The sequence below is a fragment of the Hakea prostrata genome, chromosome 6 (assembly GCF_041222555.1).
Source record: "Hakea prostrata isolate BN-2017 chromosome 6, UWA_Hpros_2, whole genome shotgun sequence".
Lineage (NCBI taxonomy): Eukaryota > Viridiplantae > Streptophyta > Magnoliopsida > Proteales > Proteaceae > Hakea > Hakea prostrata.
The window spans coordinates 10,644,440-10,705,387 of record NC_142605.1 but is presented as its reverse complement, the minus strand read 5'-3'; the positions used below and the strand labels follow the sequence as shown (position 1 = coordinate 10,705,387).

Genomic DNA, 60,948 nt, shown 5'->3' with positions numbered 1-60,948 from the left:
TGGAATGGTGTAGATCCATCTCCTTTATGTTGGGGTAACCTAGTTGTGTTTAGTTCTATTCCCTATTCAATGTTCTTGAGGAGATCCTGTCCGAAAACGAATCCTTGCATTCGAATAAAGGATGGATCTAATCAACATAAGTGATTTGGGTGATAGATCTCTGTCAATTTTAGGTTATTGATTTACACCTTTGTTATAGACTTGTTATGAATGAAATTCAGATTAAGATTATCCCAAAACCGGATTGAAATTTGATGATCAAAAGTCTGAATTTCGAAGTTGGAAGACTGTCTGTAACAGGGGCGGTTGCTTGAGGCAGTCACTTGACCCAATAAACCAGCCCAAGCGACCGGCTTGGTCACAGTGGTTGTGTGTGATTTGCGGTTGCTTTGATTTGACTCGTGACTCTTGTGTATTCTTGTAACCCTATGTCTAGGTGTCCTTTGAGTTTACTAAAGGTCTTGTAATTGTGGTTTGGTTGCATTCTATTGAGCTTTTACTTAATTACAGGTAATGACACACTATTTTGTTTATATGCAATGAAATGCTATATGGTGAATCAATTATTCTATTGTTATGATTCATCATATACATTGCTATAGTTGTATAATTCACTATACTACTGTTATATACCTGTTGTTTGTGATGTCTTTATATACTTTATCACTTTATGATATTGACAACATAAATAACATGAAAGCAAACCATAAAAAGATGCAATGCAATATGAAACAAATAATGTATGCATGCATCTAAACTCTATGTATGCTGGTCTCTATTGGCAGACATGCTTTAAGTCATAGCACCATACTTCTTCGGGTAGGTCGGTCACTCGACTCCTGTTGGTAGTGGGTCCTTCATCCCTCGGGACAATCCATAGCTGGGGGTTAAGTCACCTCTCTCTCACATCACCATTTGGTCTAAGTACTGGCGCATGTCAGGGTAAAGCCTAGCCCAATGCAAGTCATCTACTCAGTTACATCAACTCAGGTCCAGATACTTCCATTCCTCGCCCCGGGCGATCCTTTCCAGTATCCTTTCCACTAGAGTCCTAATAGTCCCGGACTACAAACTCATCAACCCTACTGGTTATCCACATATGGTAAACGGGAAGCTCTCATGTCCCCTCACGGATCATTTCACCGGTCTTGAGTGCCCATGAGCCCAAGTCTAGCCATATGCAACCCTCCAATAAATGGCCCCCACAATGTGGTTCCCGTCCTATCACGGATTGGTTACCGATCTTAAGCGCCCGTGAATCCCCATTGCTGCCACGGGTCGTTCGGTCTCAATACCCTTCCGATTTGGGTCTGATATAACGGGGACATCCTAGCCAAACACTGCTAGACAGCCCTAGGTATGACAATCAATAACTCGGGTTCGATGGACAACCCCGGAAACATCCCATACTATTTCCGATAATGTCCAAGGACAGAAGTGTCAAAAGGACACCTCTCAATCCCAAATCATACCTAATCAGATACAATCCCAGATCAGTCATGACATACACAGTCAATAGTTCATCATATACAAAAGAGAATATAAAGTCTTGATCTAATTATTAACAACATGATAATAACCAATTCATATAAGTATGAATAATGAAAAAGATTACCTAAACAAGTGCTACTGTTCTCACAGTAGTAAATCAGAAGTAAAAGTATACAAACAATAATTAAACTCATATAGTTTCATAAAGATAGAAACCAAAGAGTATGTGATCTATGTAGTTAAGGAGATAACAGTCCTTACCTTCTAACTCGTAAAGGAACTTAGAGAATCAAGTAAGACCTTGACTAAACCTGAGAAGAAAGTCTTAAACAAGTGTATACAATATGTTAGGAAAGATACATGGAAGGAAAGATCTTAAATCAATCAAAACAGACCAAGAATGGGGTTGCTGTACCCATTGGTCGACTGATTGGTCTACTGCCCCAGTCAACCAATGAGTCGACCAACAGAGACAGTAGCCTTCAAGAATAAGAAATTATAGAATATGAATCCGAATTTGGTGGTTCAAAAGGGTACAAAATAAGGGGGAAACTTCAATGGAAGCATCCAAGTCTATAGAGGACATCAAACCATTAATCAATTCAAGTTTCTAGGTTACAACTTAGGAACCAGAAGGTTAACCTAATTAAGTTAAATCATAGATCATGAAGGGAATATAGTATGGATCAAGGATAATGAACTAGAGGATGATACGTTATGATTCTAGTAAAGAAAACACATTGATTGGCTGTTAACAGGGTCAATAACATATATCCAAGAAATTAGGGTTTCACCCTTTTTGGTTCTCATGAAAAAGGTTGAGATCACAGGAGGGAGGGAATTAATGATTTGCCAATAACAATAAGAAAAACTAAAGAATATTAAATTTAGATCAACCTAAACATTACCCATGAGGTTTCCCTCACATGGGAAGTTACCAAAGGTTCTCTGGATGACCACACAAGGTTAGGGTTTCAAAGATTAGGGTTTCCAGGATTCAATTGGCTAGGGTTAAGATCATGATGATGATCATAGTTCTCAAAGAACATGATGAGATCATGGAATAGATGGTTGCAAGGGTGCAACATCTTCTTCCTGGTCTCAACCAAGAACAGAATAAAGAAAAGAAAATCAGAGATAGAGAGGAAAGAGATCATAAACATACCTTTGATGTAGGAGGATGAAGATTACTTTAGTTCTTGCGAGATATCAACCAAAGATGCAAGGGAATTGCTTAGAATAGGGTTCTAACTCGTTCCAAAGGCTTAGGAGGCAGATGAGGCGGAGTATTCCCGAGACTAAACTTAAATAGAGTAGCCACGACCTAATTTTCAAAAACAGAATCAATTGGTCGATTGATTGGTCGATTGCCCAGTCGACCAATGAGTCGACCAATCAAGACAGCAACTTCAACACAAGGAATTGAAGGCTCAGATCAAATCCAAACATCAAGGGGTTTTGCACACACCTAAAGTGACATACCTAGTGGGTAGAAATGCCTTCGAACCAAAACAGAGAGCACTCCAAATCCATCAACTAATACAATCTTCATCAGGGTGTAGTTTCCATAAATGGAACACTAACATCAACACTCATGGATTCCAATCCAGCCATCAAGTTTTCTACAGAAATGGCCCAAAGATGACTTCTTGCCTTACTTCGGGTTGCTGGAACTACAAACAATAGGGTTTTCGGGTCAAGGTTAGGGCTGGGTTTCACACATGCTACTACCCTTTCGGTAGGGGAATTGAAACCGGATGACCCGTGATGACAGTGATGTGACGTTGGTCCACTATTAGTCATATAAATGGTAGGGTTGCATATGTTAGGGTTGGGCTCATGGACGTCCAAGGAACGGACCGGGTGTCGTGAGGAGTCATGAGAGCATCCGCCCCAATAATATGTGGATGACCATAGGGTTAAGGAGTGGAGTCCAACAGCGGTAGTCAGTCCATGAGGATTCTCATTCCTAGGTTGCGAAGGATACTGAACCGAGTTGGTTGGTGCCATAGGGTATGTATCTGGACTTCATGTAGACATGTTACCAGTATGACCTTGCATTGGATTAGAAACCTCGACATGCGCCAGTACTCATTACCAATGGTCGTGGTGAGAGAGTGTTGACTTAACCCCAGCCATGGTTTGAGAGCCAGGTGTGGACCTTCCATTTTGCCCAGGATCCTTACAGAGGTAACCAGTCCTTGCCGGATCAGAGTGACTAGACTTACCCAAAGGAGGGCTGGTGTATATCTTAAAGCATGTCATTTGTTAGAGATTGCATAGTTAGAAATCATAGTATGCTTTATGCTTTGCACTCATTAATATCATTTATGCTTTGTTGGATAATTGATGGGAATTGTAATTGTTCTTACTGAGTTCTCTAGAACTCACTCCTTTATTTTGTATATGTTTATTAGCCCGCACAGATGGAGGAATTGTGTCGGAAGATGGACTGGTTTCCTATGAAGGAAACATTTCGTATGAAGAGGATGTGGCACCATCAGTGGGAAATGGAGATAGCCTGTGCGGGAGCTCCTGCGAGTGCATGGAGTGCGCTTATCGCACCTATTGATGGACAGAGACGGAAAGTGGTTAGACAGTTTGCTCAGCTAATAGAGAAGAACTGGAGGACCCCTTTTCTTGAGATTCATGAAAAACATTATTTAGCCTTAGAAAAGGAAACTGGAAAGAAAATAATATAACTCTTTTGATTGCTTCCGCTGAACTCGTATTCATTTTAATTCATTATTCTTTCCTTTATTATTTTTATTGGAGTATTTGGGCTCCTGTAATTCTTTAATTCATTTATTGAACATTTATTGCTATTGATTGTCTTTATTTGTATTTATTATTGTTGATAGACTAAAACCGTGGATCCTGTGACTGATCACTCCCACGGGTTGTCGGGTGGATAACCGAGACCGGCGGGTGGGGTGTGACACATCAACCCACATATGGTAAACCGGAAGCTCTCATGTCCTCTCATGGGTTGGTTACCGGTCTTGAGCGCCCACGATCCCAAGTCTATCCATATGCAACCCTCCAATAAATGGCCTCCACAATGTGATTCCCGTCTTCTCACGGGTTGGTTATCGGTCTTGAGTGCTCGTGAATCCCCATTGCTGCCACGGGTTGTTCAGTCTCAATTCCCTTCCAATTCGGGTCTGATATAATGGGGACATCCTAGCCAAACACTGCTAGACAATCGTAGGTATGACAACCAATGATTTGGGAAAGCGTCAATGGGCAACCCCGGAAACATCCCATACTATTTCCGGTAATGTCCAAGGACAGAAGTGTCAAAAGGACACCCCTCAGTCCCAAACCATACCTAATCAAACACATTCTAAGATCAGTCATGTCATATACAATCAACACTTCATCATATAAAAGAGAATATAAAAGCATGATCTAATCATTAAACAATATAGAAATGAGCAATTCATATAAGCTTGAATAATGAAAAAGAAAACATAAGTGAAGTGCTATTGTACTTACAGTAGTACATCAGAAGTATAAAATACAAGAATAGTAAATAAACTCAAGAGTTTCTTAAAGTAGAAACCAGAGAGTATACGATCTATGTTATTATGAAATAACTGTCCTTACCTTGATTATCGCCAAAGATAATCCAAAGATCAAAGAGAGAGACTCCAAACTTAGCAAATAAACCCCTAACAATCATAGATATAACATTAGGAAAGATGCCTAAAAGATCATAGAGCAAACGAATCAAACTGAGCAAAAAATGAAGCTACTGACATCATTGGTCGAGTGCTTGGTCTACTGACCCAGTCGACCAATCAGTCGACCAACTGAGTCAGTACGGAAATGTAAAACTAGATTGGTCATAACTTCTTCGTTTAAAGTCGAATTGATCCGAAATTCGAAGGGGAACTTCCTAGAATGTATTAGAACTATATAGGAAGGTAAAATCATCAAGTCAAGGTCAAGAGATGGGTTCTTGATTTGAACCAAGAAGTTAGGGTTTCAATCTTATGGCTCTCATGAAAAGGCTAGGGTTACAAGATGAAAGGGAATAATTGCTAACAAGAAAATAACAAGAAAATCATCGGAAAAGTGTAGATTAACATAAATATAACTCATGTGGTTACCCTCACATGGGAGGTTACCAAAGGTTTCCAAAAAGATCATACAAGGGTCAGGGTTTCAAGAAAAATATTCAGGGTTAGGGTTAAGATCACGATGATGATCATAGATCTCAAGGAATAGAATGAGATCATGGAATAGATGGTTGCAAGAATGCAACATCTTCTTCCTGATCTCAATCAAGAACAAGATCGAAGAAAGAATAATTTAAATTTCAGAAGAGATACTAACCTTGAATTGACAGATCAGAGATGAGAGGCTTCAGATCTGTAGAGGAATCTTCGAAATCACCGGAAAGAGTTTTGGAAAGGTCTTCCCATGTTCACAAAGTGTTTAGGAAGCAGCCGTAACTAAGAAACACGAAGTAGGGTTTAAATAGAAGTGAAAAACTCTAAAAATTGAATTTTCTCGAATTTAACACACAGTTGGTTGATTGCTTGGTCGATTGGCCCAGTCGACCAATCAGGTCAGCAAGGCAAAAATAGGGAAATGGAGGCCCAACTCAAGTCCAAACCTCATGGGCTTTTGCACACACAACAAGTGACATACCTAGTGTGTAGAAATGCCTTCAAACCAAGTCAGATAACACTCCAAGTCCTTCAACTAATCTCATCTTCAGACAAGTGTAGCTTCCTTTCCAGATTTGCACAGACCTCCAAGTATGGAACTCCCCATTAACATCAACTCCAGATACAATAAATATGTGACTTAGGACTCTACCATAAGGTAGACCACGATCGTGTGTAACTAAAGAGCATTGCATCATCGGAAGAATGATGAAGGGCAGGTTTAGATGCCTCAAACTATGAACACAATGGGTCACATAGGCTTGAAAAGAATTTATGGACTCACGATGACCCTTATGGGGGATGATGTTGTGTTGGATGATGTGGCTCAACATGTGGGGAATAGGTTTCAGCTGTTTTTCCTTGATGCGGGTGATGCCAGTGTCATCTGTATAGTTTACCATAATATCACTATACGTGGTATCAACATTAACCAAGTGCTTAAATTTCTTTCTAGGTTCCCAAAAGATACAAGGACCCTTAGCTGAAATTTCAAGAATGGAAGCTAGGTTATCAATACCTAGCTCAATATGGGTCCCTTTAACATAGGAGATGGCTTTCAAGTCTTCTTCCTCCCTAGTGAAATGCAAGTTTGCATAAAAAATCCTAACTAGCTCAAGATAACACTTGGCTTTTAAATGCAGCATGTTCTCCCAACCTATCCCTCTAAACATATCACATACACCTACAACTTCAAAGGAATTTATGTCTACGTCCCTTCCTTCTACTATTGTTTGCTTCTTTAGGGTCTCAAAACAGTCTTTGGCCCTCGACCATACAAACCATTCATCTAGTGCTAGTTGCTTTCCCTTTTGTGGCTTCATTTTTCCCCCCTCATCGCTTTTGGAGCCATGGTGGATTTGGTATTTCCTGCATAGATCACAAAACATATTAGCTAAACAACAATCCAAAGTATGAAACTTAAGTAACACATGAACTAAGTGGCAATATAAAGTGGTTCACCTCAATTTCAATGACAACAAAATATACTGCATAAATCAAAATTGATTTAAACATAGCAAATAAAGCATGGAAGTATCCATCTGCAACTTGAATTAGAAAACCCTAAATACTGCAATCAAATTGTTGTCCTCACAAAACCAACATGTCTAGTAGACGGCATGCACAAAGTGATCACTTGTTACAAATCATAGGCAAAGTCATTCTCAATTCAACAAAAAGATAAATGTTGCTACACAAGGAAAACGATGAGGAGAATGGCTATCAGACAAGGAAACTGATGTGGAGAATGGCAGTCAGAGTCTAGCACATACAAGAAGGATCATATTCACAATATGAGAGAAAAACCATGACACAAGAAGACAAAATCAACTACAAATTTCTTCACCAGTATTTGTCAATCATGTTGCTAGTTGTGGAAGAAGGCTAGAATGATATCTTTGGAGGGAGGATCTGGTTAAATATGAATTATATCCAAAAATACTGGGGAGTTGGTCACAGAATTATATCCAAAAATACTAGGATCAAATATGAATTATTCCATCAAATAATAATAATAAAAATGCATATGTCATCGTAGCATTTGACAAAATCTAACAAAGTTTCTAGACTGGATTGTAAACCTAAGTTTCCCTGTTTTTTCTTGATACGAGTGCTATCAGGTCCCAAGAAAGGATTCTCCTTGGGTATCTCTGAGCTTCCAAATTTAAACATAGCAAATAATTACTTGACATGGTGTCAACCTAAATTTCTTGACTAGCAATCAGAAAACCCTTGTTGTCATAGCAAACATGCAGTAGCACTTTCAATTCACAAAACTAGCAATCAGACCTTGGACAGTAAAAATCTTCAAAGAACAGAGTAGTAGCATTAATAGAAACCTTTCCTAGTTAAACATAAGTATAGGATTACTATAAAAAATAGGAAACTTGTTCGATTTTATGGCTTACCAAGGAACCGAAATGAAGGTTGCCCTAAGCTTTCTTCTTCTTCTTCTTTTTCCTAAAGACCCTTTGTGTTCGTCCTTACCGTTCCAGAAACTGTTCGCAGACCTCTCTCTCGTTCGGTTATTTGAGAATGAATAAGTAGATGCAGGAACCCTAACCTCTCTCTTCCTCTCCTTTGTCGCCTGAAGCCTGAGCTCAACTTGGATCAGAGGTTTGTCGGACTCTCGTTCGCAGACACTCTCCCTTTAGGGTTTGAGAATGTCAAAAACACTTTAGGGTTTGAGAACGAAGGAGACGGCTTCCTCTCGTTCGCAAGCTCTCTCTTTCTCCTTAGTTCGTTCGTCGGAAAAACCCTTGCGCAGCTAAGATCTCTCTTTCTCTCTCCTCTCAGATTGCTTCTCAATGGAATGAAGAAGACGAGGGTAGTTCCTCGATTTGAAATGTTTGAATGAATTGATCGGTTCAGTTTGCATTTTCGTTGGTTTATGTATTCATCGAACCGGTTTATCTTGCTTAAAACATTCAAACTTCATTTGGTTTGAAATGAACAGCTGTGCTTAATTTTTATTTGTTGGCTCAATTTGAGCCATTTGCAGCTAAGTGCTGCGCAATTAATGCGCAGTGTTGAAGCAAAATTGCCCACCTCAAATAACCAAACAATTTACACTTTTGGAATTTAAAGGAAAAGTAATAAAAATTTGATTTCTTCAAGAATTTTCCCACCCCACCTTTATTCCCGCAAACAAATGTAGTCTATCTGTTTTGGTCAATCAATCTTATCTTTGAAATTTTATATATAAATGACAAAAAATTATCTAAATATTTGTTTGACAAGAAAAACAATTATAATAAAACGAGAAATTATATATATTTTTAATATATATTTCTCGCTGATTTCTTTTACGATAAGTATTTTTTGCCTTTTTCTTTTTTTGGGTACAAAGGCGCTTTTTATATATAGGGATAGGGATATTACATATGCACCTGTAGGAGTTGAACCCATGACCTCTCACTGAGAAGTAGGTTCTTAACCATTCCTACTACTCCTCCACTGGCAGTTTTTTATTTTTTTGCCTTTTTCATAACTCTACCGACCGAACAGGCCATATTTCGCCGATTTTTGAATTCTTGGGAGCATGCAAATACATTTGACGATTATCATCTCTTTCTCCCTCTAAGATTTCTGACGTGTTTTAGTTACTCCATATCCACCTCAGTATTCACCCTTCTTCTCTACCCTTCAGGTTGTCTGCAGCAATTTTGCAAAACCCCCAAGAGAAGAAATAACGCTAGGTAAGAAAGTCTTCCCCTCTGTTCGTCATTTCTCTTATCTGATTAGTTTTCTTCTCCCGCTTTTTTGTTCTTCTAATGTGTAATTATTGTTTGAGATCATTACATATGAAGGGGCTTCGAACCCTGCAAATTATTGAATCTTATTTTTTTTATGAATTGAATGAGTTTGACGTTAGCTTTCAAAATAAAATAGAAAATAATGTAATTGGAATAAGTTTCGTTGGGAGAAGATCTTTTGTCTGTGTAAAACAAGATTTTTTCTGTTTGGGTATAACAGGACATGGTTCCTTTGCTTGGAGAGTGATTTACGTCAGTTCTGTAGTTAAAGTCACTTGTATCTTCTTTGTGAGGCCTTATCTTCTCCCGTCTGTGGAAGAACTAAAGATGTTTTTAAGCTAAAACCCCTAGTTTGCTTTGAATGTTTGAGACAGCTCATTAGGTAATTAAGTGCATTTGAGTGATACGGCTTTACTTATCATGCTTCTTGTTCATAGCCAGCTTCCTGATATTGGCATCTTTGCGGAGGGGCATAAGGGTTATAGATGTATTGGGATTTGATAATGGTTTAAGGGACTCTACAGAGGCTTTGTATGGTAACAGCTAGCAGGGACGGTAAATGGGACTACTTGTAGACAATTGGAAGATTAAGTGTAACAGAATCATAGTTGTCATGGTGTCCAGGCAGCAAAGGGGAACATGGTGGGGGAAAAATAAGTAGATACCACCCAATGGGACAGGCTGACACCTTGGTCACCTAGGCGACGCCTTTACAACTATGAAAGAATGAAGAATGATTGTTAAAAAAAGAAAAAAAGAAAGGAAAAGAGAGAGGAAGAGAGAAAGACCACTAAGGTTTGAGCAGAGTCATGTAGTTGTTCTGCACCCTGATAACCAAAACAATAAACATTAAAAAAGAATTCCTAGTCTTGTGGACCGAATAAGGGACCTGCACCTGGCTCCGAATCAGAAACACTCAATTTGTTTGATGTTCTTTTAGGCATAGTTATACTGATATGTAGCTGAATCAGGTTAATCCTTTGGGATTCCTAGACCTCCTGTAACCAATTCCAGCTTGTTGGTTTAGTAGCATATTGCTTTGTAGACTATTAGAAGTTTCCCAGTTTGTTTAGTTGTCTCATTGAGTTAGTCTCCTAGCTAAGAGTACTTTCAATTTCTTACAGGAGTCTTTATTTGTATGTAATTATGTGTATAACCGTTGCTATGGATCATTTGAATGAATTGAAGAATTGGTTTGAGTTTATTGTGGTGTAGCATGGGCCTGTTGGCCGTTGTATTGCTGTTTCTCATCTTCCTCCTCTAAATATTTTTGGAATCCTTCCTAGGTGATTCCTTTGATTCTTTGTCAGTTGCATCTCCCTCCTTTTTGCTTCTTCTTTTCTTTACCTCCTGTTATCATTCTCTATTACCCCTCCTTCCCTTCTTCTAGTTACATGTTTTGACTATTGTTTCCTGTGCACAGTATTATATCCCTTAAATATTGGTATTTATCTCTCTTAAACCTTGCATTGTTCCAACTTCCCTACCCAGTTAAGAGTCTTATTTGTTCCTCAAAAATCCCCACCTTACCTTAAAGCTGATTACTTAGTGATTTTTTTCGAAGGCTCTGTAAATCTCATCTATTCTGTGCAGAAGATTTTGAGATTGAATAGGTCCTTGCTTAAGTAGAATGGTTTCTCACTTGGCTGCCTTCCTGACAAAGTCCTGTTTTGTCCTTTGATCCCTTCCAGATTGACTGCTCACCATTGCACTCCCATGCATGATCTGATCCATAAAAGGCTTCAACTCAGGAAGGGTAAGCTCCTATTATATGCAGGACAAGTGGAGGTCTAGTTAGGAGAAGGGGAAGTTCGGAAGAAATTCAGAATTGCAAGGGACCAGAAGACCACTAAGAAAGCGGTGGGAAGGAGTGCACATGCAGATAGGCCTTAGGCTACTCAAACCATAACTCAACTATTCCATTCTATTCAATTTGCACCAATTTTTTTTTTTATACATAATACATCTATCTAAAATCTAAAGAAATAAAGATTCCATATTACTTGTGTAAACCAAGGTTTAAAGTATTGGTATCTATCGTATTGGTTAGGTGATTTTAAGAGATTATCATCTCGTATCGAGTATTATATCGTTTTCTGGTCACTAGATTTTTGTGCAATCCAATGCATACCCTTTAAAAAAATAAGAGACCTATTGATATGTATTGATAGGACCCTCACTGAACTCCCATTAATCTCTTACTACTAACAGATATATGAGAAAGCATTACCTGAAAGCTATGAGCTTAGAACAGCATAACAGCAGAATAATATTGGAGTTATAGTCAATTTCATTAAGCAACTCTGATATGGATATAGCTGCTGAATATAGATTGTGATTCTAATAACTGATAAAGACTACTAAAATTAAACAAACTAAATCGAAACACAGATAAACAAAAGCAACTCTGATATGGATATAGCTGCTGAATACAGATTGTGATTCTAATAACTGATAAAGACTACTGAAATTAAACAAACAAAATCGAAACACAGATAAACAAAAGCAACACCATGGCTAGGCCATTCCCCAGAGGTTTCCCTCTCCTTAAGCACTTACTTGCCTCTTTTCTCCTCCCCTCCTCCTCCCTTACATACTCCCTGAATTCTAACAATCTCTTACACAATCAGCCACTTATCTGTTGCCACCTGGATTGTTCCTTCTGCTCCTCTGTTTACAGCAGGTTAGTGGCTGCTGTCCAATTGGATGCTGCCATCTGTCTTCTCCTCATTTGGATCCCCTGTAGCAGCTGTAGGTGATATTGCGTACTCCCTCTTATTCCTTCCCTTGGTTATTAGGGGCTTATCATGATCATATTGGCTGTATCCATAATCCAATATGGATATGTATCGGCTAGTATTGTATCGTATTGTGGGTTGCTTTAAACCATGCTTAAAACTTACATTATTGAAAAATATAAACTTAAGAAAACTCAAATTGGAAATTTTCCTATTTGCTACCCAAAATAAAAGATTATGTATTTGCAAACCATCTAAAATGTTAGATAATTTACAACCAAATGAATAGAAATGTAAATTAACCTTGATGGTGGGTCGGCCAGGAGAAGAGGTACACCTGAAAGAAATCAGAGTTGTGGGTGAAGAGAAGAAAAGGGGGGCTGGGAAGAAGGTGAGTACATGCACATCCCCAGGCTATGAGACCATAACTCAATTCGTTGTATCAAAGCTGTCTCCAACCATCATATATAAAGAAAAATAAATGTCTCCTAAAATAAGACTGACTCTCTCTAACTTGGAAACTAAATAAGGAAACTACGAGAATTAGAATAACTCCCCCGGTGTTGAGAAAAGCTTGCACAAGTTTCTAAGTTTAGAGTATCAACTATCAATACTATGTTATTGGGACCCACACTTATTGACTTCGACAGGGGGTGATGATCTAGCACAAGGTAGCGTCAACTATCATGATCTGCTGAAGGTTTCTAGCAAATAACATCTCTCTGATGGGAATCTGATTGTGGAAGTGCGAAAGTGACATTGGACAATTGAATGAGCCTTCAATTACCACTTCGATTGGACCCGTGTAGCAAAGGTTGATCATCACTTCATTGTTCACAGTTTCCTCCCCATCTGATTGCCTTCAGACGAGTGTATCATTCTTGACATCGTATTATACAAGTTGTTAATATTGCAACTTCTATAAGACCTGTTTTCAGTTTAGAAAGTTTAACCTAAATTTTATGGAACTTGCCTCTACTTGAAAGGAGTAACTCATATTCATCAATATCGATGTGGTGGGTTTATGGTAACAAGGGTAGATTGTGATAAAGTGAAAACCATAAATCAGTAGCATTGTCATCAACTTTGGCAAGTGCATAGAGGAGAGTATAATGAATAAGAAGGGTCGACTTCATTAACAATAAGATGACAAACAAATATAAAAATAGAAAGGAGGAGATATCCTGGAAAAGAAAAAGATATCATGATAGAAGATAAGCACATAAGGGAGCAATAATGTTTTGAATATGGGAGTCTAAAGGAGACTGATTGTTGGAAAAAGCAAAAGAAGACCAACTTGTCGTTAACTACCCTATTGCCCCATGAGGAAGTTGGCTGAAAAAGAAAGACATGTTGGAATTGAAGGAGACCAGCATGGAGGAAATTGACCTCAACAGGGACAACAACTGCTACTTCAACCTCGACTAGGAGATGATGATTTGGAAAACAATGACTTAACTGTCAACAATAGCTCCAGTTGCAATGATGAAGTGAGCCCAAATGTATGTGTTGAGAAACACAATATTGGTAGAATGGTTTAATTGATCAATGATCTCAAGCCCTCTATTTATAATTAAGTGGAAAATACATTATTACATAAATACCCTTACTTGGGTAACAAGAAATAGAAATTTACATAAATACAAACTCTAAATGAACTCCTAGTAGAATCCAACACTCTCCCTCAAGTTGAGGCATAGATATTAGTCATGCCCAACTTGCCTACAATATGAATAAAATCTCTTTCTTTTAAACCCTTAGTGAAAACATCTGCTACTTGGTCTCTAGACTTACAAAAGGCATGCAGATAAGCCATTGTTCCAACTTTCCTTTGACAAAAAACCTGTCAATTCCAATGTGCTTAGTTCGATTATGTTGTACCAGTTTATTAGCAATACTAATAGCAGCCTTGTTGTCACAATATAACATCATAGGGTTTGGAATTTGGACTCCAATATCTTACAACAAACCTTTTAACCATAGTAGCTCACAAACTCCACGAACCATAGCTCTATATTCAGCTTCGGTACTGGATAAAGCAACCACATTTTGTTTCTTACTTCTCCAAGTCACTAGATTACCTCCAACAAATGTACAATATCCTGAAATTGACTTCCTGTCTGGAGATCCAGCCCAGTCATCAGTGTATACTTCTACTTTTGGATTATCAGTGGGTGACAAAAGTATTCCTTTTCTAGGAGTTCCCTTCAAATGCTGTAGGTGTTCTAGTAACAGCCTTTATATGAGCTAAATATGGATCATGCATGAATTGGCTCACTATCCCCACGGCATAAGCAATGTCTTGCCTGGTGTGGGACAAGTAAATAAGCTTCCCTACCAGCCTTTGGTATCTTCCTTTGTCCACTGGTTCTCCCTCTTTTTCTTTAAGTTTAGCTCCAGCTTCAATAGGGGTATCAACTATTTGACACCCCAACATTCCCACTTCTGATAATAAATATAGGATATCCTTTCTTTGGGATAGGAATATACCCTTCTTTGATCGAGCCACCTTAATCCCCTAAGAAATACTGTAACTTCCCTAGATCTTTAATCTCAAACTCTCTGCCAAGAAAGTCCTTCAACCTTTGAATATCTTCACCATCATTCCCTATAATGACAATATCGTCTACATAAACAATGAGAAGTGTGATGTTAGTACCTGACTTCTTGACAAATAGTGTATGATAAGCATTGCTTTGCTTGTACCCAATAGAAGTCATTGCCTTCAGGAGGTGTCCAAACCAGCATCTAGGAGATTGTTTTAACCCATAAATTGACCTCTTCAACCGACAAACTTTCCCTACAGTATTGTTATCGGAGAAACCATGTGGGATCCATATAGACTTCTTCCGCTAACTCCCCATGTAAGAAGGCATTCTTTACGTCTAATTGGTGCAAGTTCCAGTCTTTGTTCACATCTACAGACAACAAAACTCTGACAATGTTTAGTTTTGCAACAAGGGCAAAAGTCTCCTGATAATCAATCCCATAGGTCTGGGTAAACCCATTTGCAACTAGTCTAGTTTTCAACTTGTTGGTTGATCTATTCATATTTTGTTTAACCACAAACACCCATTTGCAGCCCACTGGTTTTTTCTTGGAGGAAGTGTAACCAGCTCCCAAGTGTCATTTTTCTTCATTGCTTGCATTTCCTCTACTATAGCTGCCTTCCATATCTTATCAGCATAGGCTTCCTGCCAACTTTTAGGAACAGATACAGATGACAGAGAGGATATAAAAGCAAGGTAGGAGTCAGACAAAGACTTATAAGAAACATATTTAGCTATTGGATGTTGAGTACAAGATCTGACTCATTTTCTAAACAGCAATAAGAAGATCAGAAGAAGATACCTCAAGGGGAATAGTAGAATATGATTTTAGAGTAGGAGACTGAAGTGGTAACATGTCACCTTTCTCCATCTGCTTTAGCCAGCTGTAATTCTTCCTCTGATAAGTCTGCACCTCTTTATTTTGGTCAATCTGGTTTTGAAAGACCTCAACAGTGTGCCTCACAATAGTGGTCTCCCCTTGGATAGGTTCAGAAAATGAAGGGGGAGGATTAGAGTCCTCAGGTATACTGGCTGAAGTCTCCCCATGGTTAGGAAACTCTTTTTGAACTCTTAAGTTGTGTTGGTGTGTGATAGGAAGATCTAGAGTTAGAAAGAACACCTCTCCTCTAGGACTCTCTCCCTGGAGAGGTGTATAGTAAGGGCAAGACGCATTAAAAATTACATCCATGGATACAATGGTTTTTCTGGAAGGAGGATGATAACATCTGTACCCTTTCTGAGTAGCAGAATACCCCAAAAACATGCAGCGTAGGCCGCGGGGAGCCAACTTACTTTGGTGGGTTGTGATTCTGGCATAACACACACATCCAAAAATCTTTGGGGGAATAATAAAAGAAGAGGCTCCCTGGAGAATCTCATTATGACATTTAAAACCAAGCATCCTACTGGGCATCCTATTCATAAGGTAAGAAGCAATGAGTATATCATCACTCTAGTATTGGTCAGGTACATTCATAACAATCATAATTGAACGGGCTCTCTTTAAAAGATGTCGATTCTTCCTTTCAGCAACCCCATTTTGGGCAGCCATATTAACACAACTGGTCTGGTGTATTATGCCAAGAGTCAGAGAGATATCTTTAAAATTCATCATCAATATACTCTGTGCCATTGTCATTGCGAAGGATCTTCACAGTGGCATTGAATTGAGTTTTAAAAGATAAATCCATGTAGAACGAGAGTGACAATCAATAAAAGTAACAAAGTACATATGGCCAGTAATAGACACACGTCGGCAGGGACCCCACACATCAGTAAGAATGAGCATAAATGGAATAGATTTTCTATTATGAAGAAAAGGTAAATAAGTAGAACGAGTCTGTTTCGTAAAAATGCAGGCTTCACAAAAAAAATTCTCCTCATTACAACAAGAAACCAAATCAGGAAATACTTTCTTAAGAGTTCCTAGAGGGGGTGACCTAGCCTACGGTGCTACTGATGAAGGTCTGATATTACCGAATGGACTGGATTAAAAGATGTAGTCAGAGCAGAAGTAGATCCTCTAATTGGCTCGAGCAAATAAAGTCCATTGTCTAGTTTACCACGTCCAATCTCCTTCCCCATTACCAGATCCTTGAAGACATAGTAAGATGGGAAAAAAGTCACTTTACAATTCAAGTCATGCGTAAGACTATTGATAGAGAGCAAGTTAGTAGAGAAAGAGGGAACATGTAAAACTTTAGACAAAGAAAGTGATGGAGAATGCTAAATGGTCCTTTTTTTAGCAATGGAAGAATAGGAGCCATCAACAATTCGAACCTTATCCTTTCCAAAAGTTGGAGAATATTGTAAGAAAAAGGACAATAAACCTGTCATATGATTTGTGGCTCCTGTATTAATGATTTAAGGAGTAGAAACTGAAGAAACTTGAAAACCTGTAAAAGTTTTATCTGAAGTAGCAAGGTAGGAGTTGGTATGGGTAGTAGAGGAAGCAGTGGTAGAGGCTGTACCGGCAGTAGAAGACTGCAGAACACGTCGCAGAGTAGCTAACTCCTCCTGTGAAAAACCAAAGTCTGTAGAGGGTGTTGTGGAAACTGTATCAGAAAGATTAGCCTTTGGTTTTCCCTTTCTTTGTGCTCTTTTTTGCTCAAAATCAGCAGGTTTCCCATGCAGTTTCCAGCAATTGGCCTTGGTATGATATGGTTTGTGACAGTGCTCACACTTGGCAATCTCCTTAGTCGAATCAAATTTAGTGCGAACAGACTGTAAGGTTGACTTCTCCATAATAGGAGTATGAAGCATGGCTAATCGATGACTTTCCTCACACTGAACAAGAGCATAAGACTGTTCTAGTGTAGGAAAGGGAGATCAACTTAATACTTGCACTCTAATCTGATCATACTCCACATTCAAACCTGCCAAGAAGTCATATACCCGAATCTTATCAATGTGCTTCATATAAGTAGTCACATCATCTGGGTTAGTGGGGTGATAATCCCCATAATGATCCAACTCCTGCTAAAGAGATCGCAATGTGGCATAATATTGGGCCACAGTTAGTTCCTTTTGGGTGATCTCATGAAGCTTCTTTTGTAGCTCATAAACTTGTGTATCATTCCCCAACTGTCCATATGTTTCAGTAGTAGCCTTCCAGATTTAGGTTGCAGTAACAAGTAATAGATATCCACGGGCAATATTTGGAATCATGGAATTCAAAAGAAATGACATAATAAGCGAGCCATTTGAGATCCATTTATTCTGTAAAACACCTATGGTAGTAGGTTTGATAGTGGCGCCTGTAATGTGTCCAACAAGTCCTCTTCCGGCAATAGTCAGGTAAGCAGATTGAGACCAGATCAAATAATTTGTTCCATCAAATCTCACGGAAAGAGGATGAAGAGTGCGGTAATGTTCGGAGCCCGTGGGAGCAGGAGTACCATTAATAGTTGTCATGTTGAAACAATTTTCTGCAGTTCTTCAGTCTTCACCCTTTCGAAGTAACAGAAACGTCGCAGAATGCAATAGCCGAACTACCCAAAACAATTCTAAGTAATGATATGAGCCTTTTTTTTTTGGCTAACATAACAGTAGATTTGGAGAAAGAAAAAAAGGAAAAAAAAAAAATGGTTTGGTTTTGTCTAAATTTAAAGAGAACCAAACATATGGTTCAGCCAAAGAGCAACAGGTCTGGTCTAAATTTAAAGAGAACCAAATATGGTTTGGTTTGGTCTAAATATATAGAGAACCAAACATATGGTTCGGCCAAAGAGCAAGGGTTTAATGGGATTTTAAGGTTACTGCATCATCGTGTTTCGGACTTTCAGAAGGTTACCTGGCTTCGTGGCGATGGCTAAGACGATGGCATAAGGTGACTATAGCAGCGATGTTGGAACTTCAATGGTGATGGCAATGTCTATGGTGGGTGAAGTAGATTTGGTGGCTTTGATGGCGATGGTGAAGACGATGGCGGAGTTCTTTTTCCTCTTTCCCTTTTTTTTTTTTTTTTTTTTTTTTTCTTTTTCTGTTCTTGGTTTTGTCGAATTGAACTCACCGTATGCAGCGGTACTGAAGAACAGCCAGAAAGGGCGATGAGTTTCGATGGGTCTTTGATGGGTTTGAAGAACTGTCAGAAAGTTTTGATGGGTTTGAAGAACTATTAGAAAGTTTTGATGGGTTTGAAGAACTGCCAGAAAGAAAAGGCGATGGGTTTCGATACTCTTGTTGCGACAGCGACAGCGAGAGAGAGGCGAGGAGGTAGGTTTGCCACTCCTTTTTTTTTTTTCTTTCTCACTTCCCTAGTTGAACTTAGGCTTTGATGCCATTTTGAGAAACACGATATTGGTAGAATGGCTTAATTGATCAATGATCTCAAGTCCTCTATTTATAATTAAGTGGAAAGTACACTATTACATAATTACCCTTACTTGGGTAACAAGAAATAGAAATTTACATAAATACAAACTCTAATTGAACTCCTAGTAGAATCCAACAGTATGATTCGATAAAAACAGAAGAAATCAGAGACAATTCCTTTTTTCTTGGGCATTGGGTGTCCACTGCTCCTTGCTCTCTCTCATGCTTTTGCCTTTGTCATTTCATATTTTGGCTCTCTACTGTCTCTTGCCTTTTCTTCTTCTCTCTCTCTCTCTCTCTCTCTCTCTCTCTCTCTCTCTCTCTCTCTCTCTCTCTGCGTCTCTTTGTGTGTGCGCGCGCGTGTGTGCGTCTCTCTCTATTACCGGTATCTTTACAATTTCAGAAGGGAAATGAGGGTGGTGGGGTTCTCTTTGTTATTTTTTTCTTTTTCGAGTTTGGTTTTTGCTAACAGTCTTAAATCAGGGAAAACAAAGGGAGAAGAGGTTACAGTTTAGAGTCAGGAGAGTTGGGGAGAGTGAAAGGAACAACTTTTCCTTGTTGCTGGTATCAGCAGTATGTTAACAGAACAGTTGGAGAAGAAAAGGAGGAGGTTGAATTGAATGGGAAGGAAGAGGCTGGGATCCTTTGGCTTTATTATGAAGTTGATTGCAGGCTGTTAGGGGAAGGGGTGCAGCTGAAAGAAATCAAATTTGGAAGGGGAAGAGAGCAATGTATAAGAGAAAGGGTGGAGGAAGAAGAGTTTGCACACACAAAGAGCCCATGGGCTTTAAACCATAACTATCATTATCTCAAATTGTCTCCATTACTAGGGGAATTGCCATGGTTTGAGAGCTTGTGAAATATCAAAGAAACCCGAAAACGAGATGGGGGAAGTGAAATGGGAAGAGTTGTATATCTAGGCCAAGATCTCGGTTTGAGATTGACTGAAGCTACCTTATAAAAGCTGCAGATCTCAATTGAGATTTAGTCATCTCGACTCCACTCAACAAGATCTTGTCTCTCTTGCAATTATGAGAGATTTTGCCGCTGCTTTGGTCGAAACACTTCCCAATCTTCAGCAAAAACTTGTTTAAAGCATCTACAACAAAGATTCAAGTGGGTTTTTGCCACTGCCTTGGTTTTGGCCGGAGTTTTTGCCGCTGCCTTGGTCGAAACACTTCCTAATCTTCAGCAAATACTTGTTTAAAGCATCTACAACAAAGATTCAAGTGGGTTTTAAGCAAATTCTGAAGAAAGGTGAGAGATCATCCCAAATTTGATCTTTTCCGGAAAACTATGTTCCACACTACTTCTTTGGATGTGGATTAAATATAACTTAGCTTGTCATGTGAACATGTTTGATGTACTGTTTGAGTTTAAACCTTAATGTATTCATCTATATCAAGTCATGGTTGTGTACTTTAAGATTTTTTGTGGGATGAATAATTAATTGTATTAAAAGAAGGCAACGTGCTTACAACATCACACAATAAAGCAAAATACATTGCACATTAAAGCAAAGATTAAAAAGCACTGACAAAGCGACATAGGCAGGCCCAATGAAGGTGGGCCGAACAGGGTCAGAGAGCCTATTTTGCAAACCATAGGTTGGGCTAGGTGGGCTCTGGGGTTCATTTATGAGGGTAAGGCAAGTGATTGAGTTGAATGGCTGGGTTTTAAAAGAGGGTTTGAGATGGGATAGTTCAGAGGTAAAAAGGAAGAGATAGCATGGGCCTTGGGTTATGGAAGTTAGGCCCATGAGCAAGAGGATTATTTGCTGCAAGAGGCGGTGGAGTATAGGTTTAAGAAGGGTGAGAAAAAGCAGCTTTTGGGGATCGGTCAATTGCTTGGTAAACAGGAAGGAGGCTAGAGGAAGCAGAAAGGGAGAGGGGATGGCTCGAAGGAGATGGATGCAAAAGGTTAGATGGCTCAACAGAACCAGGGCTAGCATGAGAAGGGAAATTTACCTGGGAGAGGATGGCCGGACGTACCAGAGGGCACAATGACCTAAAAGCAGCAGGTCGAGGATACCAGAACCGTCAAAGGCGTCAACGAAAATGGTTGGAGCAGGCAAAACTTTTGCAGGAACCGACGTCAAGCAATCTAACTTTGTAGGAATTGAAAGAGCAACAGTCGAACCACCAGTAGCTACAGGCAACGACGGAGGAGCAGAGGTACGAAGGCTTAGCTTTCCCTTTCTTCTACTGTAAGTTGTACCGGCGGAAGAGGCGACCGACGGAGAAGCATTAGCAGCAGCGGGAACAGTTAAGTGTTCAAGTCGATCAACCAGGCTGCGAGGGATATCAGAATCCGGCGGCAGCATCAGTTCGACAAGAGGTGGCGGCGACAACAGATCATTTGTTGGAGACGAGGCACCAGCAGCAAGAGGAGGATCACGCAAGAGACTTGGAGGGAGAACAGCACAGGCAGAAATCCCCACCGACGCCACAGGAAGCGAAAGCACCAGAACGGCCGACGAGGGTGCAGGGGCAGCAGGAATTGGTCCAGAAGAGCACTTGTGAATGTCATGACCGAACATTAGGCATCTTGAGCACCAAGTAGGAATCTAGTTGTAAACAATAATCTGGTTGATATGAGAACCCGAGTCATCAACAATGGATATGCAGGGAGGCAGGGGTTTGGAAGCCGACACCTCGACATAAAGACGAGCATAGGAAAGCCTTTCAAGTCTGGAAGTTTTCATGTTAGTGCGAAGCGGGCGACCTAACACAGAGCCGATGCGGCTTAGGCATTCATTGTTCCAAAACTCTAGGGGGGAGACCAAGTAGATTGATCCACAGGGGAAGGGAGTTGAAGTCGACCTTGCGGAGGGGCATGGAGGGTTCCCAAGGTTTAATGACAATTGGGGATTTCCCAACAAACCAAGGAGAGCCATCAATGGCCTTGGATTGACAGCCAGGAGAGGAGAACTTGAAGAGCAAAATTCCATTCTCAATAACAAAAGTATCTAGTGAACCCAATGATTTCCACTACTTAGCAAGAGAGGCTTTGACAATACCAAGGGGAGGGTAGGGGCCAAGGAATTGTCCTAGGACAGCATTCTTCCAACGGAGAATATCAGGACCTGAGGCAGAGGATGGACAACGAACTAGGGGGATGGGAGAGTCAGAGGAAGGAGGGATGAAAGAAAGGTTGCAAGATGAGGCCTAGGGTTTGAAGAGAGAGCTCTAGGCATTCGGCTAGGGATAGGGGCAAGCAATAGGATGTGGCGTAGGGGGAAAGGAGCTGAAGGAGGTGGAGGGCGGAGGTGGGGGTGATGTAGAGGCAGAGGGAGGGGAGGGGGGTCACCGAAGGGGGAGGGTCCATCACTCCTTACCCATTACATTCTCAGAGCAAAAGACCCTTACAACTCATCTTCCTGCAATTAATGTGGCCTCTGATCATCCGTGATATGTCACAAAATATCTTAAGTGTCTCACCCTGTTTTAACCAAAAAATCTTATCCTCCATGGTTTTATCTTTTGTAAAAGTCCTGGTTTTGTGTGTGGATTTGTTTGATTTCATCTACAATATAATGGCTATTTTTGCAACTCCTTATATATGGATTTGATCCCTATTCATACAGTAAGAATCGTGTTTCAGAAGAATCCAGTCTTGAGGGATCGATTGTTCTATGGTGTCTTTGTACTTTAAGATTTGTAAGTCTTCATCTTCACTTTTCTAGTGCATGGTTTCAAACTTAGGGTCAAATCCGAACTCACATCTACACTTGTTTTCTCATAAATCTAAGGCTGCTACTGTATTTAGAAAGCCTAAAATAGGCTGGTTACTGATTTTCAGCCCAAACAGAGCCTTAAAACCCACCTTAGATGGGCCATCGAATTAGTTTGAGTTGGTCTGGAAAAAATACACCATCTTGATGAGATCTCGGTTTTCTGGCCCACCCAGATGGCCATCGAGATTGATTTGTTGAACCATGGGAATTTCATCATAGAATAAGAATAAATAGAAATTTATGTGTATCTCCCTTGAGTGCATTATGTATTACAAAAACAATCTTCAGTTTTGGGAAATTACTCGTGCCTATCCTGAGGGCCCAAAACCATAGTGCACGTGCCCAAATTGTTACCCGTGAATTTTCTCTGCTGAAGATTAAAGTATTCTGGACATTTTATGACCAAAATACCCTTAATAGGGTAAAATTACTTTATTGTCCTTTTTTCCATCCTTAACATCTTCTTCTTCAGCTCAGTATCTCTCCCTGGTATTGACCCCAATCTCCAATTCTCTCTCATATCTACTCTCAACCAAGCAAGATCAAGCCAATTATGCAGACAAACAACAACAACTGTGAAGGAGGAGCTTGAACATCTCATTATTTTGATCTTTGATACCCATGTGAATAGAGTCATGATAGAGACTAGCTTCTCCAGTTCTGATCCCAAAGTTATCATAGAACAGTCCTGAATGCTTCAAGCTTCATTAATCATCTAAAATTGGCAGCGGATGGGGGTTGAACCTGCAAAAATGGTGAATAGGAATCTGTATTTGAGTCCCGGGTTGCAGCAGAAGCAGCAGGGAAGTTCTCCTCAATTTGGACAGCAGGGAAGCGAAGAGTTGAAACTCCAGTAGTGCCCATTTGAAATTTCCTCCTCTTTTAGTAGAACATTCTGATGGGGACATCACACCCATGCCCATCCACCCCTCGTTACTACCAGAGGCGGAGGCGATGGAACCTTTCGCTTTGGTTTGGCTACTAGGTCATCTGGACCCTTTGGACCATGGTTCAGACCACATTTCTTGTTACATATTAGTATTAGTATTTATTGGGTCATTTTTGTGAGAGTAGTTTAGGGATTTTTTTTATATCTTGGAGTTGTAGAACTTTAGTCTGTTTCTTTTATTATATTGGGGTTATTTTACGAAGTTGATTTATTTATTTTCCCCTTAAATTTGGTAACCACCAATATTGTGGGATTATGAAGAATTAGAGAGAGAGAGAGAGAGAGAGATGGGGCGGAAAAAAAGGAGAAAAAGAAAAAGAAAAAAAAAGAAACCAGAATAATGCGACTGCAGCCCCTCTCGCGCTGGCAGGAGTTCATCCCTCCCTCTTCTCAGTAAGCCCTTCATCTTCTTCTTTCTGTTTCTTTTTGGTCTGAAAATTCTCTCCCCCTTTTCCTTTTTCTAGTTTGGTATTTTCTTGCCTAGAACCTCATGTTTTCTTCTTCTTTTCACCTCCTTTTCTCTCATGGAACACCTACAAAAGAATTGTTTTCTGTAATCCTATTTTTCTTTCTAGACCTGTGTTCTGTCTCCTCTTTTCTTGCCCACCTCATGGCAATCCTGCTGCTTCTAGTTCATTCTTTTCTCCAATTCCTGTTGACAGCCCCACCTGCTGTCTCTTCTTGTTTCTTGTTTCTTCTGCATCTTTTTCTTCTGCTATCTTGGCCCTCTATTTTTATGTCGAGAATATTATTAGCAGAATTGTTTCTGCAAAATTTATTCTTTCAGTCCCTGCTTACCTTGTTTTTCTTCACCTTTCTCCTTTACAGTAATTCTCCTGATTGTTTTGTTGGACTATTATTTGAGGCTGCTGGTAATGTGTTTTGTTACTAATTCCTTTTGGTGCTTGAATTGATGTTAGTGTTAGTTGGGTTGGGATTAGATTCATACATTGAATGTAATACTTATTCCCTCATTGAATGAAAGGTCATTTTGATGAACTACTGCGGTATTTTTTTTTGTCACTTTGAATGCAATGCCTCATTCCCCCTTCTCTAGTTTTGTGGATTGAATAAATAAATCTAATTTGTTCCTCCCTAGGCCTTTAAGTTTTATCTTGCATATTATTTATATGTTTCTTTGCTGAAATTTTAATTCTGTATTGTACTCTAGTGTGAATTCAATTTCGTGCTGTGCAAACCCCTCCCCTCATCCCTTATAGTGTGTCTTAGTTGGCTTAGAATTCCATTTCTTGTACAACACCCTAGCTCCTAGGGCAGGCCTACATCACTTCTCAAACTACCCGTTCTCAACCCATCCCATCCATTCCTTGATTCCCCTGAATTGTAGACCTAAAAGTCATGTGCCTTTCCACATGTGTCGAGGTTTCCAAACATGAAATCCAGAAACCCAACAGAATAAAATCCCATTTTCTTTTGTGAAATTTTCTCAGCTGAATTATTCTTCTTTGTTGGAGAAACCATTGAAATTTAACACCTCTCTTTCTGCCTCTGGTGCAATGGCTTTAAATGTTGAGTTTGCACCTAGACTCGAATGAATCGGGGGAGAGATGGGTATTTGATTCATACCAGTCCCATCATGTTGATTGCATTCCAACTTTTCCAGTAGTTTTCCTTTTCTTCCTTTTTCCATTTTCCCTTTCTTCTCTCCTTTTTCCCCCATTTGTTATACTAATTAATGTCGTTTTTTTTTTTGGATGAATAATTATTAATGTCGTTTTGTGAATACCTTAAGATCCAAAATGTTCTAAAGAGGGAGAATGAGTGGGAGCAGAGCAGGAGGAAGCGAGTGGAAAACAACCCAAAACAGCGTCAGAAATCCAGCGACAAACTAGGGTGGGAATAAATGGAGGTAGCATCGGGTTTACCTAAAACAAGGTTTTCTGGATTTGTGAATTGGGGAAGATGATGGGGTGAATATTGCTATCTGATTCCCCTTATAATTTGTTTTAAAAAACCATATTAGTAAGAAGGGCAATTTAGTTGGCCTAAACATTATTCTAATGTTTTCTGTCCAAGAATAACGGTATGGGTGCATCTGTTACGGTTTTGGGACCTCAGGGGAGGCACATGTAATTTTCCAAAACTGAAGGCTGTCTTTAATTACATGATGCCTCAAAGGAAGTGTAGTTGTAAACTTCCCAAAAATAAAAGACTCCTAGACTGTGTAGTTGTTAACTTCCCAAAAATGAAAGACTCCTAGACTAACTCTTTGACTATGATTCTATTTCAAATAATAGGTTGAAAGCATTAAAATAAAATATCCTATATAACTGAGTTCTAAAATAATTAAAAAGGAAACTAAGTTGAATTCCTAAAATCCTACTAGATCCAGAACTCAAGCTGGACCTGGTTTATCTCAGTTTGGAAATCCAGTTGGGTTTGGGTCAGTCCAAGACAGCGTGTTTGCATCAGTCCTACTGAACCAGAAAACGGTTGGGATCCAGTTCACTTTGGTTTGGATATATAGTTGGTTTTGGTTCAGTCCTAGATGGTAGTTGTATAAACTCCCCCAGTGTTGAGAAAAGTCTTGTCAAATGAGAGTATCAACACAATTTGACTGGCATCCAAAAATATCGACTTTGAGAAGGTGATGATCCAGGAATCTCATGGTCAACTGTCTATGCTGATGGTTGTTAGCAACAAACTAACAAATTCTTTAAACAGGAATCTGAAAGTGGGGTTTCACTTTTGTTGATCCGCCCTTCCACGTAGGCCTGGGGCATTGGCTGATACTAGGGCAGCCTCAAAGCAAATTCATTTGAGATGCTTTTGTTTTCTCTTTGATATCTGTTTCAATAAGGGGGATTTTAGATATAACTTGATTAATTTTCTAGCAAAGGTTATTATACTGTGTTTAAATCATTTTCCCGCACCGATTTCGTACTGAAACTGACTGTACCGTTTTTGCAGATACTGAAAAAGTTCCGAGCTGTATAAATTCGGTGTGGTACGGTTTCAGTTTTCAAATTCGGTACTGAACTACTTAAGCCGTACCAATTGACACCCTTATCTGGACTAGGTGAGAGCAATGGCGTCTTTTTCTTCTTCTGCACTACGAGAACTACAGCACGAGCTGGAGATGAAGGCCAATGATCTTAGTAAGCTCCAAAAAGGCGAGTTCTTTGTTCTCCTCTCCTTTGTTTAGATTGCTTCCAATAAGTCTCGAAACTCTCTAACCCTAGCTTTTCATCTCAAGTTTTGTTTTCCTCACTTTTGGAAGTCCATGAACTTGATAAATTCATTCTCGTTTCAGATATTGCAAAGAACCATCAAGTAAGGAAGAAGTATACTATCCAGCTTGGTGAAAATGAACTTGTTCTCAAAGTCAGTTTAATTTCCTCTTCAACTTCCATTTATTGTTTTTCCACCTATTGTCTTTTCCTCTGATTTTTATTTTTTATTTTTTTATTTGTGTATAGGAGTTGGATCCGTTGAATGAGAATGCTAATGTGTACAAGTTAATGGGTCCAGTCTTAGTGAAGCAAGACTTGGCAGAGGCAAATGCTAATGTTCGCAAACGGATTGAATATATCTCTGCTGAATTGTATGGTGACTTTGTTTTTGGGTATTTAGTTTCTTTTTTCTTGCTTACAACTAATTCTCAAGGGGTTCCTGTTCTTTTTGCATTTTGTATTCTGATAGGAAACGTCTAGATGGTAATCTTCAAGATCTGGAAGAGAAACAGAATAGCAAGAAGGATGCAGTAAGTACTTTACCTACCACTAAGATGCTGCTATGGGATGCTTATGTGCCTTACTGAAATGTTAATGACTTTTCTCTTCACCATAGATTCATGATTGGTTGTGATTACTTTGAGTTAGTTGGATTCCTAAGTGAATAGTTATGTAACTAACTTTTTTTTTTTTTTTTCTTTTTCTGGGGGGGTGGGGGATAAACAATTCCATTGAAAGGGCCAAGCCCCTAGAAGGGAAGGACAAAAACTTAAACTGGGACAAGCTGAGAGGCATTCGATGTTATGAAAAGACAAGAACCTAACCTTGGGCAAGTTTTAAGGAATTGATGTTTTCTCCTTTTTTCATTTTGTCAATTTAACTGTTTCACCTCCATATGTTGATAGTCACTTTTCTGTTTTGCAACATAATCTAACAGGACAAAATGTGAGATGGCAAAATTGATAAGATACTCATAATTGAATTGTCACTATTGTTGCTTTTAAAGGTAACTTTATCTTCTGTTTTCTAAGGAGAAATTATAATATGCAGATGGTGGACGTTGGATTTCCATTTAGTTGTTTTTGTTATTTTGCATGTTTTTCGTAAGTTTATTCAAATAATTCGTTTTAGACCATAGTTTAAAGATGTCTTGGTGATGATGACACACGTGTTAATATGATAATGTGGTTTCAAATTGCTGACGTTCTTCCACAAGCAAGATTGTTAAGGGGACAAACTGATGCAATCCTACTATTTGAAGACCCTAAATTTGGGTTGTTATGGGCCCACTTACATTTATACGGATCAAAATGTAATGGGAGGACCATAAACAAAATGAAGTGGTTTGCAAGTAAATTTTAGAAGGGAAGATTGGTAAATAAATAAAATAGGGAACAAGTGGGAAATTATGAAATAATTTTTTTTGGGGGTAGAAGGGAATTATGGAATAATGGGAGTGAACTCGAAAGTGAAATAAATTAAAAGAGTGCAAAGTCATGAAGATAAAATAATCAGAATTTGGCAAATCCATCTCCCAGCTGTACAAAGGGGTGAAATGGCTGTCTTGGTGAGATTGAGAATCTTGACTCAATTGAGTTAGGATGCCTCTTTGTAACATGATTTGGGTAGTCCTCTGTTGGTCCAAAATCTCAGTTTGAGATCTGGACTAGACCAGAATCTTGATTGAGTAGTGGCGTTTTTTATATTACTACCTATCTTATCACCCTCCCACGAAAAGGCAACATGATCTTGTGGGTTTTTGTTCTATGCTGAAAATGACCAAGTCCAAGAACATATGAACTGATATATCTTTTGATTGTTTCAGACTTTTGAAAGCTTGCATCTTCAATTCTGTTGTCTTTTATTTTTATGTTGAAATTTGGTGATATTTCAGCTGAATATTGATTGACATGATGCGACTTGATGGTAGATTTTTGATTACATGTTGCGGCTTCATATTGAATTTTGTTTATGTAAGTTACATAATTGATATATTTAAAAAATTATGCTGGAACGTGATGTAGATTGTCGAGGCATCGCTTGGGTGCTGCCTAATGGCCTAAGCACTTAGGAAGGACCTGGACCACCTTGAATTGCCTTAGCTCCTTGGTTGTTATGTTACTAATGGCTTCCTAATGTCTTCAATCTTGTTTTACAGATCTTAAAGCTACAACAAAGAATTCAATCTCTACAAGCTGGAAAAGCAAAGGCATAATTTAATTTGAGGATGCAGGCCTTATTTGGCAGCAAGTGCTCTGTGATTGACTTGGCATTGAAATGTCATATCCCTATCTTATAACAGGGATGGTTCTGGATAAAATTCCCCCCCCCCCCTCCTTACATGTATTGACATTACTCTTTGATGTGAGCCTGTACATCCCACTTAATACTTGAATGACGGGTTGCATGAATGTAAAGGTATGTCACTTATCCATTTTGTCCCAAGATATAATAGTATGTAAGGTTACACATGAATTGCTTAAGCCTGGATGGTACTGAACCTGGTTCTTCTAGGATTCACTCAGTTGAACAATTCTTCTGATTCATAATGGCTGTGGCAAACTGAATAGTGAATGTAGAATCACAAATTCTTTCCTATTATTTATGAGCTATTCGGTTAGTTTAAGTTTATGTCCATAAATAAGTGTTGAAAACATGGACTAAGGTTTTTTAATTAGAATATGATTATGTTTCCTAATAAGTCTAGAGTTTTATTTCTATTTGTTTTATATTTCCTTTTCCTACTTGGTATATGACTTAACTAGGTTGTAACTATAAATACCCTATTGGGGTCTTGTGAATAATATACTTTAGTGGAGTAATTCCTCACATTACAACATGGTATTAGAGCAAGGTTTTGTTTTCATCCTACGGAGGTGCCGGAGAATTTTTTTTTTTGAAGTCGCTATTCAAGTGTTTGTTTTCTTTTCGGGTATCTTAGAAATGTATATTGGGTGATTAAGTGCATGTCTAGGAAAATTTTGTCTAAGGAGTCTGGTATTTAAGCGGACCGGTTGTGTCTCTCTAGTCTTTCCTGGAAACTTTCCTAGTGTACTTTGGTTCAACAATATACCAATTGGAGGTAACCTGAGGAGATATTTTTTACGTGAATTAGTGGGAGTTATTTTGTAGTTAATAATAGTTCGTGATAGAAGCAAAGGCAGCTTTTGCAAATTTGAATAGTTCAAGGTACTGTTTTGTATTTTTGAAAATATTTCAGGGACTTTTTCATAATTCTGAAAAAGTTTAGGGATTTTTTTTGCAATTTCCAACAATTCCAGGGATTTTTTTGTAAATCTTGAAGAAGTTTAGGGAAATTTTTGCAATTTTCAACAACTGTAGGGACTTTTTTGTAAATTCGGAAAAATTTACGGGACTTTTGCAATTGTTAACAATTTTAGGGATTTTTTCGTAATTTCGAAAAAGTTTAGGGGGCTAAATTTGAATAATTTCTCTTTGCGATGATGGCTGATCCCATATCTCCTTTATCCGGTACATCTGAAGAGTCTCCCATGTCTTCCATTCATAAGGATCGTGAGTTTTCTCCGCTTCAGATAACCACTGTGAAACTTAATGGGACAAATTATCTTAGATGGTCTCGTTCAGTTTCCTTCGCTGTTGGTGCTCGTGGTCTTACTGGCCATCTTGATGGGACTTTTACAAAACCTTCCACACCTGATCTGCAACTTTCCAAGTGGTATACAGATGAATGCTTGGTCATGGTTTTTTTTTCATAAATTCCATTGAATCTAGCATAACAGAGAGTTATCTCCTCCTTCATGATGCAACAACTATTTGGAAAGTTACTAAAGATACATACTCCAGAATTGGCAATGATGCACAATGCTTTGAAATTAGACGGAAAATCAATCAGTTACAGCAGAAGGATCTTCCTCTTTCTTAGTACTATAACACTCTTCGGGGATATTACCAGACTATAGATTTCTATGGGAAGTTTACACTGAAGAATGCTGAAGATGCTATCGCCTATCAACAATGGGAAGATAAACAGAGAGTTTATGATTTTTTGGTAGGATTGAATATAGAATTTGATCAAATTCGCGCACAAATCCTTTCTAGAGAGCCTTTCCCTTCTCTGGCTCAAGCCTATGCCACGGTAGATACCGATGACAGTCGAAGGACAGCTATGGTACACACTCAAACATCTGATAGATTTGCATTGGTGGCTGATTATGGTAATAATAAATCTAGTTCTGGTAATTTTCGCCCTCCAGTAAATTGCGAGTATTGTGGAAAAGAGCGTCATACAAAGGACAAGTGTTGGAAGTTGCATGAACGTCCAACAAATTCCTATGGAGGAGGTAGAAATGGAATCAAGGGCAACAATCAAACATCTGCAAATCAAGCCAGTTCTGACACCCTGAGTACTCCAACACCTCTTTCCTCAAATGAGCTCCAGCACCTTCGCCAGTTGATGTCCAGACTTGACTCATCTTCTCCAGTACCAACTTCCAGTGCGAGTATAGCCTCTGTCATTGTTCCCTCTATTGATCCACAATTCCCCACAGGTATTTTTTGTTGTCACAATGTCAATTTGACTTATCCCTCCTGGGTAATCGACTCTGGGGCAACCGACCATATGACAGGCTCATTTACTTTGTTTCATACTTATTCATCTGTTTCTATTGCTCAGGATGTTCGAATGGTTGATGGGTCTCTCTCCCCTATCTCTGGGAAATGATCTATTATCTGTTCGCCTTCCCTTCCCTTATCTAATGTCATGCATGTTCCTAAGTTTTTGGCTAATCTCTTATCTATTAGTAGCCTTACTCGTGATATGAACTGCAAAATAACTTCCTTTCCTTCTCATTGTGTTTCAGGACCTGGAAACGGGGCTTACGATTGGTAGTGGTAAACAGAAAGGGGGCTCTACTTAATGGATGGGTCCCCATCAGCTCTTTCTACGGTCTCTAGTTCCACCTCTCCTGTACTTTTTACCTTATTACAGTGGCATAGTCGTCTTGGCCACGTTCCTTTACCTTATTTGTCCAAATTATTTCTTGATCTGATTAAAAGATGTAATATGAATGATTTTTATTGTGAGGCATGTATTTTGGCCAACCGACCAGGCTTGTTTACCCTATTTCAGATAATCGTAGTAAAATTCCTTTTTCAGTCATTCACTCTGATGTGTGGGGTCTTTCTCGGATCGTGTCTGTATCTGGTCATAGATGGTTTGTTACCTTTATTGACTGTTGTACTAGGACCACATGGGTTTACTTCACCGAAAAAGTGACATTTTCTCGTGCTTCCAAAATTTTCATAATATGATTAGGACTCAGTATGGGGTGATAGTCAAAATCCTTTATACGGATAACGAAACTGAGTACTTGGGTGGCGCATTCCCTTCCTACTTAGCAAACCATGGCATCATACACCAAACTAGTTGCGTCGACACTCCACCTCAAAATGGGGTTGTCGAACGCAAGAATAGACATCTACTTGAGGTAGCACATTCCCTCATGTTTTCTATGCATGTGCCTCTTCGGTTTTGGGGTGAAGTTCTTCTTACTGCGGCATATCTAATTAACCGAATGTCTTCTCGAGTCTTAGACCAACGCTATTCCCTTGAGGTTCTTTTAGGGATAACAGTCTTTACAGTCTCACCTAAGGTTTTTGGATGTGTTGCCTTTGTCCGGAACCACCATGTTCATGGAAAGTTAGATACTCGTGGGTTAAAGTGCATTTTCTTCGGTTATCCGCCTACATAGAAGGGTTATAAGTGTTATCATCCTAGTTCTCGTCGTTTTTTCATCTCTATGGATGTTGTGTTCCAGGAACAAATTCCTTATTTTTCCCCTACACCTCTTCAGGGGGAGAGTTTTAGTGAAGAGGTTCTAATGTTGATTCCTCCTTTCGATATTTCTCCTGAGATTCCTGCAGATGATCCTCCTTTGGAAGATGGAATGACCAGACATGAATAGCTGGTGGATGATATACATGGGGAGACTAGACCTTTGAAGAACTATAAAAAACAGCAACAAGTGACCCCTTCTGAACCAAGGCAAGATTGGTGGCCAAATGTTTCACTCAGACTTATGGCGTTGACCACCAGGAGACATTTGACCTTGTTGCCAAGATGAACACAGTTCGTACTATTATTTCATGTGCAATTAATAAAGGGTGGAGTTTACAACAATTAGATGTGAAGAATGCCTTTTTGCATGGAGAACTCCAAGAGGTATATATGGATATAGCACCTGGGTATTCTACTACGGAGATTTATAGAAAAATGTGCAAGTTAAATATGGCTTTATATGGGTTGAAGCAATCTCCAAGAGCGTGGTTTGGAAGGTTCCATAAGGCAATGATATCTAATGGCTATAAGCAGAGCAATGCAAACCACACTTTGTTTATTAAAAGAGATGGTTGCCATACTACTATACTTTTAGTATATGTGAATGATATTGTGATCATAGGCAGTAGTGAGGATGAGATTTCAGCATTAAAGATTTTTTTGGGACCTGAATTTGAGATTAAAGGTATGGAAAAATTAAGATATTTCCTAGGTTTAGAGTTGGCATATTCTACCAGCGGTGTATCTCTATCCCAAAGGAAGTATACATTGGATCTTCTTGAGGAAACTGGAATGCTAGGATGTAAGCGTGCTGAGACTCCTATTGAGCCTAACCTACACTTGAAGGCAAAGGAAGGAGAACCAGTTGACAAGATAAGATATAAAAAATTAGTGGGAAAGTTGATCTATCTATCTCACACTAGACTTGACATCACATTTGCAGTTAGTCTTGTTAGCCAGTATATGCATGATCCCTATTCCTCACATTTGGATTTAATATATTGGATCTTGAGATACTTGAAGACTACTCCAAGAAAATGAATTTTAATTTCAGCTCGTGGACATTTGAAGATTGAGGCATATACAGATGCGGACTGGGCAGGATGTCCAGATGATAGGAGGTCTACCTTTGGGTATTGTGTGTATGTGGGAGGTAGCCTTGTGACTTGGAAAAGTAAGAAACAGGCTGTGGTTGCGCGGTCCAGTGCCGAGGCCGAGTTTAGGGCGATTGCTCAAGGCATTTGTGAGGTACTATAGCTTAAAGGGTTGCTTCAAGAGGTTGGGACAGATTTGGAGGTTCTTATACAGTTATATTCAGATAGTAAGTCAGCAATCAACATAGCTCATAACCCAGTATAGCATGATAGGACTAAGCATGTGGAGATTGACAGATATTTCATCAAAGAGAAGGTTGAGGCTGGGCTGATCCATATCACCTTTGTTACTTCAAACGAGCAACGGGCTGACGTACTCATAAAGAGCTTGAGCACGAAGATATTCAATTACATTATGAGCAAGTTAGACATGATAAATATCTATGCTCAAACTTGAGGGGAAGTGTTGAAAACATGGACTGAGATTTTCTAATTAGAATAGAATTATGTTTCCTAGTAAGTCTAGAGTTTTATTTCTATTTGTTTTATATTTCCTTTTCCTACTTAGTAAGGGACTTAACTAGGTTGTAACTATAAATACTCTATTGGGGTCTTGTGAATAATATACTTTAGATGAGCAATTCCTCACATTACAACAGTAAGATATCACTGAGTTATGTTGTTGGCATCTCAAAATGGTTGTTCTTGACTGCATTATTTGCTATATAAAGTCCCCCCTTTTGGTTGGTGATTTCAGATTGTTATTTGTATCTGTTCTGGTTTTCTACCACTTGTTTGTGCTTTAAAAGATCTAAAATAAGGGGGTATGGAACCCACCTGTTTACTTGGAAACTGCCAAAACCCTCTGGAGACCACCCTGGATGTGATCCCAGGCCAGAACTATTATGATTGGGATCCATATGAAAAATTTCCTTTTCCTCTTCCAGTCCAAACGGTGAGGATTGCATTGTGGATTTGGCAAAGTTTTGTATGGGTCGATGTTGTAGCTCAAAAGATAGTCAATGTTGGGTGTAGGCACAAGTGGTGGCATTGACATTTGGTCTGACCCCTGGATCCTAGAGCCTGAAATTTTCACTTGAAGTTAGTTTCTGCATTGTTATTGGTAACTTGTCCGATTCTACTTCAGAGTAATGGAATAATCTTCATTTTGACCTCCATGTTTTAACAAGAGATTGTTTCAGGTCTTACTACACCTCCTATAATTAATCTGAAGCTAGGGAACTCTCTACATTATCTAGACAAGATAGGAGGAAAGGTTAACTTTTCAATGGAGCAAAATCTGGAAGCTGAATGTCATATCTAAACTTGAGTGGCTGGTACTCCTAGTGGCTATCAAGAACAGAGTAGTTGTGTGTTATAACGTTTATTGGACCACTGCCACATTCTGCAGCTATCAATAAATTAAGGGAGATGAGCACTGATATACTACTATTCCTCTCTCTTCGTAGCTTTGCCTTCTATGGTTGCTCCTTTGCTTGCTTCGTCCATAGACATCCACATAGCACCAAGCAGCACCATACATTTCACAGATGAAACTCATGCTCATCATCACTCAGCTCAGCTAACCTACACTACAGTCTGTTTACTTCATTAACAGAAAGAAAATTGGAAGTCATGCCCAGTGAGTGCTTGGAAATCTGGGATTGAGTGCCAATCACACTCGGCTGTATTCATAATTGTATGAGGTCTCGAAGGTGAATTGTCTTGTTTGATGGAATATTGTAGGCAAGAGAAGTTGACAAAATAGATTTGTTACTTTGGTGAAAGGATTGGCTTTGAGGGTTGGGCATGGGGGGCTTGATTGCCATTGACTGTCACTGTTCTCTAATGGTCCTAGTATTGCTAATGGCAGGTTGATAATGATTCAGTGAGCCAAAAATCCCCAGCTTTGCTGAGTTGGAAAAAGGATTTCTTCATCTTCAATTACACCTGGGAGGCAAATGTGTAGTGCTCTTTCAATTTGAACTAGTTATAATTGATATTCTTAACTCTAGTTTTCAGTTTTGGTAGAAGATGACGAAGATTGCAGGCTTTCTCATAGAGAAGAGTATGAATATGTGAAGAATAAGGACATCACTAAATATCAGTTATAGAAGAACAAAAACGCTGAATACTTTGGTTAGAGAACGAAACCCAGAAACCATCAATAACTAAATTGTACAGACTGAAATAATAGGGTTGGGAGAGCATAAGAGATGGATGCATACCAGCAGATCAGTGATCAAAGTGTTGGTCTTACGTTAATCTAGTTTTGTATCTTCTGAGTTCTACAAACTTTATAATTAATACTTGACAGATTAAATTGGCAAACCCAAAAAGATCAAAACTAGGGCTGAAGGATCACTACTGCAGCCTACTTTAGAGGTTTCTTGTTGCAGCAAAACTAGAGCTGAATCAGTCCCAAATTAAGGAACCTTTCTAAGTGACTTCCAAAAACCTCAAAAAGATCAGTCAGACCCACGAGGCAGTTAGGTTTAATACCAGAAATTGATTCTGCTAGATAAATTGGGAATGTGTGAATATGGAAATATGCTTGGTCTCTTAACTATCAATCAAGGGCGGATGGTTGGAGGTGGACGGTCACGGTGGTTGTCGCTGGAGTTGGAGGTGGAGGAGAAAATCGTTACACACATTAATCACATTGATGATATAGCATTTTCCACTGTAAAATTATGCATGTATTCAAGAACTTTAAATTGATCCAGTAGGTGATGTGACATTTTATTTTCGGTCTTTTTATTTCTTTAAAGTAGTTAATAACTCTAAATTAAAAAAACAACTCTAATTCCTAGCTATTATTATGAAGTTCTACAGTTAAGCCCAGGTATAGAAGGAATGAATCATTAATCTGAACAGAATTATAAGCCCATCAAACACCTGCACCCATTCTTTATAAATCAGTGTTCAAGCCCTCTGGGTCCCCTTTGCTTGGCAACCAAACGCGATGCACAATGCCATCAATAATAAAACCGAAGGTCATGTGAAACGAAGAAGAGAGAAGGGAAGGGAAGGGAATAGCATTAGGGTATAAAGGATCAGACTTTTATTGAATTGGAAGAACAATCATATACTCAGAAATAGTAACCACTGACATTCAAACCATACAACAACAGTTGTCCCAATACACCCAAGCTCAGTGATTTCCTCACACATTCAAGTAAAAGCAAAATGCCTAAACACCCACCCCAAAGGGCTGGCCAAAGACTCAACCGGATCTGATTTTTGCAGCTGCGTAGCATCCAAATCCGACTCCCTTTTCATATATCTAGGCCATTCACCAATAGGAACTGAAGTTTGATCCTTACCCGTTGATTTGGCAAGGCAATCCGCATTAGGATTTGTCTCACGAAAGCATTGAGAAATCCTACCACTCGATTCCCTTGAAATTTCCCAACAATTCGTGCCATTTTATAAGAATGAACCAAGGGATTCGATGTGACTGAATTGCCAATCCATCTCAATCTAAAGCCTTGTAACTCCAAGAAAGCGAGCTGCTGCAATGCCCTTTATGAGCCCTAAAAAGTTATGCTTCAAGATAAGATTTGACACCCACATACCAACAAAAGGATAACATAACCCTAGCCTTGAAGTCTTGAATCAAACCTCCTGCACCCGCACGACCTGGGTTTCCCAATGCCGGTCCATCTTTATATAGCTTACACCACCCCTCTGATGGTTGTTGCCATTTAACTTCCCTTGGGGACTTGAAGGAACTACCTTGATGCAAAGTGCGGCCCTTTTAGCATTTTTCAGCTCGTCATTCTCAAGTCCTCCTTCCACGCGAATGATCCCATATTGCAACACTTGCATAATCATTTTATAGGTCTCTTCAACTCCATGAACTAGGTAGTCATTTCTCCTAGCATTTCATTATAACTAGGGGAAATATGGAATCAATATGAAACCACGCCTACACACATTGGCTAGATGTAGCAATCTAGTCTTTGGTTTCCACCATGCTCAAATTTTTGTTGGCGAGTGCATTGCTTCCCAACGAAAGCCAAACAAGCCAATAAAGCAACTCCAAAGAGTAGAAACATACCCACTTTGAGCAAAGACATGATCTGCACTTTCCTCATCCTTCTCACATAGAACACATGTAGAGGTGGACATTCCACAATGTTGTACACAGGAGTCAACCAGCAGCTTGCCCAAGAGGAGTTTCCATCCAAATAAGCTATGTTGAGGTTGCAATTTCTGACCCCAAATTGCTTCGCACCAGTTGGTCTTCCCAAATTTTCTTCCAATACACTTCTAAGCTGATTTCAAAGTGAACTTTCCATCCATTTCCTACTTCTAGTGGCAACAATCTTGGGTTGCAGCTTTGAGCTCAATCAACTGCACTTCATCCAAGATGAACCTCGTTGTGTTTTAAAAAAAGCAGAGGAAGTAACCACTCACCATCTTTGATAAAATCAGAAACCTTAAGAGTAAAGTTTTGGAGAAATTCCACTTCCAACTATGTACAATCAGCAATGGGAAAGGGTCAATCTATCTATCATGCCAAAAATTGATAGATACATCATTACCTATTGTCCACTACTCTTGACCACCAATCATTTGCTAAGCTTTCTTGATGCCAGGTGAATGGAGGATCGCACATTGCACGTTTTAAGAGATCCATCAGTATTGACAAACTTGGCTCGCAAGAAAATACTCATCAATGAAGGCTTATGCTTGATCTTTCAGGCCAACTGAGAGAGACAAGTAAGGTTCACCAGTATACTGAAAAGTTCTGAAAAGTTGTGAATCAGCATATTCGAAATGACAAAGTTTAATTCCACTCTTGCTGCCTGGGAGAGCAACTTCCCCATCCATCCCTGTAAACGTGCTTTAACAAGATCTAATACTGGCCAAAGTCTGTCCTTCATCACTCTACCATGGAAAAGATCGATACCCAAGCATTTTGTAGGTGTAGAGGTAGCCTGAATCTGTAGTACTTTAATTTTCTCCAACTGGATTCATGCGACCAAAGAATAACTTGCTCTTTTCTAGATTAATCTGCTGCCTAGCAAATTTTTAATATTTGCCCTGAAAGGACTTCAACCTTTTTGCATATTTAAATGTAGCATTACAAAAAATGAAAATATCAGCCGCAAATAACAAAAAAGACGGAACTACAACAGCCCTGGGACTTGGGCAGCACCTTCATCTGTTCCTCCCTACCATGTCCTTTAAATTTTGACACAGGACCCCTTTTGCCAATATGAAGAGCATGGGAGAAATAGGGTTTCCTTTTTGCAGCCCTCTTTCCCCTCTAAAAAAACCCACAGAGCCACTATTCAATAATAGTAGTTCCAAGAATATCTCTTATCTTTTTTTTTTGGTAGAAAAGTCTTCATTAAGCAACTAAGCGAGATACAACCGAGGAGTCCAAGGCAACAATAGCCTGAATCCAAGGATCGGAAATGGGCCAAACTATCTCTCCCGTCAAAGATAGGGCCCTCCTAGCTAGAGAGTCAGCACAACTGTTAATCTCCCTATCAATATGAGCAACTCTACAACCAATGAACATGGGCATTAAATGAAGTATATCTCCTAACACTGACGAATATCTCTTATCCAATTCCTCCATTTTTAGAGAATCCAAATTTTTCCAACACTGCAAACAGAAAGTCCTAAAAAAGGGTATCATAGTCTTTTCGAGTATCAATTTTCAAGCCCACACCACCACCTCTAGTTGAATTATTTGGCGACCGTGTTAACACAGAAGCAATGCAGATATTTTCAAAAATCACTTTTCCTTTTTGAATTCCCCTTGCTCTATAGAAATTAATTTTGGGAGGAACTCATAAAGATGGGAAGCTAGACTTTTTGGTAGTACCTTACACAAGAAGTTTGTCACAAATCAAAAGGAACTTATCCAAGGATTTCGCCCCCTCACTACCTAGGTATCATGGTGATGAAGCTATAATTTATGCCCTTTGTGATGTTTGCTGAAGCAAAAAAAATATATGACAGCCATATGCAGATCCTTCCTTATAATTCCCCAAACATGCCAAGAAAAGAAGCCAGAAAAACCATCTGGACCAGACGAACTTGCTGAGTCAAGATCCTTTACATCCCTCTTTAGTTCCTCCTCTGATGGAAGGCTATACTAGAGAACAACATACCTTATTCGTCAATAACCTGGGAATATCCAATAATTTATGAAAAGATTCACATCTTGCTTATGGAACTTTTCATAGAAAGAAGTATAATTTGCTAAGTGCAACCAACCTATCACTTTGGTTCCATCCTCTTTTAGCACATGAATCTTGGCCTTGGCCCTCTTTAATTTCACAGAAAAATGAAAGTACTTGGAATTTAGATCCCCTTCCTTCATCCAGCGAGTGTGGGCTTTCGGTCTCCATAATTTTCATGTCGAACCTTGAGGAAGGTTGTTTTAGTATTTGCCTCCTTAGCAAAGAAACTATCAGACATACCTTGTAAAGCAATCTCCTATTGGATAGCATCTAACTCTTTCTTTGCTTTCTTCAGCGCCTCATTCAAGTTTGGGAAGGTTAGTGGATTTAGAGAAGTTGATGCCTTGAGAGGAGACAAAGATGTTCTAGTACTCTTTCAAATCCAAAGTCGATTGTGGAAGAAAAAAAATTCCAAAATGACAAGAATTTAAGGGTATAATTTGTATTCATTATGGTTTTTGTAAATGAGGGTAGTGTCATTTTTGACTTTTTCATTTTAATGAAGGGCAAAAAAAATAGACATTGCATATTCAATCCCCGCCTAACCCCTGAAGTGGGGCGTTCAATGCTTTGAGTATTCAGTCTAGACGGGGGGCAGCTACTCCTCCACATATCTGCTGATGGCCCGGCCGTGCGTGGGGCGCGCTAATGGTATTTTCTCCCTCAAGTCAGCTTGGAATTGCATTAGAAGGTAGTACTAAGGTGGAGTAGCAAAGGGTTATTTGGGGTGTGAACTTGCAGCCTTGTGAGAGTGTGTTTGGGTGGAGAATGTTGATGGGACAACTCCCTACAGATTCAGTGGTGCAAGGATGTGGTACTGCCTTGGCATCAAAGTGTGTATTATATGGTTTGAAGGTGGAGAGTATAGACCATTTACTTGTGGGTGGGCTTTTATTGGGCTGCTCTAGTGAAAATTCAGTGACCTTCTTACTTTTAGATGGGAGCCGCGACAAATTCTAGAAGCGGTGTGGACTTAGTGGCATGGTAAGGCCACAATCACCTCTTTAGTGAATGTGAGGTTAGAGGGTTTTGTTTTGATTCCATTCTGCACTTAGATGGAAAGAAACAACAGGAAGCATGATGGAGTTGGTCGAGGGGAGGATTGGGTGTTTAGATTGATTTTGTTGAAGCTTTAGTTGAAGAGTATGGAAGAAAGGGGGGGGGGGGTTAAGGGAGTTCTGACTTGGAGGCATGGTAGGAAATATGAGCGAATCATCGTCGAAACTAGGCAAAATTTCACTCGCTACCTAGCGACACGAAACATGGGTCGAAAGCCAAAAGTCTCAAGGTAATTTGGCCCAATCACTAATTTCACCGATATTTCAATGAGATCTCTCAAATTTTGCTGAAATCTTGAAAATTCTGGTGAAATTGTGAAAATTCAAAGGGGTTGTACCATACAAGGCATAAGCTATGGATATGGATATGGTGGAGTATATAGTGGTTCATTTGCTGATTGTAGTAGTATATCTACATGAGTATGGAGATGGATTAGGTGCATCATCTGTCTCTCATCTTTGGATATCCATTAGGGCCAGCATAACTAGTTATGCTAGTGATGTATATAACTTTATCCATACCATGTTCTGGTATACTTATGTCCAATATTTAGAATACTCCTCCATGACCCAGGGTATGGATCCAAACTGACACATACTTGTATATTGAATTCTACTTGTTGTATGTGTTGTTGCATTTTAGTGAAAATCTTAGTGTTGCATTGCATAATATTCTTATGTACATCGGTCAAAATTCATGTTCCAAACTTACTAGTGTCGCTCGCATACAGCCAAGCATGTACCAATCAAGAACACCTCTTTAGTTATGTTTTAGGCAAAAATAACATTCCCAGTGTGTTTATTGGCCCAAAATTAAGCTGAAATCCAAAAACCAACCTAAGATGATCCCAAAATTCCACCAAAACATTCCCAAAATTTGGGGAAATTTTGTTGAAAATTTGGGGTTTCACAAAGTTATAGTGAAATTTTGTACCTTGCCTGCATGTGACGTCGAGGGTAGTTTGAAGGTGAAGCCAAAGCAACGACAAAAGAAGTGGTTTGGAAATGATGTGAAGTGGGCTGGTTTAAGCTTCACATAGATGGTTTGGCCTTAGGATTTCCAGGGCATGCAGCTGTTTTTTTTTTTTTTTTTTTTTTTGTTGGCGGGGTCAGGGGGGCTGATTCGGGACACTAGTGCCATGGTGTTATCCTCTTCTCGTTTGTATTTGGGTGTCAAAACAAGCTTTGAGGCTAAAATTATGGGCTTGATGAAAGGGTTGGCTGCTGCTCGTTCCCCTGGCATTGAGAAGCCATGGATAGAAGTTGATTCTTTGTCAATGGTGTTGGCAATGAAAGATTTCTGAATTCCTTGGTGTGCATTGTAGCTATGGTATGGGCTGAGAGCTTATGTAGAGTACAGTGATTGGAGGATTACCCACTCTTACAAGGAGGCTAATCCAATCGTTGACTTTCTTGCGAAATTAGCAGCAAAGGATTAGACATCTTCCTTTATAAGGGAATGGCTTGAACATGTCAAGAAGGAGCTGTGATGGGATTTTCTAGCGCTTCCAAGATTCAAATTTTAGGTACATGCATGGATGCTTTCAATTTTACTTGCTTTTGTTAATTCGTTTGAAACCTATGAGTTTGGGTGTATGTGGGCAACTGCTTTTGCAAGGATAAGTGTTATGGTTCCTATGTGTACGTATTTTGATCTTTAGTTCTATTTTCTAATAAAAGTATGATCCTTTATTCAAAAAAATCACCGTTTATCAACTTTGTGCAAGCTATATTGGTCTCTTTTGCTCTAGCTTCGGAAATAATGCAGAGTTTTTGGGTTCTAGGACTTTGATTGGGTGATGCATGATCCATTTCATTTTGTGGTGTCTTGTCATCCGTTGTTTGTTGATCACAGGCATTTTCTTAGGGTTACCTGTGTGTGTTGTGGCTTTCTATGCTTGTGGATACCGTAGAACTCTTCGATCAAAGTCTAATCTGCAAGTGCAAAATTGTTCTAAATCATCCCCTCCCAAGTGAAAATAGGAAGGATAATTTTCATTTAGACCCCAAGGTTTGACTCAAGTCATTCTCTACCCAAAATAAATGGCAAATTATCATTTTTACAACCAAAGTACCCTTAATTCATTCAACTGTTAGATTATGTCATGTAAAATAATTTTGATCCGATGGTTCCAATAAAAAAAAGGATTTTAGTTACAATTATAACTTTTTTATTTTTTAATTTCAAATTTACAAAGTTAAACTACATTGTTTCCATTAACAGTAATTCTTGAAGCTTGTGATTTTCATAATCTTACATTGATATCGAGTGTGGACCAACCATATTGTCATTCAGTAATTTCAATGCAGTCAAATCAAAACTTAAACTGCACGGCAATGATCATTATAATTGTTTTTTTTTGGATTTAAGGTTCATCCGGTCCAGCTTGCGCGCACCACAACTACATCCTCAAGGCGCTTTTTATATAATTAATATAGGCGGGGCTTCGCTCCCGGCCCCAAGGGAATTGAACTCTGACCTCCTATGTGGAAGCGTTGGTCTTTTGCCAACTGAGCCACCCCTCAGGGTTTGATCATTATAATTGTTGGATCATGCTTACTGTGTCCTTGCACGCATTGGAGGGGAATTTTGATTATCATATTAGATCGATTAGGGTTTAAAAGATATAACTTTCAATATGACATGATTGGGTCGATATAAATCCATATTGGTCATTGTCGATAGAATATGTATTGATACGTTTATTTATTTATAAAAGAAATGACAAATGTAATGGATTATAAGGGTGTCAGTGTCACATCCACCCAGCTGGTACCCTACCTGGCATACCCGAGTGTGTGATCCACAGCCCCGAAGATCAAGTATCGAGGTAATCAACCTCCCACATAGACAATAACATAATCATGAACATAAATAATCAATGTGCAAAAGATAAACAAAAGATCCAAATAAGGAAAGAATAAATCATATATCATCAGAGTATGAAAGACACCCAAAATGTCTAAATCAATAAGTAAAGTGAGGCGGAATCCCACTCTACAACCAGCGGAAAGTAGATCACAAATCAAAAGAAAGATTACATTTGTTTCTAAGATAGGAAAGGAAGATATAACAACTTAACTAGAGTCTATTCTATCTTATAAAGAACGTCTTCATAAACATAGACTTCATCAATGACGCTCAGACGTTCTGTCACATCCTCCCAGTCTGTACCCTAACTGGCATACCCGAGAGTGTGATCCACAGCCCAAAAGATCAAGTTTAGGAACGATCATATCCATTTCGCACAATAACACAATCGAAAGCAAGAACAAATCATAATGTCCAAGTAATTTATAATAAAAGTCAAGAAAGGATCTCAGAAGGATCACTATAGAATATCAATGTGAAACCCAGCCCTAACCTTGACCCGGAAACTTTGTTATTTGTAGGTCCAGTGACCCGAAGTAAAGTAAGAAGTCAGCTTTGGGCCATCCCAGTGGAGGACTTGATGTCTGGCTTTGAATCCATGAGTGTTGATGATGAGGTTCTATTTATGGAAACTGAATCTTGATGAAGATCGGATTAGTTGATGGACTTGGAGTGCTCTATATCATGGTTTGAAGGCATTTCTACCTATTAGGTAAGTCACTTGGTATGTGTGCAAAACCCTTTTAGGGTTGGATTTGATCTGGGCCTTCAATTCCCTGTTTAGAAGTTGCTGAACTGATTGGTCGACTGAACCAGTCGACCAATCCACTCGACCAATGGGTTTTGTCTTTGGTAATTAGGTCTTGCTTGCTCTATTTAAGTCCAATCTCGAGTCTACTTCGTATTTTCTGCCTCCAAACTCTTTGGAACAAACCAAAGACCTCTGCAAGTCATCTCCCTTGCGTCCTTGGTGTTTATCTTGACGGATCTTCGTCAAAACTCTTGTTCTTACACAAAAAGGTATGTTTACACTCTCTTCTTCTTCTTTATCCTTGTTTTCTTTCCTTTTTGAGTTGAGACGGTAGAGGAGATGCTGCATTCTCTCGTTGCAAACATCTCCGAACTTGTCTCTCATGATCTTCCTAAGGATTAATGGCTAATGCGATGATCTTAACCATGATCATTGCAAGCTTTTGAAGGAATCATGATCAAATCATGATCTTGTCTTTGTTCATCTTTTGATTTAAATTCTGATCTTCTTAGATCTACTATATTGATCATGTAAGTAGTCAATCGCTGTGTTTTCTTTACATGATCCATGATCTATCAATCTCTAGTTGTTTCTCTTCTACCATACCATGCTTTCTTCAAGAATCATGACAGTTACATCTATGGTAGGTTTTGTTTCCTTATTTAGATTTATGCTCTTAGGTTTATTTTCTTGAAGATCTAAGTATGCCTTCCATGATATCTTTATCAGAATCAATGATTCATTCTCCTATTGTTCTTGTCTATGATTTCTATCTTGAATTCTTCAAGAACCATGATTGATCTAATTATGGTAACTTTTTGTTTCCTAATTTGTAACTTGAAAACTTGATTCTATTAGTGTTTTGAGGTCCTCTATATGTTAGGATACTACCAATGTAGTTTACCCCTTGTTTAGTACCCTTTTGAACCACCAAATTCGGTTCTTTATTCTTAAAACTCTGATTTTGTAGGCCATTTGTCTCCATTGGTCGACTGATTGGTCGATCGGGACAGAGACCAATCCAATCGACCAATGAGTACAGCAACTCCAGATTTGGTCTGTTTTGGATGTTTTGATATCTTTTCTGTTAGGGATCTTTCCTAATATGTTGTTTACACTTGTTTAGGACTTTCTTCTCAAGTTTGTCAAGATCTTACTTGATTTCTTAGGATTCCTTTGCAAGTTATAAAAGGTAAGGATGGTTACTTCCTTAACAACATAAATTGCATATCTTAGTTTCTATATTTGAATCTTGTTAATTTATTTCTTTAATTAGATTCTTATAATGTTATACTACTGTGGTACTGTCTTGATATCAGTAGCATTACTTGTTTATATTAAATTGACTCATGTATGATTTACTTACCAGTTATATACAAGTTGATTGTAATTATTGATTTCTTTCCATATATAAAGTTACCATATATGTGATGTTATGAATTGATGCTTGTGTATGCTTAAGTATGGTTTGGAAGGAGAGGTGTCCTTTTGACACTTCTGTCCTAGGACTACTACGGGAATATTATGGGATGTTTCCGGAGATGCCCTTTGGACACCTTCCTAAACTGTTGGATGACATATTTAGGACTGTCTAGTAGTGTTTGGCTAGGATGTCCCGTTATGTCAGACCCTAATCGGAGGGGTATTGAGACCGAACGACCCGTGGTAGCAATGGGGATTCATGGGCGCTCAAGACCGGTAACCAACCCGTGAGAGGACATGAATCACATTGTGGGGGCCATTTATCGGTAGGGTTGCATATGGATAGACTTGGGCTCACGGGCGCTCAAGACCGGTAACCAACCCGTGAGAGGACGTGAGAGCTTCCCGTTTACCATATGTGGATGACCAATAGGGTTGATGAGTCCGTAGTCAGGGACTATGAGGACTCTAGTGTGAAGGATATCGGAAAGGATTACCAGGGGCGAGGAATGGACGTATTTGGATTTGACTTGATATAACTAAGTAGAAGACTTGCATTTGGCTAGGCTTTAACCCTGACATGCGCCGGTACTTAGACCAATGGTGATGTGAGAGAGTGGTGACCTATACCCCAGCCATGGAATGTCCTGAGGGATGAAGGACCCATTACCAACTGATGATGAGTGAATGAGACTTTCCTAAAGAAGTACGGTGCTATGACTTAAAGCATGTCTGCCATTAGAAACCATCATACATAGAGTTAGATTCATACATTCATTGTTTGTCTCATACCATATTGCATTTATGTTTGTTTTGTAATCCTGCCATTTATGTTATTATGGATTTAATTGCCTTACTGAGTTTCTTTGAAACTCATTCCTTTTTGTACAATGTTTGTTAGACTATTCTACAGGTTCTGAGTATCATGACTACTCGTATGAAGAAGCGCAAGGAGAAGAGGCATATCTCCAGGAAAGTGATTGTGGTTACGACAATTACACTGAAGATCCCGCGAGTGGTTATGCTCCGTACGATGCTTAGTCCGACCATAGAGTGGAAGCGCCCTTGTGCCATTTATGAGATTTATACTTATAGGGATATTGTCTATAAGATTGAGAACAATTTAGTTACCTATTGTACCTACTATTGGGATTAGATTCTATCCTGTTTCTTCTCTTTTAGAACTACATTTCCGCTGGTTGTAGAGTGGGATTTCGCCTCACTTTACTTATTTTATTTAGACACTCTGATTATATTTAGTACTCTGATTTATATATGATTCATTCTTTCCTTATTTGGATCTATGGTTAATCTTTCGCACATCGATTATTATTGTTCATGATTATGTTATTGTTTATGTGGGAGGTTGATTACTCGATATCTGATCTTCGGGCTGTGGATCACACTCTCGGGTATGCCAGTTAGGGTACCGGCTGGGAGGATGTGACAATCAGAGTGCGGAATAACAAGATACCAAAATCAAAAGACAACTGTAGAGTATAGCGGAATTATACCCTACAAACACATGCGGAAGGTAGATCGAAATCTAAATAAAGCTCTAAGCTAATACAAGTAAAGTAAAAGATAAGTCTAGAAGAAACACAAGAAATCTAATCCACATCTTCAGTCAGCTCTTCTTGTTCTTCAGTCTTCATCTTCTTCACCTTGTGCTTCCTCATACGTACCGTCAAAGAAATCCAAACCTGTAGAGAAGTCTAACAACATTGTACAAAAAAGGGAATGAATTTCGAAAGAAACTCAAGAAGGCAAGTTAATCCATAACAACATAAATAACATGGAAGCAAACCATAACAAGATGCAATGCAATATGAAACAAGTAATGTATGTATGCATCTAAACTCTATGTATGCTGGTCTCTATGGCAGACATGCTTTAAGTCATAGCACCGTACTTCTTTGGGAAGGTCCACTCACACCCTCAACCATATAAGATATCTTGGGTTCTCTCACGGATCATTTCACCGGTCTTGAGCAGCCGGTTGGTAATGGGTCCTTCATCCCTCAGGACAAACCATGGCAGGGGGTTAAGTCAACACACTCTCTCACAACCATTTGGCATAAGTACTGGCGCATGTCAAGGAAAAGCCTAGCCCAATGCAAGTCATCTACTCAGTTACATCAACTCAGGTCTAGATACTTCCATTCCTCGCCCCGGGCGATCCTTTCCGGTATCCTTTCCACTAGAGTCACGGATATTACTCACCGGACTCATCAACCCTATTGGTTATCCACATATGGTAAACGAGAAGCTCTCATGTCCCCTCACGGATCATTTCACCGGTCTTGAGCGCCCATGAGCCCAAGTCTAACCATATGCAACCCTCCAATAAATGGCCCCCACAATGTGATTCCCGTCCTCTCACGGATCATTTCACCGGTCTTGAGCGCCTGTGAATCCCCATTGCTACCACGGGTCGTTCGGTCTCAATACCCTTCCGAATCGGGTTTGATATAACACGGGTGTATCCTAGCCAAACACTACTAGACATCCCTAGGTATGACAACCATTGATTCGGGAAAGCGTCGATGGGCATCTTCGGAGAACATCCCATACTATTCCCTCCGATGTCCAAGGACAGAAGTGTCAAAAGGACACTTCCCAATCCCAAACCAAACTTAAGCAAACACATTCTCAGAATAGTCATGACATACACAACTAGCAGTTCATCATATACAAGAGAATGTAAAAGCAGAAATCAGATTAGGCAATAATCAATAACTCATATATCATGAATAATAAAAAGACAATATAAACAAGTGCTACTGTTCCCACAGTAGGAGATCAGAATTAAATTATAATAACAGTAAGTAATCTCATAGTTCCACAAAGTAGAAACCAGAGAACAAGCAATCTATGTAGTTAAGGAATTAACTGTCCTTACCTTGATTATCGCCAAAGATAATCCAAAGATCAAAGAGAGAGGCTCCAAACTTAGCAAATAAACCCCTAACAATCATAGATATAACATTAGGAAGGATGCCTAAAAGATCGGAGAGCAAACGAATCAAATTGAGCAAAAATTGAAGCTACTGTCTTCATTGGTCGATTGATTGGTCTACTGACCCAGTCGACCAATCAGTCGACCAATCGAGTCAGTACGGGATAGTGAAAACTGTTTTGGCCATAACTTCTTCGTTTAAAGTCGGATTGATCCGAAATTTGAAGGGGAACTTCCTAGGATGTAGTAGGATCATATGGGAAGATAAAATCATCAAGTCATGGTCAAAATATGGGTTTTTGATTTGACCCAAGAAACTAGGGTTTCAACCTTTATGGCTCTCATGAAAAGGTTATGATCACGGAAAGAGAGGGAATGATTGTTATCAAGAAATAACAAGAAATCATAGAAATTCTGGTTTAGGTTAATAGAAACATTGCCCATGAGGTTTCCCTCACATGGGAGGTTACCAAAAGGTTCTCCAGATAATCACCCAGGTTAGGGTTTCAAAGGATTAGGCTTAGGGTTTTCAAAGATTCCACTGGCTGGGGTTAAGATCATGATGATGATCATGGATCTTAAAGAACATGATGAGATCATGGAATAGATGGTTGCAAGAGTGCATCATCTTCTTCCTGATCTCAACGAAGAACAGAATTAAAGAAAGAAAATCAGAGATAGAAGAGAGAGTGAGTGAAATCATACCTTTGCCGTAGAAAGATGAAGAATTCTTCAAGTCTTTGTAAGAGATCACCAAAGAATGCAAATGAATGGGTTAGATTAGGGTTCTAACTCGTTCCAGAGGCTTAGGAGGCATAGGAGGTGGAGTATTCCCGAGATTAGACTTAAATAGAAGAGACATGACCAAATTGGTAAATTCAGACACCATTGGTCGATTGATTGGTCTGTTGGTCCAATCGACCAATGAATCGACCAATCAGGACAGCAAGGTTCAAATAGGGATTCAGAGGGCTATACAGGGTCAAATTGAGTGAGGTTTTCTTTTACGAGTCAATCAAGAAGTATAGTTTCCAGAGATACTTTCAGATCAAGAATGGGAGTTCATTAGGTCTACCAACTAAGCTCATCTTATTTGATGCGCAAGCAGGATTTGTCAGACATAGTTCAGCAACTTCGGACAAGGATTTGGAAGGTTATATGAGATCAAATTGAGTGGGGTTTTCTCCTGGAAGTCCATTAAGAAGTCTAGTTTCGGAAAATATAATCGGATTGAGCACAGGAGTTCATTAGGTATTTCAACTAATTCACCCCTCTTCGGTGCGCAGATTCAGAACAAACTGATGGCTCTCATGGAAAGGCTAGGGGAAATCAAGATTCACCCTAGGGAAAGAGATAAAGAAATCATAATAAAGAAAGTCTTGGGGAGGATCCAATGAATTAATAAAAATAGAAGGGTTGCCAATTGGTTACCCTCTCATGAGAGTTACCCAAGAATTTCCCCTCAAAATCTCTCCCTTTTGGTTTCCAATGGTCCAAGGAAAAACAAGGATCAACTCCTCAATCATGAGGACACAAGGGAAGGTCATGGTAATAGTATGAGACCTTCCCCACAATCATAAAGATAGGCAGAAAATTCAGGGAAAGTATCATCAAGATTGTTGGTGGAATCAAATTCAAGAATCATCGCCATATGGCTTCAAGAACATAGAGTGAATTGCCATACAGCAGTGTAATATCAAATTAGAGAAGAGGTCATCTACAGCAGTGTAATACCCTTCTCATAATCATAATATCAGAAGTAAAGAAGAAAGAATGAATTAAAGAAGAAACGAATTGAATACTAACCTTTTAGAAGAGAAACCGATGAAGAAATCTGAACAGATGCTTGAGGGTCTTCCTTGGCTTTGAAGGAGAGGATCTAGGGCTCTTCCCACGTTCTCCAAAGGTTTATAACAGATTGTGATTGGAAAACATGGAGTTCCCCCTTTTAAATAGCACAAAGAGTCCAAGAATTACTAGGATTTCACCAAACTGACCAAATTGACCCTACTGATTGATTGGTTGCCAAAAAGGAAGATCTAAGGTCCTTTCCACGTTTCATAGAGAGTTAGAAACCTAGTGGGAATGTTTACCACGAAATTAAAAGAAATAAAGCTTTTAAAAACCTTCAAAACAGAAAATTACCAAAATGCCACTGCTTGGACAGCTTGTTCAAAAATAGGGATTTAATGGGCCTAACTTCAATATTTTGGGATGGGTTTCTTTCAATACATCATACTAATTACCTAGTATGGAGGGATGTCTTCAAACCAGGTCCAACTAAGCTTTAGGTCCATCAACCAAGTTCTTCTTCACTAGTGAGTAGTTCAACACCAAATCAATTAAGGTTTCCATAAGGAAACACCATCATCAATATCCATGGGTTTTGGGTCAAACACCATATCTTCTACTGAGATGGCCCACGAAGACATCATCCCTCATTTTGGGACATTGGATCAACCCTAAGAGAAAGGTCTGACATGGCTTCCTAAGATTTTCAAAGATAGTAAAACTGAAATCACGGTCCAACTTCAAAGTCAACATTTAAACAAACCCTTCTTTACCCAAAACAGATAGGGTGCCCTGGCTAGGTTTGGGCTGGATTTCACATTCTCCCCCCCTTAAAATAATTTCGTCCTCGAAATAGGGAGAGAACTAGGTTTCAAAAAGGCAGGGGTACTTTCCTATTATCTTGGCTTCCTTCTCCCAAAGTCCACGGAAAACAAATAACAATAAGTCTTTTGTAATAAAACAAGGAGTAAATCTGACATGCTTTGAAATCAAATCGAAATTATGATCATGGCTTCATGAAGATTTCACAAGGATCATGGCGAAGATTAATATGAAGATTATAAAACTTTAAGATTGAAAGGAGATTGTAGAAGAGATGGTTGCAAGGATCAATATGTTGCAAGGATGCAACATCTACTTCATAATCTCAATCTCAAAGAATAAATCATAGCAAGAGTAGATCAATACAACACAAGAGAGATTAAAATTCTTTGATTGAAGAATAGGAGATGAAAAGCTTGAAGTCTTGAAACAATTAGAAGGAATAACAAATCATGAAGATCACACTTGATTTCTTTTCAAAATCATCATGTGGAGAATTCACAAGGTTATAGAGTGTATGGAGATCCACTCTAGAACAGCAGGGATAGAAGGATCAGTCATGGGAATGATTTAAGATCATCCTCCTATCAAAGGGAATGTAAGGCACAAGAAGAAATCGTGGAGAGAATAGATCAGCTTTGGGGTAAACTTCTACCAAACGAAACTAGGCAATTCGTACAACAGAGAATAAATCGAGCAGAGTGTATGGTATGTATGCATTTGGTACAACAGCAAGGTTAGGAATAGGTGGGATCTCACACGTTCCCACTCCACAGTAGGGCTAATCCTGGTAACAAGCAAAACCACTTGAGGAATCCTCAATGTAATCTTCATGGTTGCCAGCACCTTGCGTGAAGTACGTCTCTTCAGTTTGCGCTTCCTCGAAATTGACCTTCATAGTCATCAGTACCTGTAGAGTAGTCTAACAATACATTGTACAAAAAGAATGAGTTTCAAAGAAACTTAGTAAGGCAGTTAATCCATAACAACATAAATGGCAGGATTTCAAAACAAAGTAAAATGCTATATGATATGAAACACATGATGCAATATGATTCTAACTCTATGTATGCTGGTCTCTATTGGCAGACATGCTTTAAGTCATAGCACCGTACTTCTTTAGGAAGGTCTCATCACACAACGCCTTTTGGTAGTGGGTCTGGCATCCCTCGGGACATTCCATGGCTGGGGGTTAAGTCACCACTCTCTCACATCACCATTGGTCTAAGATCGGCGGCGCATGTCGGGGTCAAAGCCTAGCCAAATGCAAGTCTCCTACTCAGTTACATCAAGTCAGATCCAGATACGTCCATTCCTCGCCCCTGGCGATCCTTTCCGGTATCCTTCACACTAGAGTCCTCATAGTCCCTGACTACGGACTCATTAACCCTATAGGTCATCCACATATGGTAAACGGGAAGCTCTCACGTCCCCTCACGGGTTGGTTACCGGTCTTGAGCGCCCATAAGCCCAAGTCTATCGATATGCAACCCTACCGATAAATGGTCCACACAATGTGATTCCTGTCCTCTCACGGGTTGGTTGCCGGTCTCGAGCGCCCATGAATCCCCATTGCTACCACGGGTCGTTCGGTCTCAATACCCCTCCGATTAGGGTCTGACATAAAAGGACATCCTAGCCAAACACTACTAGACAACCCTAAATATGTCATCCAACAGTTTAGGAAGGTGTCCAAAGGGCATCTCCGGAAACATCCCATAATATTCCCGTAGTTGTCCAAGGACAGAAGTGTCAAAAGGACACCTCTCCTTTCCAAACCATACTTAATCATTCACAAACATAAATCCATAACATCACATATATGGTAACTTCTTATATGGAAAGAAATCAATAATAACATCCAACTTGCATATATTTGGTAAGTAAATCATACATGAATAAATCTAGTATAAACAAGTAATGCTGCTATAATCAAGGTAATGCATCAGTAGTATATCAGTGTAAGCATCTAATTAAGGAAATAAACTAACACGATTCAAATATAGAAACTAGAACATGAAATCTATGTAGTTAAGGAAATAACCATCCTTACCTTATATAACTCGCAAAGGATCTTGGGGAATCAAGTAAGACCTTGACTAAACTTGGGAAGAAAGTCCTAAACAAGTATATACAACATATTAGGAAAGATACCTAGAAGGAAAGATATCAAAACATCCAAAACAGACCAAATATGAGGTTGCTGTACTCATTGGTCGATTGGATTGGTCTACTGCCTCAGTCGACCAATGAGTCGACCAATGAGTTGACCAACAGAGACAGTGGCCTTAAAAAATCAGAGTTTTTAGAATATGAAACCAAATTTGGTGGTTCAAAAGGGTACTAAATAAGGGGGAAACTACAATGGCAGTATACTAGTATATAGAGGACTCCAAAACACTAATCAAATCAAGTTTTCAAGTTACAAATTAGGAAACAAAAGTTACCATAATTAGATCAATCATGGTTCTTGAAGAATTCATAGTAAAAATCATGGACAAGAACAATAGGATGATGGATCACTAATTGTGACAAAGGAATCATGAATAACATGCATGGATTCTCAAAAGAAATAGAGCTAAGGCTGAAGAACATCAATCTAAATAAGGAAAGAGAATGAATACAAGCTTTCCTTCAAAAGCGAGTGATGATCTTGATGAAGATCATCCACCAAGCTTTAGATCCTTAGGAAAAGAGAGGGAAAGAGTATAGTGATGGTTGCAACATAGATCCGACATCACTACTACTGTCCTCAATCAGAAAAGGAAATAAAAATAATGAAGAATCAAAGATGAAACATAGGAGAGGATGATCACATACCTTTTTGTGTAAAAGCACGAGTTTTGACGAAGATCCGTCAAGATAATCAACAAGGGCGCAAGGGAGATGACTTGCAGAGGGCTCTGGTACGTTCCAAAGAGTTTGGAGGCAGAAAATACAAAGTAGACTCGAGATTGGACTTAAATAGAGCAAGCAAAGACCTAATTAGCAAAAACAGATCCCATTGGTCGATTGGATTGGTCGACTGGTCCAGTCAACCAATGAGTCGACCAATCAGAACAGCAATTCCAAAACAGGGAAATGAAGGCTCAGATCAAATCCAAACATAAAGGGGTTTTGCACACACACCAAGTGACTTACCTAGTAGGTAGAAATGCCTTCGAACCATGACAGAGAGCACTCCAAGTTTATCAACTAGTTCTATCTTCCATAAATGGAACACTGACATCAACACTCATGGATTCCAAGCCAACCACCAAGTCTTCCACTAGAATGGCCCATAATTGACTTCTTGCTTTACTTCGGGTTGTCTGACCTACAAACAACAGGGTTTTCGGGTCAAGGTTAGGGCTGGGTTTCACAGTCAGCCATTACAAGCTAATATGACACGATATATACCAATATCATCATGTCCTCTTTCATATCTGTGAAACGCAAATCCAAGAAAGTGAGTTTCGGTGGGAAATTGTTGTGGTGAGGTAGCTTTTGCATACTTCCATGAATGTATAGATCATAAAGACAAACATGTTTTGTATGGATCACCAGTGCTTCTGTTATGATGACGACGTTGATGGACTCCAAAAGCATTCTTGTTAGCAATGGAATCATTGCGATCTAGGCACTAATCTTGCATTTGACGGGCATCGAAGATGCCTTAGTTTTCCTAATTTAATATTTCAATATGAACATATGCAACCCTGGTATCCTTCATTTTTTTTATTTATTATTTTTGGAACATAGAAGAAAGGCATTGAATTGATTGTCTGTAGACTATAGTTATTAGTTATTACCTTATGATGAATTGAATTATTCGATTGAGCTAGTTTCTTCTCACCTTGAACATCTACTAGATCCACCAACAAAAATCAATAATTATGTGAAAATATCATATTAATTCTAGCTCATTGGTTATTTTTAGATTTGAGGTTTATCCAGATCAGTTTACATGTACCTCGACTACATCTTCAAGGGAGCTTTTTATGATTAATGTAGGTGAGACTTCACCCCCGACCCCAAGGAAAATTGAACTTTGAGTTCCTACGTGGAAACGTTGGTCTTTTACCAATTGAGCCACCTCTCGAGGTTTGTAACAATTAGTTTGTTATAATAATTTGTAGTCTATTATTCCATCATAGTTCAATTTGACAGGTTGGGTTTCAATCTAGTGAGTACTATTACCCGTGGTTGATCCTCTAAAAATATAGTTTATCATATAAAGGCAAAGTGAGGACTATAATCATTATCATGAAGTACTATTTAAAAAGAATAATAGTAACAACAAAATTATCAGAACAAAAATATGCTACTACTAATTATTGGATTACTTAAACAGAGGAAATTTACAAATACATCCTTAATGATCATGAAATGAAAAGGAAAATATACATTTTAAGTAAAAAGGTTAAGTTAACCTTCAAATCATGTTCTTAAAATATAATCCGAGTACTTTTGGTTTTGGTTTTGAAGGTTGGAATCTTCTCTTGGTTAATTTCAATTCATTTCTCTTCACGGCTAAAAATTATTGAAATGAACTGAAATGACATGCCTCGCATTCAAGTCTAATGCCAAAAAGTATTATAAAAAGAAAGAAAAAAGAAAAGAAAAAGGAAATCCGTTATCTGTTCACTAGTGGAAAATGAAAAGAAACAAAGACAATGACCGAGAGAAAAATGTAACACAAGTTTATGATCTGGTTCTGATACGGGAAAAACCATTGTCGAACTGGGTCCGCCCATGGTTCAACCCTTGACCCCGGTCGGGAAGAAACGGACCGACTCGCATATGAACGGGCCGGGTTTAAAGATAGCTTGCTAAGGAAGAAACCTAACTCAGTCAACAAGCACGCTCGAATCCATAATTTCCGGAGTGGACGAATCATCAAGGAGACGGTTAACCTCACTTACGGGAACAAACGATCATGCTTACTCGGATAACTACCACGCTATGATCGTGCTAACAAAGGAAGTTATCCATTATCCCACCAACGAAGGGATCTATCGCCAACGGATCTAATCGTTAAGATCGGACGGTCACCCGAAGAAGGCTCAAATAAATCCAACGAAGGAGATTAGAAGGTAAACACTATATAAGACATGACCTACGTACAAGAAAGGTAACTGAATCGTATTCCCAATATTCGTATTCATACTTCTGCTTTGTACTCAAGCAGAGCCTTTGTGATCAGTTCATCAACTGACTTAGCCTTCGGAGGTGGACTCCCGACCCCCACGGTCGGGCCACATTTGACGATTGTTTTGCAGGTTATTCTTCAGTGATCTAAGGGCTGAGTAGATCTTGGGCGCATCATTTGGCACCGTCTATGGGAAGTCGCTTCAGAAAGTCATGGTTACTAGGTCCACAGCAGCGGCTGCGGCGGCTCAGTGGGACGCTAACGTTCAACTTCTTGGCGGGAATAATCCGGATGATATTCCTGAGGGAAGTCGAGCTCGCGAAGTATGTGAAGATGGAGGACAAGGGGGTAATGATCAACTGCACTCTCCCAATCCTCTCCAACAACAGTTAGATCAAATGCAGCTCCAATTTCTGGAGATGAACCAGACGCTTCGTGTGTTGGTTAGGCAAGTGTGGCGCCACAGGCTCCTGATCAGCGAGAAACAAGAAGGCGTGTAAGAGAAGGCAAGGAAATATTTACCTCGCTTCCACGAGGACGTTTTCCAAGGAGGGAAAGAAGGTTACTAGAAGGCCAGAATGTTGGTCAGAATTTTCGGGAAGACACCTGGAGGCAAGGCGGAGAATCAAGAAGAACTGGGGAACTCCCCGGAAGAGATGATCGAGTTGTACAACCGCAAGAAAGCACAACTCATGCAATGACAAGGTTGGGTGTTGGAGTGCGAACTCATTCACCAACCAGGCGTACGGTTTGGGACAATGCTCGTATCACGGGTGGACAATGGGTGCGTATTGGCCAAGAGCAGGCTAATATTAATCAGAGGCTAGGGCAACTATCCAGAGGAAAAATAACCGATGATATATATATTTTGTCATTAGAAAGACCCCGTTCGCTGAAGCAATTGTCACGCCCTCCCAGCCGGTACCCTATCCGCTCCCGTGTGTCACCCATCTTCGTGTCACCTCCCCTCTCTTCTCTCTCTCTTCTTCCTTTCTTGTCTTTTTCTTCCTTTCTCCCCTTTCCCCTCTCTTCTCCCTTCCCTCTCTTGGGTCTTTTTCTCCCTTTTCCTCCTTGTTTTCTCTTCCGGCCTTCCCTCTGGTCCTCTCTCGCTCCACTCCTCTTCGTTTTGGTCCGCTCCCTTCCTTGCCTCTTCGCCTTCGCTTCTTCTGGGCCTCTGTCTCCTCGTTCTCCTTGTCTGTGTTTGCTCTCTTTCCTTCTTCGTTCCCTCTGTCTTTTCCTTTTCTCTCTTGTTCTTCTCTTTGCCTCTTTTCTCCCTCTTCTTTGGGTCCCTCCTCCTCCCTTTTTCTTGTTCTCTCCTCTTTCCCGTCTTGGCCCTTGTTGGTCCTTCTCCCTCGGCCCTGCGGGTTGTCCCCTCTCTCCCCTTTGTTGCCCTGTCTCCTGCCTGCGTCTTCTCTTGTTCTCTCGATCCGTCTCCTTCCTCGTCCCCGTCCTTTCCGTTCCTTCCCTTCCTTCCTTGCCCCCCTCGCTCCTCTCCCCTTTGTCTCCCTTGTCGCTCTCCTCCTCTCCTTGGTTCCGTCTTCCCCTGCCCGTCTCCTTGCCCCTCCTTCCCCCCTTTTCCTGTCCTCTCCGGTTGGTTCCGGTCTTCCCCTTCCCCTTGCTCCCGTCTTCGTCTCTCCCTTCCTTGGTCCTCGCTCCTGCCCCTCTGCTCCTTTTCTCCCTTTGGTTCCCTCTCCCTCCCTTTTCCCTGTGTCCGCTTCGCCCTCTCCTTTCCCCTCTTGCTCCTGCTCTTCTTCTCCTTTGGTCTTCTTTGTCTTTCTCCTTTTTCTTGGTGTTCTCTGATCTTTTTTGTTCTCTTTCTTTCCTTTTCTTTTCTTTTGTCTTCTTGTTTCTTCTTTCTGCTTCTTGTTTGTCCTCCTTCCTTTTTCTCCGGTCCTTCGTTCTCGCCTTGGTCCTCGTTTCCTTTGTCCCTCTCCCTCCCCCCTTTCTTCTCTTGTTGTTTCTTCCTCCCTCTCCCTGCCTGCCTCTTTTGTTTCCTTTGTGGTTCGGTACTTCGGGTCTCTCTGTTTCTCTTGGGCCTCCCTTCCTCTTCTCCTTGGCGTTCCTTTTCCCTGGTCTTGTTTTGTGCCCTTTCTTCTTCGTGGTTCTGCTCTTGTCTTCGGCGCTTGCTTCTTGTCCTCCTCTTCTCCTGCTCTCCTGTTGGTGCCTGTTGTGTTTGGTCTGGGCCTTTCTACTACTGTCCTTCCGTCTTCGATTTTTCTTGATCTTTTTCTTTCCTTCCTTGCTGTCTGGTTGATCTTTTCTGCCTCTCCTTGGATGATCTGCTGTTCTTTTGCCGTGCCTCTCTTCTCTGTCTCCTCGCTGGTCTCCTTTTGTTTTCCTCCTCCCCTCGGTCTTCTCTTTTTCTTCGGTTTGGGCGCTCGTGGCTCTTGGACTTTGCCCCTTTCCCCCTCTTGTCGGTGTTGGTCTTCCGTCCCTCTCCCTCCGCCCTTGGGTCCGTCTCCTCCTGTTTTGCCCGTCGTGCTTACCTTGTAGAAATGCCTTCAAACCAAGATAGAGAGCACTCCAAGTCCATCAACTAATCAGATCTTCATCGGATTCGGTTTCCATAAATAGAACCTCATCATCAACTTTCATGGATTCAAAGCCGGACACCAAGTCCTCTCGGGATGGCCCAAAGCTGACTTCTTACTTTACTTCGGGTCATCGGACCTACAAATAACAAGGTTTCCGGGTCAAGGTTAGGGCTGGGTTTACATTCTCCCCCCTTAAAGAAATTTCGTCCCCGAAATTGAAAGCGTACTGTGCTTCCAAAGAGGTAAGGAAACTTCTCCTTCATATCTTCTTCCTTCTCCCAAGAAGCTTCTTCGGGGTATGGTTCTTCCACCGAATCTTTACCAAAGGAATGGTGCGATTCCGCACTGCTTGTCCTTCCTATCCAAGATTTCGGCCGGTTCTTCATCATAGGTCAAATCAGCACTAAGTCCTTCGGTGCTTGCTGCAAAATGTGTTCCGATTCTCTATGTATTTTCGAGCATCGAAATATGAAACACATTGTGCACACCAGCAAGAGGCGGAGGTAATGCTAATCGATACGCACGGTCCAACCTTTACCAAAATCTCGAAAGGTCCAATGTCGAGGGCTAAGCTTTCCCTTAACATTGAATCTCATCACACCCTTCATTGGTGAGACCTTCAAAGACTTTCTCTCCAACTTGAAATTCCAAATCGGTCCTTCTCTTATCAGCATAAGATTCTGTCTCATTGGCGGACTTAATCCTTTCTCTTATCATATCTACCATAGCACTTGTAGCTTCAATCATCTCGGGACCTAAGACTTTTCTTTCCCTGTCTCGACCAGACAAAGGTGTCCTCAAGTCTGCCGTACAAAGCCTTGAATGGAGCCATGCCTATTGTTGCTTGATAACCGTTGTTATAGGCAAACTCAACCAAAGCTAGGTGTTCATCCCAATTACCACCCATATCCACCACACAAGATCCGAGCATGTCTTCCAATGTCCGAATTGTCCGCTCGGTTGTCCATCGCGTACTCAAGTTCAATTGGGTTCCCGGGCCTTCGCAAACTATTCCAAAACCTTGAGGTGAACCTAGGATCACGATCCGAACGATACTCAAGGCACACCTGCGGCGAACCACATTATCCACATAAAGCCTTGCTAGCTTATCCGAGTATGGTGATCTTCATAGGAATGAAATGGGCTGATTTGGTCAACCTATCAACAATCACCCACACGTGTCATTGCCTTTCTTGTCCGGGCAAGCTAGTCACAAAGTCCATGGACCAATGCTGACAGCAAGACCAAAACAGGGAATTGAAGGTCCAGATCAAATCCAGTCGACCAATCAGTCAACCAATGCTGACAGCAAGACCAAAACAGGGAATTGAAGGTCCAGATCAAATCCAATCCTAAAGGGGTTTTGCACACAAGTCAAGTGACTTACCTAATAGGTAGAAATGCCTTCAAACCAAGATAGAGAGCACTCCAGTCCATCAACTAATCGATCTTCATCGGATTCGTTCCATAAATAGAACCTCATCATCAACTTTCATGGATTCAGCCGCCCGTCCTCTCTGGGATGGCCCAAAGCTGACTTCTTACTTTACTTCGGGTCATCGGACCTACAATTAACAAGGTTTCCG

At 39.8% G+C, this 60,948-nt stretch overlaps 1 protein-coding gene across 5 annotated transcripts; it reads left to right on the top strand.

Annotated features, from left to right (window-relative positions):
- Positions 1 to 9,138: 9,138 nt before the first annotated feature.
- On the top strand, positions 9,139 to 31,457 carry LOC149012228 (prefoldin subunit 6-like). 5 transcript variants are annotated; one of them, XM_089158444.1, is made up of 7 exons: positions 9,139 to 9,367; positions 11,116 to 11,180; positions 26,642 to 26,829; positions 26,985 to 27,055; positions 27,151 to 27,275; positions 27,374 to 27,434; positions 29,063 to 31,457. In XM_089158444.1, exons 3-7 carry the CDS (start codon positions 26,760 to 26,762, stop codon positions 29,117 to 29,119), a joined length of 384 nt encoding a protein of 127 aa, XP_089014570.1. In that variant the 5' UTR covers positions 9,139 to 9,367; positions 11,116 to 11,180; positions 26,642 to 26,759; the 3' UTR covers positions 29,120 to 31,457. The 5 variants fall into 5 exon arrangements, with proteins under 5 accessions (XP_089014570.1, XP_089014569.1, XP_089014566.1 ...); XM_089158440.1 differs by having other exon boundaries at positions 9,140 to 9,367; positions 26,642 to 26,844; XM_089158443.1 differs by lacking the exon at positions 11,116 to 11,180 and having other exon boundaries at positions 26,751 to 26,844.
- The last annotated feature ends 29,491 nt before the right edge of the window (positions 31,458 to 60,948 follow it).

What these genes read in the sequence shown, in the direction of transcription:
- LOC149012228 (XM_089158443.1), top strand. Translation starts at nt 26,760, where the DNA reads ATGGCGTCTTTTTCTTCTTCTGCACTACGAGAACTACAGCACGAGCTG. An exon ending in GAATATATCTCTGCTGAATT is followed by an intron (nt 27,276 to 27,373) that starts GTATGGTGACTT and finishes GTATTCTGATAG; the next exon opens with GAAACGTCTAGATGGTAATC. An exon ending in AGAATAGCAAGAAGGATGCA is followed by an intron (nt 27,435 to 29,062) that starts GTAAGTACTTTA and finishes CTTGTTTTACAG; the next exon opens with ATCTTAAAGCTACAACAAAG.